This window comes from Chenopodium album, chromosome 9 (genome assembly GCF_948465745.1).
Source record: "Chenopodium album chromosome 9, dcCheAlbu1.1, whole genome shotgun sequence".
In the NCBI taxonomy this organism is placed as follows: Eukaryota; Viridiplantae; Streptophyta; class Magnoliopsida; order Caryophyllales; family Amaranthaceae; genus Chenopodium; species Chenopodium album.
This window is the reverse complement of record NC_137842.1, coordinates 56,638,139-56,688,930: the sequence shown is the minus strand read 5'-3', so window position 1 is coordinate 56,688,930 and position 50,792 is coordinate 56,638,139. Positions and strand designations below refer to the sequence as shown.

General features: G+C 36.6%; 1 protein-coding gene across 1 annotated transcript; it reads left to right on the top strand.

Moving 5' to 3' along the window:
* The first annotated feature begins 25,764 nt into the window (after positions 1–25,764).
* LOC145559926 (GABA transporter 1-like) lies at positions 25,765–30,466 on the top strand. Its single transcript, XM_081621203.1, has 7 exons — positions 25,765–25,906; positions 27,035–27,265; positions 27,867–27,964; positions 28,066–28,252; positions 29,199–29,329; positions 29,444–29,677; positions 29,920–30,466. Exons 1-7 carry the CDS (start codon positions 25,783–25,785, stop codon positions 30,298–30,300), a joined length of 1,386 nt encoding a protein of 461 aa, XP_081477329.1. The 5' UTR covers positions 25,765–25,782; the 3' UTR covers positions 30,301–30,466.
* The last annotated feature ends 20,326 nt before the right edge of the window (positions 30,467–50,792 follow it).

Sequence of the window (50,792 nt, the reverse complement as noted above, 5' to 3'; positions counted from 1 at the left end):
AAGTTTTCTACTCTGACTTATTTTTACAACGTTCCTTTCTTTCTTTTCATTTCCCTCTCTTCATTTTTGGATCTACAATAATTCACTATTTTCTTCCTTCTCTCTCTTTAATTTGGCATTTTTGGGGCTGAAATCGCAGGAAAAATTATGGATCGGGTCTTGTAGACACCTATTTGTGTCTCCCCAAAACCAAACCCGGTGATGCATGATTACCTTTCATGTCGAATCATAATCGAATGAAACGAAAATGTGGAATGTCTAGTGTTGCGGAAAGTTTTATTTTCTTTTCTCTTCTCCTTGTTTTTGAAAACTTATTTTTAAGAAAACAGCCAATCCAGTTTTGTTGGTCCATGATATGGGTCCAATAGTAGTGTAGTTGGATGGGGCTTGCAAAGACCTTTCCAACGATATATTATAAGCCCAATTCCGATGAATATTGAGGAAGTTATGGCCAATTTACCAAATTGGGCCCAGATTGAGCTTTATATGCGGCCCAATGATCTAGGGGAGGGCCTATTATGATTTATCAATCCTAATGCAATTAGGAATGGTTTTAGTCTTCTAGATTCTTCTAGAAGGTTCTTTACATTCCTAATTCAATTAGCATTGATAAATTGACTTTGTTGACTTTTCAGAGTTTTAATTAAAATCAAATAGCATTTTCGAAGAAATTATATTATTTTATCCTCCAGTACGGTAAACTTATCGGATTTTCAAAAACGTGTTAAATTTAAGCTTGGCGTCTGACCCCAGGCCTTGGCGCCTGGAACCAGGCCTGGCGCCTGGCGCTAGCCATTGGCGCCTGGCGCTAGTGCTGGTGCCTGGCGCCAGCTAGCCAAGGTTGGCGCCAGCCCTGTTTTCTGAGCGTCAGACTCTGTTTTGTTAATTTATCTTTTTTGGTTGATTTTCTCTATAAATATCGTATTAAAAACTCCGTTTTCATTCACGAATTCTCTCCATTCATTCACCAATTCTCACCATTCATCAACAATCAGTTTTCATTCACAAGTTTTTCTTTGGCATTCTTTAATTCATTCATCTCTCTCATTCATCTCTTTCTTTCATTCTTTCTAACTTTGCTTTTTATACAAAATTCCGCATTCGCAAGATTTAGAAACACCTAGCCATATTCGAAGTTGCCTTCGCCCTAGACGTGAAAGGTTTAATTTATGAGGGTTTGGTCCCAAATCTCTCTTTCAATTATTTAATTTAATTGTTGGTTTATTATTTTTCTTGAAGTTACTAACGTGCGTATTTTGTTATTAGAAAGAGGTATGAGGCATCAAAGTAAGTGCTTTAATTGATTTATTGATTTATGATGTAGAAATCATGTTTATATTGTTGTTATGATATTCCTAGTATCATGTCTAGGGTAAACTTAATATTAAATATGATTGCTATGATGCCTTTTATTCTCTTTAATTTCTAATATTTATGATTGTTAGTATCATGTTAGGGCTAAAGGTTTGATTTTTATTGCTTAGTGACATGCTAGGGTTTGTTATTAATCTTGTTAGTATCATGCCTAGGATCTTGCTATGTCTATTATGCTTTAATATTAACATGAATATGATTATTATTATAACTGTTATAATTTATGATTATATTATTATTATTATTATTATTGAGATTATTATTATTATCATTGTTATTATTATTGTTGCTTGATATTTATTGTTATTGCTTGATCACCTTTTATGCATGTTTAAAGGGAATTGGTAATTGTAATCACGCTTAATAAGATAATTAATAATCTTTTTAGGGTTAATATGATTATAATTCAAGTGATCATCAATAATAGTTTATTTGTGCATTAATATTCAACCAACATAGATTAAACAGGTTTAGGGTTAATCCTATTGATTGTATGTTAATTAAAAAGCGCACATGAATACGAGCAGAATAAAGTAGAGGCCTATTATTAGGGAAGGTTCAATCTTTTTTAGGTTGGATTTGTACCATCATCCCCGAACCCTTATTTGGTTCATGACCTTATGGAGTTGACGATCTCTTGGATCGTTAAGGGGTGTAACCTTCATCCTATGAACGGTTTACAAGTTCCTAAAAAACTTGTTGGCGACTCTTTTGCTCTATCTTCTTCCCTTTTGGACGCCACCGTACTTTAGTGTATGATCACAGTGGGGTTCAAGCTAGTGGGATTAAGGCTTGAATTATTCCCTACAGGTCTCTACTGGTTTAAACGGATCAAAGCCCTCAACTAATTTTACGAATCCTTGGATTTTAAAGGTGCTAGGTATCGTTTTTGTTCTTCTCTTTCGTGCATGTGTGTTTTTACAATTACTTTTTGAAAAAAATTCATTTTTTAGGTGAATATTATGGTTAAACACTTGTTTGGCATGTAAATTGAATTTGTGATAGTGATTTTGGTTTGTCAATATTGTGTTGACCGATTACTTGGGCTTGTTGATAAATGATTATGAATTTGTGAGTTTTGTTTTCATAAATAATTACCTGAATCATGAATTGCTATGATATTATTGTAGGGTTTGACCTAGTTAATTTGATTCAGAGTTTCAGTGTTCATTTAATTCATTAGCCATTTGATTTAGGGTGTTAATGTTCATTTGATTTAGGGTTCACTGTTTATTTGATTTAGGGTGTTACTATTCACTTGATTTAAGGTTCACTATTCATTTGATTTAGGGTGTTAATGTTCACTTGATTTAGGGTTCACTGTTCATTTGATTTCATGTTCACTGTTCATTTGATTTGGGGTTTCAGTTATGATATGACCTAGGGGTTCGATATATTTATTGACAGGCTTATAACATGCTTTTTCTTATTTGAATGTTTCGATGATACAGAAATAAAGGATCCATGTATTTACTTGTCAAAAGTGATTGTTTGTCATTGTGAACGGTCATGTGAATGTGAATGGCTACTTGGTTTTTTATCTCTTCCTATCAAGTGTTCCAATGTAAGTTAGGATTTTCAGTGTTTAAATGTTTTTTTTTTCTGGCTGTCTGTGATAATGAGTGAGTCCCTTGGTTTAGATGAATCACACTCCCATTACAGCCACAACTATGAAATTTATAAAAAGCAGAAGGCTGGTAGGGATGAGGTTGATAAACCATCCAAATATCCAGCCAAACTTCCCGTGACGGATCATATTTATTTAAGGTTCTTAGGCACGTTTATGTTAGTTTTTATACCTTTTTCTTAGTCTTTTTGGTCGATTTTAGGGTAGTAATAGCATAAGTCATCATATATCGCTCTATTACACTCCGTTTATGTTTTTCTTAATGTTTCAGGTTATTTCATAGTTATTTGGACACTTTTGAAGGATATTAGAGTTGATTCGGATGATAGTTGGACGCAAGTTGACAGATTAAGTTGTTGATTGAAGATTCTATGCTCGTAGACGTCGATCTTTATTGGTGTGTACATGGACAATGGACATAGAATCCTCAAGAGGTCACTATGTGCCAATCTAGATTGAATTTAAGTAAAAACAAAACAAAACACTAATGAACGATGAGGCGAAAAAGGACCCTTGTGCACTGTTTCAGCCATAACTTGAGTTCTACATATTGGATTGAGGTGATTCAAGTTGGGATGGAAACTAGACTAATGCCCTGTTCTTTAGAGCTGTTCTGTTGTGCTCTTTCCTGCTCTGCACTGCTCTACTAAAATCTGCTCTGCTTTGCTCTGCTCTGCTCCGCAGTGTATGGAAGCCTAACCCTGCTCTGCTGAAATCTGCTTTGTCCTACTCTGCTCTACCTAGAAGCTCAAAAGAATAGGGCCTTAAAGATCTTTCCAATGATAGGTCGCACGTAGGGTTGGAAATCCATGACCCGACTCGAACCCTACCCGAAGTTACTAAGAGAAACCCACCCGGCCCAACCCGAACCCGAACAATTCGAATTCGACTCGATTTCACCCAAATTTCATATTTCATAACAATATTAAGTTTTACACTACTTTTGATAGTTTCTAAGCATAACCTGAAATCGACCAACAATCTGACTTGAACCTGACCCGCTGACCCGAATTGCCACCCCTAGTCGCACGCCTTCGTACAATTACTAGATCGTAAGTTACATCCACTCAAAGTCAGTCCTGCAAATTTGCCAATCAAGAGCCCACCCATCGGGCGATGAAACCGCCGTACACACAAGTCCATGAAGCTTCTTGGGCCGCTGGAAATCCATATGGTGATGGTAGATCATTGACTTCATCGCAACCCTTGATCACACGATCATCGGCTACCCATCGGGCGATGGGTTTGGCGTGCGGAACATCGTGGAAATTACCTCTATCGGTTTTGATTCTCCAAGCAACCAATCAAAGGACGACCTTTGTTATTGTTATTTCCTTATTTCTTTTATTTATTTTATTTTATGTAGGATTAGGCTTAATATAAATACTTGAGAGGATTTTTTTTTTCCTCTTATGCTTTATTTTCTAGGTTAAATGCTTCTTTAGTTTTACTCTCTCCATTGTTGAACCCTAGTTATTTATTCTCCATTAATTCAAGCATCGAGGTATTTCATTTATTCTTTCGCTCTTTATTTTAGAAATTATGAATTCAAGTTTATTTATCTCTTTTGTTTTGTTTATTCCAATTATGAGTGAGTAGTCGTTTTTTAAGGCTAAGTGAGGGAAGCCATGTTTATACCTTAATTATTTGTGATTAATTATTTATAATTTATGAATTAGGGTTTGAATAATTCCAATTGATTTGTGCTTTATTGTTTGATTCTTGTAATTGGCCAATATCATATTTGATTATTTATCTAATAAAAATTAGAATTGAAAGATCATATTTTTAGAGGCTTAATTACAATTGGCGAATTTGATATGATTATGTTAGCGACCGAACTACATATGTTAATTCGTAAGTGTTAATTCTTAACTGTAGGATTAACAAGTGCTTTAATTTTTCTACCTAGTTTGTTTATTAATGGATTATTTAAATTTCTTGGATTGGTATAAGCATGGTGGATTGAACGTATGCCCTAGAATAACCTTATTTTAATTATTGTCATACTTTAGTTTACTGATCATCAAACCACTCTTCGTTTATTAAAATAGTTTATATAATTGGGGAAAAACTAATAGAAACTGTATCCCCCTGGTTTTCGACCCGTATTTATTTGCTAAGTCACCGCTAACAACGGACACTGTGCACTTGTGTTATAACTTTTTATTCATCATCCAGCCAAATTTCTAGCCAAAACTCCTTCCTAGTCTCCTGTTAGAATTCCCTTGGAGCAACAAACTAGTTCATTGTATGCCAGGCTGTTTGCTTCTGATTCCAGATCAAACTATACAGCTGAGACATACCAATGCATTGATCGTGATGGTGAATTAGGCAGTGGTTGTAATGGGGAGAACAGTTATAACAATGAAACTAAGAGGATCAGGTTTGAAATTGTCCTTGAAGGCATGCCATCTGCAAACTCTGACTATTGGCCTCATAATAGGTACAGAAGGCAAGCTAGAAAGAAGGGTTTGCCAAGATTCTATGACAATTTTGATTCTTATTTTTCATACTCCAATGATGATGATGATGATGGTGGTTTCTCTTCTTCTAAGATGCATTTGCCCTTAAAAAAGATTCTGATGCTGAATCACACAGCTAAGTTTTAGTATGCCTTGTTTTTTTTTGGTTTGGACAGATTTGAACATGGTGAATAGTTGTACTTTGAACATGATAACCTGTTTTGCATTTGGGTTTAAGTTTTGATGTTGATTTATGTTTCCTTTGGTTGCCTATTCTTTTTCTTGTTGATGATGATGAGCAGTTGGGTTGTTGTTGCCTATGATTCATGACTGGTTGGATTTTGTTTCCTATTCTTTTTCTTGTTGTTGATGATGAGCAGTTGCCTTGTTGTTGCCTATGATTCATGACTGGTTGGTTTCCATTGCCTGTTCTTTTCCTTGTTGTTGATGATGAGCATTTGCCTTGTTGTTGCCTATGATTCATGACTAGTTGGTTTTTGTTGCCTATTCTTTTTCTTGTTCTTGATAATGAGCAGTTGCCTTGTTGTTGCCTATAATTCATGACTAGTTGGTTTCTGTTGCCTATTATTTTTCTTGTTCTTGATAATGAGTAGTTGCCTTGTTGTTGCCTATGATTATGTTGAACATTTGGAAGGATGCCTATTGTAGGCGTCGTTTGAAGTGCGCCTACGTTAAAGCATGTTGTGAATATGCTTGGCACTCATAGGAAGTGGGAATTGACATCACGATTAGGGACAAATAAAGTAGGGAGCCGCCAACAAGTTTTTAAGGAACTTGTAAATCGTTCACGGATCATAAAAAAAGGCAACCACGATAAGGGACAACGATAGGCAACAACGATTGACCCGTGAAGGTTACACCCCATTCATAATCCATGAGATTACTAACTCCATATGGTTCGGAACCACGAAAGGAGGATCGGGGATGATGGTACGAAGTGAGTCATGGAGTCACATTCGCCCGTATTGGCCTCTACTCGATTCTTATATTGAAAAGTGATTCCTGCGATCTCAAAGGCATACAAACAATAATTCAATTCGCTCCAAACTATTATTTAACTAAATTGGTTTAAGATTAATGCTCACATAATTCTAAAATATTGGTGATCACTTCAATTAATAATAAGATTAAAAGGATCCTAAACCGGTTGTCCAAATTATCTTATTAGGCGTGATTTTCAATTACATATTCCCTTTAAACATGCAATATGGTGATCAATAGAATAACATTAATAGAATAACATTAATATTAAAACCAATTTAATCACAATTCCAACAACATAAAATCGTTAGAAAAATAATAATAATAAAAGGAACATGATCCTTACTTTGAATCTGTTTGTTTGCAACTACAAAATAATAAACGAGTTAGTAACTTCAAGGAAATAAATAAAACAATAATGAAATTAAATTAAATAAAGTATAGTTGATTTTGGGGCCAAACCCTCAAACAATTCTACCTTTCACGCCTTGGCTTAAGGATAGAACCACGAGTAAAGTATGGACTCCTTTGAGTACTTGAAGAAGAAATTTTGAAGTAGAAAAGGGTAGGCTAGTGTTTAGGCTAAAGCATAGAAGAGAGAAAATAAAATTAGAGAATTACTCGGTGCCCCGTTCATCGGAAATGAGGGGGTATTTATAGGAAAAATGTGCTAAGGGAGCACACGGAACCCTAAAATGATAAAAACCCTAAAAAAGTATCCCGTGACACGGTCAAACTGTACCGTGACACGGGAAGCTCCACCGTCAGACGGTACACTTTCCCGTGACACGGTACACTTTTGGCGTGACGCGGGAAATTTTCAGAAAACGGGATAGAAAACGCGTCAAGGGTTTACGCGGAAAAGACACGGAATGTCCCGTGTCACGGCAGACCTCCCGTGTCACGGGAAATCCCACCGTCAGACGGGAAGGATTCCCTTGACACGGTGGCAGTCTGCCGTGGCGCGGGAATTTCCAGTCCATTTTCCGTCTAAATTCATTTTTAACCCTAATTTCTTTCGGCTTTTTAAGTGCCGATTGATAATTTCGGGCCTTTTCTGGCTTTTATTATTCGGGCTAAAATAAGAAAACAATTAAATAAAAATAAATAAAAGGTTTGGGCCAAAAATAAATAGTAAAACAATAAAACAAAAAAGGTTTGGGCTTAAAATTAATTAATAAGTTTGGGCTAAAATTAAAACTATGCTTTTACCAAACAACAAGACTAATCCATGGACTGTTCAAAAATATGAATTTAATAAAATACGATTTTTTAAGCACTCTCGTGATTAAATACTAAACCCGACCAATAGTGGCGGTGAAATGTTGTTCATCATCGGGTTTGGTTTTGGGGAGACATTTTTAGGTGTCTACAAAAGCCCCCACTTTGACTGAGTTTGTAGAAACGTCAGTTTCGAAAACGATAGTCAAAGTAGCCGATAGGGACGGAGAATGATTTAAGACGTTCTGCGATCCTAAATCACTCTGTATACGCCGATACTTGCAGAAAAATGTTAATTCCACAGATAAAAGAGTAAAGGGATAGAATACGTATCTGCCACCAGTGTATCGGTGACAAATGAGTTTGGTATTTTCCTATGCTTGAAGGAATCCACCGGATGACGTTTGTTGAAATGCTTTCCATGCTTGAGGAAAGCCGACTGAAGAGTTTGGTAGCTTTCTAAGCCTGAAGAAAGCTACCGGATAATACTTTCCATGCCTGAGGAAAGTCGATGAACGAATTTGGTGTCATTCTATGCTTGAAGAATTTCACCAATAATGCCTTCCATGCTTGAGGAAAGCCGACAAAGGAATTTGGTGGTTTTCTATACTTGAAGAAAAATCCACCGATAACGCTTTCCAAGCCTGAGGAAAGCCGACTTGGCGGTTTTCTATACTTGAAGAAAAATCCACCGATAACGCTTTCCAAGCCTGAGGAAAGCCGACTTGGCGGTTTTCTATACTTGAAGAAAAATCCACCGATAACGCTTTCCAAGCCTGAGGAAAGCCGACTGATGAATATGGTGTCATTTTATGCTTGAAGAATTCCACCGATAATGCCTTCCATGCTTGAGGAAAGCCGATTTGGCAGTTTTCTATACTTGAAGAAAAATCCACCGGATAATACTTTCCATGCTTGAGGAAAGTCGAAAGATGATGATATTGCAAGTCTCTGTGTATCGAGAACCTTGCGTCATGAAATGATGGTGGTCCGCTTGTCCCCGGACGTGGGCTGTAGATGGTCCGCTTGTCCCCGGACGTGGGCTGTAGATGGACCTGCAAAAATAAATTTGCCAATGGACTCGTATATACTGTGATTGACTTGACCACTAACTTGACCAAGTTTGACTTGATGTGACATGACATGTGTATGACTTGTGAGTGTGTGTGTGTGTGTATATGTGTGTGTGCAGACACAAGCAAACGAAGATGCAAAAGCAAAAATTTTCCGTCAATTTTTGTCATGAGTGGAGGGTACCGACTTTCTCCCGAAAAAGAAAGATGTGAAAACTGAACTTTTATTTTCGAACTTCCCTCGTTGAGAAAATTTTGAAAAAGTTTTTTTTTTTTTTTAAAACTTCCCCAAAAGAAAAGACGCGAAAAAAGGAAAGAAGTTTTGAACTTCCTCGTTGAGCAAGACAAAATGAATCGCATGGATTGAATTGCTTTTCTTGAAAGTAATGTATGCATGATGCATGTTCTTAGGCCAGGAGGCTAAGGACAATTACATCATGTGACACGATAGATGAATGAACTTAGGTCATGGAGCTAAGCATCATTTATGGTGTAAAGAAACGATCTTGAATGTCACTTAGGTTTGGAAGCTAAGCACGTATACATATGAAGTGATTATTGCATAATGAACGTTGCTTAGGTCAAGGAGCTAAGCACGATATGCTTTGTATGATTAAAAGTCATTGATATATAGATGTTTCTTAGCACATTATGCGAAACAATGAACATTGCTCAGGTCAGGAAGCTAAGCAAGTATGCAATGTTTCTTCTACTGAATGTTGTCTTTAAATATGATGAAGCATGCACAGTGTTGAAACAAGATTTCATGATAAAGGGCTCTTAAAGGGAAGGATGATTGATATGGATGTGTGAGTGAAGTGTGTGAATGTGATACTAAGGCTGGCTGCAAGGGTTATAGCGATGGAAAGAGATGTGAGAAGAGTTAAAGATGATGACTCTTCAGGCTGGGTAAGCTAATGTGATTTGGGTTCAAGCCCCCAAGTCTAGCTCTAAATGGGTAGGGATAAGCATTAGATATTCTTTGACTCAATCATGCATGGATATGAATATGAATGTGGCCGCACCTCGATGTGAGGTTGCCTACGTATCCGTTAGGAATCAGGTCGAACGTAGCTCTAACCGAACTTTGCACAAGTGTATGTACACCTCAAAGAGGTCTTTCAAGGGTTGTAATGTGGTTAAGTTGATGGTTTAAGGAAGAAAGAGGTAAAAGGCTCAAGACCCGAGAGAAGCCCCCAAGATGTGTAATTGTGAATTTGAAAATTTTGAATTTTGCAAGTTTATTTTCAACACATTTTTTTTTTTGCTTTGAACTTCTTTTTTTTCATTCTTTTGAATCAATGTAGGCAATCTCAGATCATGCGGTCCATCACTCACTTAGCATTCATGTTTCTCAGGCACGGTACCGAGCACTCGATGAGAGACGCAATTTGAGACGTGTTCATATCAAAGACATTGGAACACTTGCCTTTAGACATTGTTTTATTTTTGCTTTGCTACTTTTTTTTTTTTTTTTTTACTTGCTTTTTGAATGTTATACAATTACACATCTTCAAAACCCAGGGTTGAGTGAATATGGGTTGAAGAAATGAAGGCCAAACGTTAGACGAGGCTCAAAGTGGTTGATGAAGAACTGGATATGTGATTGAGTGGTTAATGGGGAATGACAGGGTTGCAAAGGTGCCTCAAATCATTGGTGTACCTTGTGTTTAGTTCGGCAATTTTTTTTTTTTTTTTTTTTTTTTTGCTAATCACATGATCGAATGTAAGAAAGAGATGCTCATTTATGAAGAAGGTAAGAAATGTGACACATAGACACATGGATAACGGGAACCTATGCTAGACTTATTGGGGGAGAGGGTTGAAACAAAAGAATAAAAAAAAGCATGAAATCTTGCACGAAGGATCTGTGTGCCTTGTATTCATTACTTCTTGCCGCCTGGAGGGACAGGAAGTTTATTTGCATCCATCAAGTCTTGAATGACGTCCTTCAAATTCCAACATTGCTCCGTAGTGTGGCCCCTTCCTTGATGGTACTTGCAATGGGCATTGGGATTGCATTTGGCGCTCCTTTCTTCAGGTTTTGGCTCTGGAAATGGCCCAATAGGTGTGATCAGGCCTTAACTGTAAAGGCGATCAAAGGCCGCATCATAAGTCATTCCTAAAGGAGTGTAAGTTCTTTTCTTCTTGGGCAATGGAGTATCAAGAGCTAACACTTCATTGAGATCAACTTGGCTTATATTGTTGGTAGTATTTTCGTGCTTAGAAGACGAAGAAGAAGGATGGTCGTTCTTCTTGTTTTTCCAAGTGTTATTATTGTTACTACCAGCAGTCTTTATTAGCTCATCCTAGATATTGATGCCGATGTTGTATACAGCTTCGAAAGTGTTCAGTGGAAGAAATTTGAGATGTTCCCTATATTTATGAGTCAGATTTTGAATAAAGAGGCGAACCATCTCTCTTTCTTTGGGGGGATCTACCAAGAGTGAAGCTGTTTCCCTCCACCTGTTCAGGTAAGCGGTGAAGCCTTCATTCTCTTTCTGTTTGAGAATGGAGAGTTCACGTGCAGAAGTTTTAGTTTGAATGTTACACTTGTAACGATTCATGAAACTTTCGGTGACATCTTGCCAAGTCGCAGTACGCTTGGCATCTAGGGAATAAAACCATTGTTGGCAAGCATGTTCTAAGGAGAGAGGGAACACCGTAGGGAAGAGTGTTACGTCCAATCCCTTAAGAGCCATGGTTGCAGAGAACGCCTTCAAATGGAATATTGGATTGTCAGTAGGCTTAAACTTTGGAATATCAGCAGTGGAGAACTTCTCAGGGAGTCTGTCCTTCACATTCAAAGGAGTGGGAGGCCGTTCCACATAAGTGAAATCCTCAGAAATCTTACTCATTTGTTCCTTCAGTTTGTCAAGGGTGGAAACAGTGACCTTGTTTTGTTCCATGGTAGTGACCCTAGTGGTAAGGGTTTGCATCATGGAAGACAGTGCCTCAATGGATTTGTTGATGTTCTCAATGTCTTCTTTAGTGGCCATTGAAAGGTGATGAGTAACAGAGATGACAAAGTTCTCTTTGAACGCCTATTAGATCTGAGAGGTTGTTGCGGTAATGGCTCGAACCGTATTGATCTATCTCTGTTCCTTGAACAAGTACTGTGAAATAAAATAATTCACTTAATTGTTTGACTCATTGCTCAAGATAGGAAAGGAAGGAAAAAAAATAGACATTTGAAAACAGGTGAGAAAACTCCACTCATTTTTTATTATGACGAAAAAAGGGTGCATGAACCTAATATACGATCATAAACGACCTGGTGCACGACTCGAGTCGGAACATAAAGAAAGTGTGTGGACTATACTTGACTCGTGAGTGACTAAGTGATGTTATAAGACTCGTGGTATGATCGTATGGCTAGACATGTGAACAATAACCAAAATGACTGACGCGAGGACCAAATTAACACGGAAGACTTGACTGACGCTTTTTTTTTTTTTTTGTTGCCGTGTCACGGGATCTTCTCCCGTCAGACGGGAAAAAATCCCATGTCACGGGAATATTTCACATGTTTTTTTTTTGTTGCCGTGACACGGGAACTTCTCCCGTCCACGGGAATATTTGACATTTTTTTTTTTTGCCGTGACACGGGAACTTCTCCCGTCAGACGGGATAACATCCCGTGTCACGGGAATATTTGACATGTTTTTTTTTTTGACAGGGGGTGACGTGGCACGGGACATTTCTCCCGTCAGACGGGATAACATCCCGTGTCACGGGAATATTTGACATGTTTTTTTTTTGACAGGGGGTGACGTGGCACGGGAATATTTGACATTTTTTTTTTTTTTGCCGTGACACGGGAACTTCTCCCGTCAGACGGGATAACATCCCGTGTCACGGGATTTTTTTTTTTTTTTTTTTTTTTGACAGGGGGTAACGTGGCACGGGACATTTCTCCCGTCAGACGGGATAACATCCCGTGTCACGGGAATATTTGACATATTTTTTTTTGACAGGGGGTAACGTGGCACGGGACATTTCTCCCGTCAGACGGGATAACATCTCGTGTCACGGGAATATTTGACATGTTTTTTTTTTTTTTTTTTTTTTTTTTTTTTTTTTGACAGGGGGTGACGTGGCACGGGACATTTCTCCCGTCAGACGGGATAAATTCCGGTGTCACGGGAGTCTCTCTTTCCTTTTTTCTTCGTTCAGGCCCACCGTGTCACGGTGAACAGTACCGTGACACGGTAGGGTATCCCGTGTCGCGGCAATTCCTTTTTTTTTTTTTTTTAAAAAAAAAAAAAAAAAAAAAAACTATAATTTTGAAATTCTAATTGTTTATTTTTAAAGGGAGGATACCATCCGACTTACTCCGAAAAAAAAAAAGACACAAAAACAAGACTTCCCTAAAATACGGTCAAAAAAGTGGTGCACGACTTAAAGCAAAAAAGTGTGTGAACACGACATGTGAGTGATTAAGTGAGGTTATGGACGCGTGTTTTGACCGTATAGCTAGACACGACTCAAAACTAGACACAACATTCGCACAAAAATCGAGAAAAAGACTGACAGGACACTTTCCTGGGCACCGTGTCACGGTGCAGACTGTCGTGACACGGTGCAGTCTACCATCAAACGGTAGACTTTCCCGTGTCACGGCACTGTTCACCGTGACACGGCAGAACATGCCGTGACACGGTGCGCAGTTCCAGGTCAATTTTGTGATTTTTTCAGATTTTAATCGATTTTAAGTTCGTACTAATTACTATGTGAAAATAAAAACCCTCGGTCATGGGTTAAACAAAAAGAGCAAACACATGAGGGTTAGCACCAAACAACCACATATCATTTAGGCACGATGATGTAAAAAAGTTCGCAACCTAGGGTCGAGATCTATGTTTAACTATTGGTCAAGCTTTGGGTGTCAAAGGGGTACCATGGTTAAGAGTTTGGACGCGTTAGCAAGGCAGACTCCCTTGAGGCTGTATGCCAACGGGCGGCTCCGCGAGTTCGTGATGAAATCGAACTCGACTCCATGGTTTGGGTGGATTTAATAACTCGGATGAACCCTTATTGCCATGAGCGTTTTTGGGTCGATAGAGCTTAAATCCCCCGGGGCTAAGACGCATGTAGAACACATACGTTTTTTCAGAAAAATTGAAGGAAGTCGACTGTGAGAAAAGAAAATAGGCCACCGGTGCCGTGACACGGCAGTCAGAAAATCTGACTGGTACCCTGTTTGCTTTTGCGCGCAACCAAGTTATCCAATTTTTCCTACGGGACAGACCTGAATGCGACGTTAAAACGTCTATGCAGATGCAAAAATGCCAAATTAATCACAGGAATATTTTTTCAAGAATCTTTCAAGTCTCATCCACTCATCTTAATTAAATACCGATCACCCAAATCGATAAATAATTAAGAATCCTCCCCAGTGGAGTCTCCAAATTGTAGGCGTCGTTTAAAGTGCGCCTACGTTAAAGCATGTTGTGAATATGCTTGTCACTCATAGGAAGCGGGAATTGACATCACGATTAGGGACAAATAAAGTAGGGAGCCGCCAACAAGTTTTTAAGGAACTTGTAAACCGTTCACGGATCATAAAAAAAGGCAACCACGATAAGGGACAACGATAGGCAACAACGATTGACCCGTGAAGGTTACACCCCATTCATAATCCATGAGATTACTAACTCCATATGGTTCGGAACCATGAAAGGAGGATCGGGGATGATGGTACGAAGTGAGTCATGGAGTCACATTCGCCCGTATTGGCCTCTACTCGATTCTTATATTGAAAAGTGATTCGTGCGATCTCAAAGGCATACAAACAATAATTCAATTCGCTCCAAACTATTATTTAACTAAATTGGTTTAAGATTAATGCTCACATAATTCTAAAATATTGGTGATCACTTCAATTAATAATAAGATTAAAAGGATCCTAAACCGGTTGTCCAAATTATCTTATTAGGCGTGATTTTCAATTACATATTCCCTTTAAACATGCAATATGGTGATTAATAGAATAACATTAATATTAAAACCAATTTAATCACAATTCCAACAACATAAAATCGTTAGAAAAATAATAATAATAAAAGGAACATGATCCTTACTTTGAATCTGTTTGTTTGCAACTACAAAATAATAAACGAGTTAGTAACTTCAAGGAAATAAATAAAACAATAATGAAATTAAATTAAATAAAGTATAGTTGATTTTGGGGCCAAACCCTCAAACAATTCTACCTTTCACGCCTTGGCTTAAGGATAGAACCACGAGTAAAGTATGGACTCCTTTGAGTACTTGAAGAAGAAATTTTGAAGTAGAAAAGGGTAGGCTAGTGTTTAGGCTAAAGCATAGAAGAGAGAAAATAAAATTAGAGAATTACTCGGTGCCCCGTTCATCGGAAATGAGGGGGTATTTATAGGAAAAATGTGCTAAGGGAGCACACGGAACCCTAAAATGATAAAAACCCTAAAAAAGTATCCCGTGACACGGAAAGCTCCACCGTCAGACGGTACACTTTCCCGTGACACGGTACACTTTTGGCGTGACGCGGGAAATTTTCAGAAAACGGGATAGAAAACGCGTCAAGGGTTTACGCGGAAAAGACACGGAATGTCCCGTGTCACGGAAGACCTCCCGTGTCACGGGAAATCCCACCGTCAGACGGGAAGGATTCCCGTGACACGGTGGCAGTCTGCCGTGGCGCGGGAATTTCCAGTCCATTTTCCGTCTAAATTCATTTTTAACCCTAATTTCTTTCGGCTTTTTAAGTGCCGATTGATGATTTCGGGCCTTTTCTGGCTTTTATTATTCGGGCTAAAATAAGAAAACAATTAAATAAAAATAAATAAAAGGTTTGGGCCAAAAATAAATAATAAAACAATAAAATAAAAAAGGTTTGGGCTTAAAATTAATTAATAAGTTTGGGCTGAAATTAAAACTATGCTTTTACCAAACAACAAGACTAATCCATGGACTGTTCAAAAATATGAATTTAATAAAATACGATTTTTTAAGCACTCTCGGGATTAAATACTAAACCCGACCAATAGTGGCGGTGAAAGGTTGTTCATCATCGGGTTTGGTTTTGGGGAGACATTTTTAGGTGTCTACACCTATATTCATGCTTATGATGATGCCTTTGCTGCCTATACTTATGCTTATGCTAAAAATTGGTCTATAATGCTAGCTTGTTTGTATTGAGAAGGCATTAGGAATCTTATTCATTTAATTTTGACCATAAGGTACCATTTTCCATAAGGAATTACAATGCATGATTCTAGTTATATTTGGCTGCTCATTTTGCCTTCTATGATAAAAATTTAAGACTTTGAGACCTCTGTCAATAACATGTCCTAAAATTGACTTTATGTACTATTGCTAATGGGATTCTTGTTTAGCTGTTCAAAGTAAAATACAGTTTACAAATATCACATTAGGCAATAGTACATTATGTTGAATGGATGTGACTTGTTGAGGTCAATGATGAACAATGGGAGTATGATGTAATCAGGCTTTATGTTTTTGCCATATAACTTAATGTGGTGTTCTATTTTTCTATTTGGTTAGATGTGATTGCTAATGAATTGAGATTAGACCTTGTCTTTCCCTTCATATGCCTTTAATGATATGCACATTGTTACCCGAGACCATATGTATGTTGCAATCATACTTATGTTGTGCAACAGAAGGGGTGAATGAATAGTCTAAACAATGATGTTTACCTATTTATACACCCCATTTGTTGAAACAACGTAAGGTGTTGATGTTTTTGAACAATGATGAGTCTTTTTGCTTTTTGTTGAGATAGCCAACTTGATATATCCGACCCTTTCATTATGTTGTCCTTAGTGAATAACTCAGAGTGTTCTTGATTTATTTCCTTTGCTTACTCTGCAATGTTAGTTGATGTTTGGTTTGAGTGTCAATGATGCTTGGAAACAATCTGAGTTAACTAAAAAAATAGTGCAATGACATATTATAAGCATTATGTTTTGCAAAATAAAATGCATGTTTCATTTCATAACATAGAATATGATTACAATTTTTAAGTGACCTAATGCCAAGGCAAAACATAAGCATAAGTACATGTCAAAAGATTAAACCTTTAACCCCTGCACTAGTGTGTATTGGCATTTGAAGTAGATGCCTCATGATCATTGGCTAACAGGCCTATAAAACTCTGTTGTTGTATACTGACTTTCATTGCTTTGATGTTGCACACCTCCTGTGTTTGCATTGTTGTGTTCTTCATTTGCTTGTGTGTTATCATTGTGGTGCTCTTTAGTGTCTTCTTCATCATCTGAATCTGGCTTGTCCATATATACTCTCTCCCATGCATCAATCAAAACCCACATAGAAGCTTATATGTCATCTTGTAGTTTGCCCTATCTTTCCAGTTTTTCCTTATTCACATGTGGAGGTTCAAACCTGTCTAACCCTTTACTTTTTAGTATTTGGTTCATGGTGTGGCACAAAGTTACCCACAACTTGAACAGTCTTGTTGGACTTAGCTCATAAAAAGCATCTTCCACAACTTTAATCAACTGATGTGGTACTTTTAATATTCATGTCTGGACTGTTTGGAGGCTATTCGGTTAAGATAAAGGTGAATCCTGGCTAATCACAATGGTCTTGCCAAACAAAATCATCTCGACTTATATGAGCCTTTGCATTATCTGATCTTGTTGAATGTAGATTGTGTTGTGATGACCTATTTGAGGTCATTTTTCCATAATTGCTGGAATGACATTTTCCACTAACATCCATCTTGACGCATCCCTGTTGATTGGGTCAATGATCTTTGTTACTAATTCCCCTTTTTCCTGTTCTTTGAGTTCCTATGTGCTGACTCTCTCTCTCTCTCTTTTTTTTTTTTTTTTTTTTTTTTTTTTTTTTTTTTTTTGCAAAGGGGAAAATGCCTATTTTTCCATCAAAATGACTTCCTTTTGTGCATTATACCAAGGTTTAGCAACTGCTCCTTGGAACATTAACTTGGGAATGAACTTAGATGATTGCATAACTACTCTATGTGGTCCTCTTTCCCCCTTTTGTTAAGTATGATCTATGTGTTTTCTTTGTCAAAGTAAACCATTTTTTATCAGTGTGGACTCTATGTTGTACATTGATTGGTACACTCTCTTTGTACCTGGTGAATCACCTATAGTGCTGTTGAGAATAAATCTGAGCCTCTTTATTTCGTTTGTTGGTGTAACCTTTGGCTTTAATGCATTTGTGTGAGGTCTAATATCCCGTCTCCTCACCATTCTTTGGATTGTGATTTTCCTTATAACATTAAGCATTGAAGCTAAGTTTCATTGGCAATATGTTTCCTATTGCCACTGTCCTGATGTCCTCATTAGAATAGACACTCTTTTTCTACCAAGCCTGTTGACATATTGTATTGTTGCTCTGCTTGCCTTTGTTGCTTCTCCTTTTTCTAGATTACGAGTATAGTTCTTGTTGACAGATTAAAATGAATGGCACCTTGTTGAATGGATCCACGTTTAAGCTTTCCATATGTTGATCTGGCCAGCAACCATAACAATATGTTGAACTGTCCCCACTACTAAGCCTCCTCCCATGTAATACCCCGTATTTTTTAAAGGTATTTTCTAATTAATTAATTATTATTTTCTAAAAGGGTATTTTAGTAATTTATTTTCCTATTTGAATTTTGGCGCCAAAAGTATTTAAAACTTAATTATTATTTTTGGATTTTGGATAAGATTTATTATCCATTTATTCTATTTTAAAAGCCGAATATATATATATATATATATATATATATATATATATATATATATATATATATATATATATATATATATATATATATATATATATATATATATATATATATATATATATATGTATGTATTTCAAATATTTTAATTAAAAAAAATTATATTTTATTATTTATTTAAAAGGGCCGAATATATTGACTAAATAAAATATTTGAAATACATACATATATATATATATATATATATATATATATATAAATATATATATATATATATATATATATATATATATATATATATATATATATATATTCACTAAATAAAATAGCTAAGAAAATCAGTTATTTTATTTAGTGAATAATTGGTTTTTGTGTAGAAAAACTGATTTTCTTTCCAACGAAAAACCAATTATCTTTAATCATATTTCTATATTTTCTTCATGGTTAGTTTTCTAAAATACAGATACTTATTTCAAAGCTATAATTTTATATAAAAGTATTATTTTAAAAGAGTGTTATAATTCATGCACATTAGATTTAAGTTTATGTTGTGATAACTTATGGTTATTTTAATTGCAAGATGTATTCATGATTGAAATTTGCAAGTGCGAAGTGTTGATTGAGATTCGGAATCAAAGTACGTTTAGGTGGCTATATACTTTTGAAAGTGATTGTTTGAATAACATATTTTATATGATTTATTGGTGATTGAATTAAATTGATTTGAATTATGATTTATGAAATAAAGTTTGTGTGGAGGTATTATTTTATTATTTGTTTTAATAAATGTACTTTTGAAGGATTGATTTTCATATCATGTTTTGAATGGTATGAACTAACTACTTATTATATTTAAATAAAGAAATTGATTTGAAAATTTTGATGAATGAAATAAAAGGATTTTCAAAGGACGAGTTATTGTTTTTGAAAAATTATTTATATGAGATTTAATTCTCAATTATCTATTAAAAGGTTGATTTTTGAAAGCATGTTGAATTAAATAAAAATTATTCTTAGTTAACTTATTATAAAGGTTGATTTTATTCAAAGAGGAATATTATGAGGATTTATTGATTTATTTATTTAAAAAAGCTTTACAAGCATGTTTATTATATTAATCCCCCATGCGGATTCATTGAAGACTAGCTATGGACTTTGTATGACCTATTCTTTCTCCAAGAATATCCTTGAAATAGTAGGAGACTAGCTTTGGGGGTGTGCACACTTAGAGATGAGATTGAGTTTTTGAAAAATAATTGATTTTATTAATCATTATAATTGAGTTATTGGAATCTTTGTGAGAATATTCGTGAATTAGTTTTGAATCATGAGTTATTATTGAAATTGGTTTTAAAAGCATGTTTGCAAATAAATTGAGTTTACACTACAAAAATTTGGCCTTTTAGCAACAGGTGAAATCCGTTGCTAATTGCTAAAAATCCGTCGCTGGACATAGCTAGCTACGGATTTATCAACGGAATCACTCCGTTGGTAAAAACCTTGTCGCTAAATGAATTTAGAGACGGAAAAAAAAATCCGTCGCTGGATTTAGCAACGGAAAAAATAAATCCGTCGCTGGATTTAGCAACGGAAAAAATAAATCCGTTGCTAGATTCAGCAACGGAAAAAAAAATCCGTTGCTAGATTCAGCAATGGAAAAAATGTTTTGAATCGAAAAAAAAACTGCTATTTGGGTCGACCTCACTCGGGTCAACCCGACTCGGCTTTCCATGTAACGCTCCTTGAATCTCCAATCGCAATATTACTGTTAGTAGGAGTCAAACCCGTGACCTCAATGTCAAATATTAATACTCTTACCAACTATACCAAATATTATTTGTTTACTTTTACGCACATAATTGATAATAAATGAAAGAAATATTAGAGACGGAATTTAAAATCCATCTCTAGTTTAGAAACGGAATTAGAAAATCCGTTTCTAAATTAGAGACGGATTTGAAAATCCGTTTCTAGTTTAGAGATGAATTTAACTTACATAATTCGTCTCTAATGTAATATTTTAAATAATTAGTTTAAAAAATTATCTAGAGACGGAATAAAAAATCCGTTGCTCATATTAGCAACGGAAAAAAAAATTCCGTCTCTAACTTAGCAACGGAAAAAAAAATCCGTCTCTAAATTTAGCAACAGAAAAAAATCCGTTGCTAGATTCATCAACGGAAAAAAAATCCGTTGCTAATTTAGCAACGGAAAAAAAAATCCGTTTCTAATTTAGAGACGGATTTTCAATTCCGTTGCTAATTTAGCGACGGAATTTTTAATTCCGTTTCTAAATTAGAAACGGATTTTAAAATTCCGTCACTAAATTAATTTAGAGACGGATTTTTTGATTCCGTCTCTAATTTAGAAACGGATAAAATTCCGTCGCTAGAATTCCGTTTCTATATGGACATTTTTTTGTAGTGTTACTTATCTTGCACTTCTCGTACTTAGCATATTTTGCTAATTCGTATTTCTTTTTTGTTTTGTTTCGCCCTGTTTATCGTACTGGCCGATAAGAAGTATTGACTATTTTCAGGTGGGGTCATGAATGAGCATATGGGAGTCCAGGGATTTACTTCACCTAGTTTAGTAATGTTTGTTTTGTCTTTATTTTGAGTACTCATAACAATGTTACTATTTTTATAAGCATTAATAAAAGAAATTTGAGTTTTCCGCTGCAAGTTTTGTTATTGAGTTGAGTATTTTGAGTAGCCTTGTGTAATTACGCGGCGGTAACACTCCTAAGTCTATCTTTACGGTATAATTATAAATATTGTACTAGTATTTTCGTAGAGGGAGATTTGGGGGTGTTACATCCTATGCTGATGATGACTTCAGAATGTTGTTGGTTGAATGTTGCCTGCTCATTATTGTTGTTGTGCTGACCTTGTTGTTGATCCGCTGTTGCTTGCTGATTGTTGTTGATATCTTTTGTCTCATGTTGGTTGCCTATTAGTTGAGCTTCCTCTGTTGCACTAGGGGAAGGATTTCAGTTTAGGTCAAACCTAAGGTTGTTTTGGATATTTTCTGATTCATATCCATCTTCATATGGATTATTGTAAGCAGAGTTTAGAACATACTAAAAAATATTATGTGTTTCAGTATCATAAGCAGCAACATCTTCATCCATTTCTTGATTCAAATCAAATACTACCTCCGCTTCACATTACTCGCAACAATTTCTTTTTTTAGCCGCTTCACATTACTCGCAACAACTCACTTTCTTTCCTTTTTTTAGTAACTTTTTACCTACAAAATGACACTTTTACCCTTAATTTTTTTTTAAAACATCCTAATTAATTTATAAATCTATTCTTATTACAATAATCCCTAAGGTTAATTAATTATAACTTAACACCACATTCATCCTATTTCATTTCCCTCCTCCATTACATTCAACATCTTCCTTCATAAATTTTCTCTCTCTTCCTTCATAGTCCACCACCTTCAATGGCAACCACCACCATCACCACCGATACAACCACCGACCACCACAACCATCATATTCAATGGCAACCACCACCTACATCGCCGCCTCAGTTTTCTCTCTCTTCTTTTGCTTTTTGTTTCCTCTTTAATTTGGTGATGAAACCCAAATTCGAATATTATATTGTCAAATTTAACCATCAAAACTAGCTCTAGATCTAGAGATTTGAAGAGTTTTGATGGATAAATTTGCATAATTAAAGCATTAGTTGATGATAGAGAATGGTTTGTGGGTTTGTCGAAGGTTTGTTCGTGGTTGCTAGGTTCATGGGTGCGGTGGTTTCGTGGGTTTGATTGAGAATAAGGTTTTGGTTCCGATTTCGTTGGCGGGTTTGGTTTTGGTTTCGGTGGTGGGTTTGATTGGGGTTCTAGGTTCGATTGAAGGTTTTGAGTTTTGATTGGTGGCGGTGGTGGGTTCAAGGGTTTTTGGGGTTTTGTGGGTTCAAGGGTTTTTGGGGTTTTGTGGGTTCAAGGGTTGGTGGTGGTGCTCAGTTCGTAGATGGTGATGGTTGTGTTGGTGGGTCGGTGGTGATGGTGTTGTTGGTGCATCGGTGGTGATGGGGGTGTTGGTGCGTCGGTAATGATGGGTGATGGTAGGTGGTTCCGCTGATGCTGAGTGATGGTGGTGGGTGATTCTGGTGATGCTGGGTGGTGGTGGTGGGTGGTTCCGGTGATAATGGGTGGTGGTGGCTGGTTTCGGTGATGCATGGTGGTGTCGTGGTGGTCCTGGTGGGTCATTTAATTAAATTAAGGTTGAATTTGTTTTTTCTTATTTTTTTTGGGTAGGATTAATAGTTAAGCATATACCCTTAATTTTCAATTATAATCACCCTTTCAATCTTTTGCCATGGCCTCCGCAAACATGTACTTTGTTGCGAGTAATGTGAGGCGGAGGTAGTATGAAGCTTGAAGCCATTTGTGTTTGGAGGCAATGACATTTTTAGGGGGTGATATATTTATTTTTTTTAATTTTTTTTAATTGCATCTAATAGTTTTTGTCTGTAATTCCCTCTCAAATAATTTTAAATTTTGAAAATGAATGGATTTTATAACTCTAGTACATGAAAATGTTGGAGTTATTTAGATTTGCTTATTCATCAATCTATGTAATTTAATTCTATTGGATGTCATAATTATTTCTGCCAATGATTGGTTTAAAACAAATCACTTGGATTAGTAATGCACGCCTTTATTTTAATTGGTTTTGTAATAAATAAAGCCAAAAGAACTAGGTTTTCTTCTTGTAACCCGCCTATTATTAATGTTCTTTCTTTTTTTTTTTTGTTTTTTTTGTTTTTTTTGTTTTTTTTTTTTTTTTTTTTGTGCGCGCGCGCGCAAATGATTGGGTTTTAGTTTTCAAGTACTTTCTTTAATTCTCCTTCATTCTCGTGATTTTCTACCAAAGTGACAATCAAATAGGGATGGAGGGAGTATATTTTTATAGGATCAAGTTTTTATATTTCTTAGGGTCTGTTCTCATTGACTGAAATGAGTTGAACTGAACTCAACTTATTAGAGCTGAACTGAGTTTAACTAAACTTAACTTAACTTATTAGAGCTGTACTGAACTGAACTAAACTGAATATTTTATGAGAGAAAGAAATTAGGAGCTAAGCTGAACTGAACTGAACTTATTAGAGCTGAACTAACCTAAACTGAACTAAAAAAGAACTGATGAGAACAAGACCTTAATAATATATAATTACAAATATTTATGATCAAAGTTGTGCATCAGTATATATAGGTCAAACTTTATAACTTTGACCATGAATTCTCATTAATTTACAAGTGATAATATATTTATGTAAGTTCTTGTTAGAATTGTGTCACAATATATTTTATTAATATCAAGTTTCTATAATTTTTATGTGTATAGAAATGGATATATATTTGTTTGAAGACCTGTCTTGAAGACCATAAAAAGTCAAATGGGACAAAAAAAAAGGGAAGTAGTTATTAAGAAAGAATAATACATATTTTGACAGAGAGGAAGTATAATTTAAAACATATATCTTGAGCAACCGAGGAGTGCGTTTAATTTGCGGCTAAGGCCAATGGACCAGATAGGTAAATAAAAAGACCCCTAGTGATATTTCAATAAAAAAAAAAAACTATGGCAATAATTTGGTAAAAAAAATTAATCACATGTGACATTTAGACCAAAATATCTATTTTTTCCCACAAAGTCTTCAAATTTCCTAATTCAATTCATTATTGTATTTTTTAAAAATTATTTTCCCAATTTAAAATTTAAATTAATATGTCATCTCCTTTTATTTTGCAAAATCCTGATATCAAATTAATTTCCAACCCCTTTCTAAAAAATCGATAATAAGGGGTAGGAAAAATACGTTAAAAATAATATTTAATCAATAATTTTTATTCAAATTGTTAATTCCGAAAAAGGGGTTGGAAAATTAGGTAAGAAAATCATGAAAAACGAACTAAATTAAGCATTTGCGAGTAGTTTGTCGGAAATTTTTATATATTAAAGGTTAATTGTCGCCTGAGATGATTTTTTTTCACCAAATTGTTGCTTAGGGTTAGGGTTGTTTTTTTTTTTTTTTTTTTTTTTTTTTTTTTTTTCACTAAAGTGTTGCCGGAGCTATTTTATTTACCAAATTTTCACTAGGCGTCTTTTTTATTTACTAATTTGGTTAATTGACCATGTGGCTAACGACACTATATAACCACTAGTAAAAGAATAAAGTAACCCCTATAATATTAACCGAGTAACCCTATAATATTGACGAAATAACCCTATAATATTGAACAAGTAACCCTCACTGAGTCACTGACAAAGAAACCAGGATAGATAACCAGCCAAATATAAAAGTAGGTAAGCTTGAGTGACCATATTCTCGGTTCAATTGGCTCTATTCATGGTAGATTATCAGTCGATTTCTCACCTTTGATTTCTAACAACTCCATCCAATACCAAAGTACCCTCAACAAGTCAAAAGTCATGATAATATCAGTGCCAATTGCAATCGAGAGTGCGTGTGGTTAACATTAAAAAACAACTTGATTGCGATTCTTTATGGAAAAGAAAAAAAAAAATAAAGGAGTGTGAAAAAAAGGAAATATTGTAACAAATTCATACCATCGATCGCCTTGGAAAGTGGGTAGATGGTAGGCGAGGTGCTCGTGTCTTATTCATAGAAAATAGAATTGTATAATAGAAACACACAAATATCTATGAAAGGAAAATCAAATGAAACCTATTACTCTGTCCGTCCCTTAATTAGATTCTTACTTCTAGTATTTATTTCTTATATAATAGAAAAAATTATAAATTTAATTAAGGGATAGAAGGAGTATATCATTTTAAACAAAAAAAATTCAAATTTATCATCTCAATAAATTTAAAATGCAAACTTAATGCAAACTTCAAATTAAATTACTCAACGTACTGCTATTTACATTTAAAATCACTTTTAAGTTATCGATTATACCCAAGAAATACTCTAAAATAATCTATTCCGTATTATGTACGGAGTACTTAACATGTTTTGTTATCAAGGAGTTAAATTGGATCTTATTCGAGATCATTACCTTATGTCAACTGCTGACTATCATTTTAAAGTTATTTTTTGGTAATGTTTCTCATACAGACAATTATACTAAGCATATGTTTTGTTTTATTACGTCAATAGTCCAAATTTGTAGGCTGAACTACAATTTAATTTATTCATATAAAAGAATGGTATATATACTATATACAAGTCTACCTAGCTTGGCCTATCTTATACTTGTATTATTTGATCAAAAAGAAAAAGTAGAGAGAAAAAAGAAGAGAGAGAGAGAGAAATGGGAACATATATTGTTGAAGCACAAGTAGTTCCAGAAGAGAACACAATTGTTAACCAAGAATCTAATCATGACAGAAAGGAGGAGCTTGATGCTGGTGCACTTTTTGTTCTCCAATCTAAAGGTATGTAAATTTTCGGTCTTCTTTATCGATCAACTCTATCCAGTGGCGGATCTTGATTTTTTATTTATTTATTTATTTTTCATAGGAACGATTGTTATTGCAACAGCCATTTCCAAGGTTGCACCTATTTAAGACAATACAAACTAATAATGTAGTTTTGAGTATCAAAATCGTCGTAAAACACCAATTTATATATCATATGTATATGTAGTGCATTCTTGCAAAACATATTGTCTATCTTGGGAAAATTTTGTTGTTTGAGTAAGGTTTGTAAATACTAATCGTAAGTATATATAATAACTATAATAATGTATGTGATTATTATCACGTAGCTAGCTAGGATGATGATATTATGTGGCAGTAGTTTGAAGGTGCTACCAAATTCATTATATTTGGTACATAATTTTGTTTTCTTATAGTAATTTTTGTTTTTTTTTTTTGAAAAGTTTTTCCTAAAGTGATTTTGGTTGGAAGGAAAAGGAGGAACAAACTACCACTGTTATATTCTTTTTAGTTTTGGTAAACTACAATTTGCAATAGCATACCTCTAATTATAGTGAAATTTACATAATACACTAGCATGGTACACCCTGCTCTAAACGCTTGATTTTACATCAAATGAATATTTAATCTGTCAGCTTTATACATTATAAAAAAAATAATAAAAATAAATTAATAAAAAAATTATCAACTCCACAATTAATGGGATCATGCATGATCATCTCCTTTTTGCTGAACTTCCATATTAATTATTACTTCTTGTTATTTTTTTTTATTTTTTTTTAACAATATATGAATGTGGGCGGAAGATCCATAATATTAATATTATACAAGAATATAGGCGGTAAGTTAATAGAACCTATTTATTGAACACATTGAATTGAAAGTAGCAAGTAAACCATTTAAAAGACAAGGTAGCAAAACTACACAAGGAATTTCAAAAACTTACTAAATTTATATACCAGTATAAAAAAAAATTAATTAAAGAAAGACGATTATTGGATCTATTACTATATTATACGAAGTATTCTGTATTATATAGAATACACTCGTATATATATTATATATTATATAAAATACAGTTGTTGTATATGTAATGACTAATGAGTGATTAAATTGTGACGACAGGGTCATGGGTGCACTGTGGGTACCATCTAACAACATCGATTGTAGCACCGGCACTACTGAGTTTACCGTATGCTTTTAAATTTCTTGGATGGGCTGGAGGAATTATATGCCTCATTTTAGGAGCAATGGTCACATTTTACTCCTATAATTTGCTATCTTTGGTACTTGAACACCATGCTCAATTAGGTCGCCGCCATCTTCGGTTCCGAGACATGGCACATGATATATTAGGTATGTTTTTATTTATCGTATACAAGTCCTCAATATTTAATACATAGTATTAGACAAAGAACACATTAGTTTATTAATTAGAGTTATAGAATTAGTTATATAGATTAATGTTTGTGTAAATATAATAGTCAAAGTAATGATCAAGTATATCATCATGTTGACTTATTGCTGGAGCAAGTTTTTTTTTTTTTGAAATGTTAATCATAATTAAGGAAAACAACTAATGGCGTGAATGACTTGACCACGTTGAATCTCTTGTTACTTCAATAATATCTTGTCAAATTTGAAAGACGAAAAACACTTAAACTAATCATTTTCTTAACTTCAAAAGATTAAATGATGTTATAATTATTTGCTTTCATGTATGGTGGTAAAAACACATTGACCATGTACACCAATTATTGCCTTTTTATCATAGAAAACACATACTACACTATGTAAGTAAGTATTATTATATTTTAGTACTTTATTGTTAGCCTATGATAGAGACATTATTGGATTTTATCATGACTTACAAAATATTCAATTCAACTTATTTAGGTATGATAAATTTGGCATGAAGGGATTAATAACTAAATAAATTTTTTAACATTATTGGCAGGTCCAAGATGGGGGCGATATGTTGTGGGTCCAGTTCAATTTGCAGTGTGTTACGGTGCAGTTGTTGGCGCTTGTCTTATAGGTGGTCAGTGTATAAAGGTCATTTTTTCTTATTTCACACAAAATATATTCAAATTATATTACACAATGATTTAGTCATGTATACTAATAACTTAGTGATGATGCAACTTATTTCTCAGGCTATCTACTTGTTGTTCAATCCGAATGGTACAATGAAGCTCTATGAATTCATAATAATATTCGGAGGACTAATGCTAATCCTAGCTCAGATGCCCTCATTTCACTCTCTACGCCATATTAACTTGATTTCTTTACTCCTATGCCTTGGCTATAGTGCCGCTGCTACTGTTGGCTCCGTCTATATTGGTAATCCAAGCCTTTTCTTCTTGATGAAAATTATAAGTAAACTCATGATTGATTTTTGCACTTCCCCACTTCATATAAACCTTGCTTGTTTTAACATTTTGTTTTATTTATATCGCATATTTTCACTGATATGTATTTCGTACTTGTATTATCATCAATGTAAATCCGGATTGTTCTTAATGTATATTTTTAAAATGTCGAATTTTTGTGATAAATAATTAAAGAGATTAATGACCAAATATATATTTTAGCAAACTTGTCCTATTAAAACTTTATGTAAGGTATTATAGTGGCAATGAGCTAGAGTGTGTATGTCTTTCATTATTCAATTATATATATATATATATATATATATATATATATATATATATATATATATATATATATATATATATATATATATATATATGCGCGCGCGCAATTTTTGATAATATATGATGACATTTTTGTAAATATATTGAAAAAACGTGGTCATTTATTCATTACTTTTGGTGAGTTGTCCAATTATTATTTGGAATTTGCTTTTATTGTTTGGTGAGGAAATTACACATGTACCCCTCAACTAGTACATAAAAAGACACATGTACCCTTCCATTGGTACTTGAAAAGACGATTATACCCCCAAATAAACAAATTTATGTAGATTGATGTCAATGACCAATCTACATAAATGCCCAAATTTATCATATACCTAGATGTATTAAAAAAAAGTTACACGGCAATGCATCATAGTTGTAAAAGTAACATGATCCTGCCTTACACACCAGGCCACAACCTATCATACAGTACACATTCTAGGTAGAAAATTTAGCATGCATGTGATCAACCATGATATTACTCTAGAAACAATTGAATCATTTACTACCTTTAAATCATATTGCTTTTGAAAAGTATCCTAAAGTTGTCAATGGAAAAGAATAATGTAGTGTTGCATTGTGTCATGCAGGACATAAATCAAAAGGACCAGAGAAAGACTACTCACTAGTTGGCAACTCTGAGGATCGGTTATTTGGTGTTTTTAATGCAATTGCGATTATTGCAACAACTTTTGGGAATGGAATTATTCCTGAAATTCAGGTTATTTAGATGCCATATCTTGTTAATATCTTAAATTTTTGGATAGTAGTCCTTAATTCAATTATATAATTATGTTGCTAATTGCTTATGAAATTTATGACACAATATTGTTAGGCAACACTAGCACCACCAGTAAAAGGGAAGATGTTCAAGGGACTATCCGTGTGTTACAGTGTAGTTTCAATGACATTCTTTAGTGTCGCGGTGTCAGGTTACTGGGCATTTGGGAACCAAGCTGAAGGCCAGATATTAAGCAACTTTGTTGTGAATGGAAATCCTTTGCTACCTAAATGGTTCATTTTTATGACCAATGCCTTTGTCATCCTTCAAATTTCCGCTGTTGGTGTGGTACGTAACAACTTTACTCTTTCTCGCCTCGCACATTGTCACACTGAAAGTTATGCCCTTAAGAAACCACTTTATAACAAGTTAAAAACACACTAATTAAAATGCTTTTATCTCTGGTCTCGTGATATAGAGTTTATAACTTATTAATTGTGAGATCAGTGGTCGTTTGAAATGTGACTATCATAATAGTTTAATGATAATGTAGCTCATAATATGTAACGCAATTCAATTTTTTGGCGCAGATATACCTGCAACCTACAAATGAAGTATTAGAGGGAGTATTGGCAGATCCGAAAAGTGGTCAATTCTCTCTAAGAAATGTAATCCCAAGGGTGATATCGCGGTCTCTCTCAGTCGCCATAGCAACAATAATATCAGCAATGCTCCCATTTTTCGGAGACATAAATGCAGTTATTGGAGCATTTGGCTTCCTTCCTCTAGACTTTGTTCTACCTGTCATTTTATTCAACCTTACATTCAAGCCTTCCAAACGTACTTTCATATTTTGGTTGAATCTAAGCATTGCTGTTGTTTTCTCCATATTAGGGGTTATTGGATCAGTGGCCGCCGTAAGGCAAATCATTCTTGATGCCAAATCTTTTAAATTGTTTGCCAATGTATGAAATTTTCACTGAATTGGTGAAGCTTGACTTGAGTTCATATTTTGGGCTTGTTGTTTGGATTTGAAAGAGGATGTCGTTGTTCTTTAGATGTAGAATATGTAAAATGTAAGTTGTTTACATAATTATTTTTTGGGGGAGTTTTTTTAATTATTAAGGTTTAGCTGACAAAAAGTGTAAATACATTGCATCATTGTAACAGTCAAGAAGCAAACCAAAAATACAAAACTCATTTCTTGAGAACATTGCGCTTCTGTCATATCACGTTTTGGGTTTCATTTTTAATTATTAGTATAATGTTAAAGTATTATAGTAATCATGTTATTATCACGCTTAATGTCGTATTAATAATTACTAGAGTGTATCATGGGGATAAATGTAGTATGTATGTTTTAAAAAAGGATTTTTTGTAAAAAAATACCTTTTATAATCCATTTTTTGCGAGAAACTACCACGAAAACGAAATGTTGTAATTAACTACCTTATAAAACACAAATTGTTGTAATTGACTACCACCCATCGGAAAGTCAAGTTTGACTTTATTTTCCCGGCGTTGACCTAGTCACGTGCGGCTCACGTGACCCTTAATGACAAACTTTTCCCCTTTTTTCCCCAAATTCTCCCTCCTGTTCCTTCGAAAACACCTCATTTCATCCCCAAATCCCTAATTTCAATTTGAAGCTCCATTGTTCTTCATAATTTCCTCTTCAAATTGGGTAATTAAACCAGAAATCATTGCGAGGGTGATATCGTGAACGCGTGTGTAGACACCCATTTGTGTCTCCCCAAAACCAAACCCAGTGATGAGTACCTTTAATTTCGCGTCGAATCATAATCGAATGAAACGAAAGTGTGGAAAGTCTAGTGTTGCGGAAAATTTTTATTTCTTTTCTCTTCTCTCTGTTTTTGAAAACTTATTTTAAGAAAACAACCAATCCAGTTTGGTTGGTCCATGATATGGGTCCAATAGTAGTATAGTTGGATGGGGCTTGCAAAGACCTTTCGAATGACATATTATAAGCCCAATTCCGATAAATATTGAGGAAGTTATGGCCAATTTACTAAACTGGGCCCAGTTTGAGCTTTATATACGGCCCAATGATCTAGGGGAGGGCCTAATATGATTTATCATTCCTAATGCAATTAGGAATGGTTTTAGTCTTCTAGATTTTTCTAGAAGGTTCTTTTCATTCCTAATTCAATTAGCATTGATAAATTGACTTTTGTTGACTTTTCAGAGTTTTAATCAAAATCAAATAGCATTTTCGAGGAAATTATATTATTTTATCCTCCAGTACAGTAAACTTATCGGATTTTCGAAAACGCGTTGGAATCAGGCTTGGCACCTAACCCCAGGCCTTGGCACCTGGAACCAGGCCTGGCGCCTGGCGCTAGCCACTGGCGCCTGGCGCTAGTGCTGGTGCCTGGCGCTAGGGTTGGCGCCAGCCCTGTTTTCTGAGCGTCAGACTCTATTTTGTTAATTTATCTTTTTTGGCTGATTTTCTCTATAAATATCGTATTAAAAACTCCGTTTTTATTCATCACCAATTCTCACGAATATTCAGTTACAATCAATAATCATCAACAATCATTAATTCAAAAAAACTACAACAAATAGTTTCTCTCTCTACAAAGGGAGCTTCCCTCTCTAGAAATCTAGAGCCTTCCTAGCTTTCTTCTTCCTTTTCCATCGTCTTCCAGTAACAATCACCTTTTTCTTTTCCTTTTATTAAAGAAAACAAAAGGTATGTATTATTAAGTTCAATTACTTGCTCCTTTATTGGTTCATCCGTCTTCCTGCTCATGTTTCGATACGACCTAGGTTAATTCCAAAACCCCTGTTCCGATCAACAACCCCCAATTTTCGAGTTTTTTTTTCACCGATTAAATCCCAAACCCAATTATGACCCCAATCCGTAATCACCGACCAGCAGCTTCTCCGCCTGTATCCCACCCATATTTAGTCTTTGGGAAATTTTTGGATAATAGACACTTTTCAGAGACTCGTATTCAGCTCTGGGTAACAAACCATTGGATCACGTTTGGGGAAATTGTAGTCCAGAAATTTGAAGGAGTCTTCCTGTTCCTTTGTGTTGATGTCCGTGACAGAGATGCTCTGCTTCAGCTGGGGTCAGCGGCTTACCAAGCTGCCCTCCTAATTTTCAAGCCTTGGATTAAGGGAGATTCAATAAAGGATGTCAATTTTAACGATGCTGCTATTTGGGTTCACCTTGATGAGGTACCTTTGGATTGTTGTGAAATACATGTCATTAAACCAATGCTTAATCTTGTTGGAAAATTACTTTGTACTGATGTTTCCCCTCCTGGATCACTAAGGTGTTCAATTAGAGTAAAACTATTAATTTCTGTCCTTAAGCCATTGTTGCCGGGCTTTTATCTAGACCGTGGAAACTCAGAGCCTAAATGGATTAACATTCGCTACGAGAATTTGTTTATTTTCTGTTATGGGTGCAATAAGGTTGGACATAAGAAAGCTGCTTGTAGATTAAATTCCAGTGTCACTGGTCCTTGTATGAATGGTGGTGATGAGCCATGTGTATCACCTATGCCTCTTGGACATTGCCTCTCAAATAAGAACATAGGACTGAAGAGAGTTGAAAGATTTAGAACCAGTAGATTGAATCTCCATTCTGTTTTTAACGGATTGGCCTTAACTCTACATCCTTTTCATTGTCAACTGTCAACTGAGAGTATCCCTTCAAAAAAACGAATCTTTGAGACTGAATCTCTTCCCTTCACATCCTATAAAAAGAGGAGAACAACCTCGGAATTAATATCACCTTCCAATTACCTCAAACCAAACCAATTTCCAGTTCCACACCACAAAAAAAAACCAGCAACCATTAAAACCAGGCATCATGGTCGCCATCACTCACGTATGCTGTGGAAAAAAGGCAAAAGGCTTGTTGATAGACCACTATACTCATACTACCGAGATCACTTACCTTCCCCAAATATATTTCCAACAAATAACCCGAGCTGCTCACCGATTAAGAAGACCAGAGGCAAGGTCAAAGTCTGTTCTGGTCTTAAGTTACGTAAAAGTGGTGAAAAAGTGTGGGAGTGGGTCAAGCAGCATGGTCCTCGGAAGCGAGCTGGAAGTCCGACCGAGCCTTTGGTTACACTTCTTACTGCTGAGCAGCAGCAACAACAACAGTGTGAGGATTATATTTGTCTTTCATATTTCTTACCATATAAGAAGCGTAAGAGGAATTCAGACTCCCCTTCTACGGTTTCTTCTGAGGGATTGGTGACCTCCCGGACAGGGTCACCAAAATCTAGATGAAAATAGCAGTTTGGAATTGTAGGGGCTTGGGACAAGCGGACTCCCCTAAAATTCCGTATGTTTCTTCTCTAGTCCGCTCTCATAGTATAGATTTAATGTGTCTTATGGAAACTATGCTTCCTGTTGATATAGTTGAGCAAAAGTTAGCACCTTTGTCTTACTTGGGTTGTAATGGCATAGATGTCGTTGGTCTTAGTGGGGGTATGTTCATATGTTGGTTTGCCCCATTAGGCTTAGTTCCTGTTTATAGTTCTCAAAACGTTTTCCTCTCTAAATTGGTGTAAGGAGATGAGGTAAAACATGTACTGTTTGTGTACGGCTCGCCTCATATTACTAATCGTTTGGAGATTTGGCATTTGATTAGTAGTATTCTGGACACTCTTCCAAAAGTAGTCATTATTGGAGACTTTAATCAAGTGGAATACCTTTCGGATAAATTAGGAGGCAATTCCTTTATTCCAGGACGGGCAGATTTTATTGATTGGCGTATGGGTTTGGATTTGATAGATGTCCCATTCTCAGGTCCTCGTTATACCTGGACTAATAACAGAACTGATTCTGACCCCATTTTTGAGCGCCTAGATAGAGCCTATGGTACTTCTTGGTTTATAGACTACCCGGACACCAAAGTTATTAATCAACCCATTTTATTCTCAGATCATGCTGCTATTATCTTATCAGATTCTGCTGATATAGATTATGTTAAGCGTCCCTACAGGGTTGAAAATTGGTGTTTATCTGCCTCGGCGATCAGAGATATTGTTGCTTCTATTTTCTCCTTGTTTTTTCCAGGGTCCCCTACGTTCGTCTTGAGTCGTAAGCTTTCTATTACTCGGGAGCGTTTGCTTGCATGGTGTATTTCTCACAAAAAAGCCTGGGGTATTAATTGGAAACAACTTGTTTTGGAGGTCCAACAAGCTTCGCAGTCTCTTTCTTCCTCAGTGGACCGGTGTCTTTTTGTTTCTACTAAGAATGAAAAGGTAGCGGAAGCTCAAGCTGCTTTCTTATTTTGGCAACAAAGAGCCAAGGTAAAGTGGGATGCTCTAGGAGATTCACACTCTCGCCTTTTGTTTTCCTCCGTACAATCTAGAAAGAGGAAGAATAAAATTTACGGGCTAAGGGATTCTTCTGGAATTTGGCATCGAGATTATGATCATATTGCTTCTATGTCTCTGGACTTCTATAAGGATCTCTATTCTGTCAAAGTTGATGCCATTTCAAAGGACTCAGATTGGTGGGATAATTTACAGTTGCCTTCCCTCTCTCCGGACCAACAGGCTTCTCTTATGATTCCTTTTTCAGTTGATGAGATTCGGGATGCAATTTTCAGTATTGATGATAACAAATCCCCTGGTCCGGACGGTTTCCCTTCGGCCTTCTTTAAGTCACACTGGGATTTTGTTGGTTCTTCGGTGGTTTCAGCGGTTCAACACTTTTTTGCTCATGGTTATATGCTGAAGGATTGGAATCGCACTTTCCTAGCCTTGTTACCGAAGGTAGATGACCCCGAGTTCATCTCCTAGTTTCGTCCGATAGGCCTCTGCAATGTGGTTTACAAGTGTGTTGCAAAGTGTCTTACAGGGCGCCTTCGCTTGGTTCTTCCTAGTTTGGTGGCTGATTTTCAGAATGCTTTTGTCCCTGGTCGCCTTCTTTCGGATAATGCTTTAATCGCTCATGAAGTCCTCTCCTACATGAACAGGTCAAAAGCTAAAAAAAGATTTTTTGCGGCCATCAAGTTAGATATGAACAAAGCATATGATAGGGTGAGTTGGGATTTCCTTTTCAGGCTACTTCGAGCCTACGGGTTTCCTCCATATTGGATTCATATCATCCGCCAGTGTGTTTCTACGGTTTCTTATCAGATTTTGGTGAATGGGAATCCGTCGTCGGCCTTCCAGCCTTCTTGTGGTCTTCGTCAGGGTGACCCGCTTTCTTCCTATCTTTTCGTCCTTTGTATGGAGATTCTTTCTGCGATGCTTCGGAGAGCTGAAAGAGAATCTCTTATTACAGGAATCTGCATTTCCCGGGGTGCTCCAGCGATTTCTCACTTATTTTTTGCTGATGACTCCTTATTGTTTTTGCAAGTTTCGCCCGAGGTTTGTGACAACCTTACTGCTCTTCTTTCAGAATTTTGTAGCTTGTCGGGTCAGGTTATTAATCTTCAGAAATCCTTTGTAAAGTTTAGCCCGAATACCCCGACAGATTATCGAAATTATCTTTCTCGAAGTTTGAGGCTTCAGTGTAAATCTTCTCTTGGTACATACTTGGGTTTACCGGTTGAATTAAGTCGTAGCAAAGTCTCTGATTTTGGTTTTTTAGTTGACAAGGTGGTTCAGCGTCTTTCTTCCTTTGCCTCGGTAGGTCTTTCCTCGGCGGCAAAACTGGTTATTATAAACTCTGTTTTGGTTGCATCTTTCAATCATATTCTCTCTGTGTTTAAGATCCCTTCTTCAGTTTGTTCAACGATAGACAGTCTTTTAGCCCAGTTTTGGTGGAAATCAGACTCTCAATCTCGGGGTTTAGCTTTGCGCTCGAAGACCCTTCTGCATATGCCTAAGGGTATGGGGGGTCTAGGCATTCGTAAGCTCAGTAGCTTCAATTCGGTCCTTTTAGCTCGTCAGTGTTGGCGTATCCATCATCACCCTCAGCTTTTGGTTTCCAGATTACTTACAGCCAAATACCCTTCCCTTCGGCTTTTTCAGACGACGAGTATTCCACGCTCGTCGTGGTTTACTGTCAGGCTTGGCAGTTTTATCTGGTGGTATTGCTTGGAAGGTGGTATCTGGAACTCAAGTTCGAATTCTCGAGGACACTTGGGTTCCTGGAGAACCTCTGACTATTCGTCCGGGTTCGGGTGAGACGGACTTTCCGTCTCATGTTTCTTCTATCATTAATCCGCGTTCTTACGCGTGGGATTCGACTTCTATTCATAGGCTATTCGAGTCTTCTTCGGCTCTTCGCATCCTTGCTCAGGAGCGCCCTAGCAAGCTGATGGATGACTTCGTATATTGGAAATTCTCAAGAGATGGAAACTTTAATACGAAGTCCGCATATGCTATGTTGCTTCATCAGTCTATTGGTTCAGCTATAACAACTACTTTCCCAGCCTCTTGGTGGAAGATTTTTTGGGGTTTACCCCTTCTCCCGAAGTTGCAGTGTTTTATTTGGAAGGTTCTCAATAATGCCCTGCCTCTTTTTGACGTTTTACAGACCAGAGGAATCTTGGTGAATTCGACATGTGTTTTTTGTCATGGGGCTTCAGAGACGTCGGCTCATTTGTTTCGTGACTGTCCGGTTATTACTAATATTTGGGCTTCTACATCTCATGGATCCATTTTTTCAGTTCAACATAACAAGCCTTTTCTAGAAGCCTTTGTTGACTTAATTTTGGACTTACGTCGGGCTCGAAACTGGGACGGCTTGGTTTCTCTAGTGTCTTTCTTGTGGGCTGTTTGGCTGGCTCGTAACCATAAAGTCTTTCGGCAGGCTGTTTTATCTCCGGCTCTAGTCATACATCTAATGCACGAGTGGATTTCGAGAAGTTCTTCAGCTCAAGAGTTTCGAACTCTTATTCGCTCTTCTATTAGGCACCCCTTCTCTAGTACGAGAGAGAGACCGGTTATTTGTTATCTTCGTGGTTCCCTTCCTTCTCTTTATGATGCCTGCCTTGTGTTTGATGGTGCGTGTAAGGTTCAAGACTGTACGGCTGGCGCGGGTTGGATTTTTCGACGACCAGATTCAGAGCAGGTTATGGGCGGGGGGTCTAGAGCCTTCCTTTCTAGTTCAGCTCTCCATTCTGAGTTACAAGCATGCCTCTGGGCTCTTCGGGCAGCGAATCGACGTGGTTTTCGTCGTCTATTGATTTACACTGATTGTTCGTCCTTATTTTCTTTCCTTCGAGAGGGAACGGATCGAGACATTTCTAGCTTATGGCTGCTCCAAGATATTCGGACTGTTATTCGGGAATTTTCTGCATGCGAACTTCGAAAGGTTCCGCGACAGTGGGTTGCTCCGGCTCACTGGTTAGCGATGAAAGCTCGTCGTCGTGATTTCCTTTTTTGGTCCTTTTAGTTTGTTGTTTGTTTTGTTTTTCTGTCTTTTCGTTGTTAGCTCTTCTTGTAAAAAAAAAAAAAAAACAATCATTAATTCTTTAGCATTCACTAATCATTCATCTCTCTTAGACATTCAATTCTTACTTTGCTTTTTTCATACAAAATTCCGCATTCGCAAGATCTAGAAACACCTAGCCATATTCGAAGTTGCCTTCGCCCTAGACGTGAAAGGTTTAATTTCTGAGGGTTTGGTCCCAAATCTCTCTTTCAATTATTTAATTTAATTGTTTGTTTATTATTTTCCTTGAAGTTACTAACGTGTGTATTTTGTTATTAGAAAGAGATACGAGGCATCAAAGTAAGTACTTTAATTGATTAATTGATATTATGATGTAGAAATCATGTTTAAATTGTTACTATGATATTCCTAGTATCATGTCTAGGGTAAATTTAATATTAAATATGATTGTTACGATGCTTCCTATGTTCTTCCTAATATTTGTTCATGTTAGTATCATGTTAGGGCTAAAGATTTGATTTTTATTGCTTAGTGACATGCTAGGGTTTGTTATTAATCTTGTTAGTATCATGCCTAGGATCTTGCTATGTCTATTATGCTTTAATATTAACATGAATATGATTATTATTATAACTGTTATAATTTATGATGATATTATTATTATTATTATTATTATTATTGTGATTATTATTATTATCATTGTTATTATTATTGTTGCTTGATATTTATTGTTATTGCTTGATCACCTTTTATGCATGTTTAAAGGGAATTGGTAATTGTAATCACGCTTAATAAGATAATTAATAATCTTTTTAGGGTTAATATGATTATAATTCAAGTGATCATCAATAATAGTTTATTTGTGCATTAATATTCAACCAACATAGATTAAACAGGTTTAGGGTTAATCCTATTGATTGTATGTTAATTAAAAAGCGCACATGAATACGAGCAGAATAAAGTAGAGGCCTATTATTAGGGCAGGTTCAATCTCTTTTAGGTTGGATTTGTACCTTCATCCCCGAACCCTTATTTGGTTCTAGACCTTATGGAGTTGACGATCTCTTGGATCGTTAAGGGGTGTAATCTTCATCCTATGAACGGTTTACAAGTTCCTTAAAAAACTTGTTGGCGACTCTTTTGCTCTATCTTCTTCCCTTTTGGACGCCACCGTACTTTAGTGTATGATCACAGTGGGGTTCAAGCTAGTGGGATTAAAGCTTGAAATTTATTCCCTACAGTTTTTGGCGACTCCACTAGGGAGGATTTCTATTTTAATTCCTGAATTTGTTTCGCCAATGATTTAGAATAAGTGGATGAGACTCGAAAAGTTCTAGTATTTCATGTGCGTAATTTTGATTAACATTATTATCAAATGCATAAAAAAGATCTCATTGGAAAGACCATCCGTAATGAGTTAAAAACATAGGATTTTACACGTAGGAAATTTGAGAAATATCTTTCACAACTAGGACTGAAATAACACCGCGCGAAACTGGATAATTTTATCGAGCACAGAAAGTTGCTGAGGCATGTGGGAAGTAGCGTCAGGGGCCAGAGCTTGGCGCCAGTATTTTAGTTGTAGCGCCAGACGCCAGTATTGGCGCCAGGCGCTACAGTTAAAAGCTGGCGCCAGTCTCTGTTTGCTGGCGCCAATTTCCCCCAATACCGAGCCAGAAATATGCGTTCTAATTTCGACCGGTTTTTTGTATTGTTTGCTCGATCCTACTTCCTGATTGAATTTTTTCTCACTTTTCTGAAACCCATATGTGTTCTACATATGGACATAACCCTCTGGGAATTCATGCTCCATCTACCCGATTGAACGCTCCGTGCAACAAAGGGTACATCCGAGATGTTGAATTCACCAAACCATGGAAGCGAGTTTTTTCTAAAGCTCGCGGTGTCCCATTCACTCGCGCCAACCCTTCACGGTTAGGCTTCCGCGCGGTACATCCGGACAATTAACCATGGACCCTCTATTGACTAAACCATATCCCGAACTTTAGAGAACTAGAGCCATGGTTAGGTTGCAAACTCATTGCATCATATTGTGCCTACTTGACTAATTGTGCATTATTTGTTGTGTATACTCTATGTGATTTTTCCTAACCGTTTGTTTGACTTGTGTTAAGACTAAATAAAATGATTAATGAATAAAGGACTTTGTCTAATTAATTAATTAATTAATTTGAGCTAATAAATAAACATAAAATCGAGTCATAGTTCCTTTAAGTCAACCCGGATTTTTATTCCCGTATACTGCACAGGCGTCAACTTGTTTTGGTCATAGCCGGAGTTATAGGAAGAACTACGAGTCTTACAACCTATGGATCTGTAGCCCCGAGTTTTATCTATAATTTGGCGTTGGTTTCATCTAAATCAGAGTCACAGATCAAAAGTTATGACTAAAATACCACAGTCTGTCTAGTTTAATGCATATACGTGAAGTCTTAACGTAGTCTTTGCTTGAGTCTTAGTCACATAGTCTAGCCACATGGTCATGACACGAGTCTTAACATGTCACATACACTCACTAGTCTTATCACACACTTTGAGTACACATCACCATGACCATGTCTTAGGTTCATGCATGAGTCGGTTTTTTTTCCGTCATTTGAGTTGGGGGGGTACATTATATTCCTAATTCTTCATATCCCTCCAGCTATATCATTTTCCTTCACAGTCTATTCCAATCTTTCTTTACTTCTTCCATCCATGCATGTTGAATCGATTTTGAGTCATGTGATTGACAAACAAAAAAAATGAGGGTAATGATGAAATAAATGCACAAGGCAAGTTTCTCACCAAGATTTCATGCCTTCTTCTTCTATTTTTTATTCACCTTTTCCCCAATAAGTCTAGCATAGGCACCTTTCTATTCTCTTTAGATTTATTTTGTAGGATCATTATTTCTTTTCCTTAAATAAAACAAGCATTTTATTCTCTTACATATGATCATCACATTGCATTGCAAAAAAAAAAAAAAAAAACAAATAATAAAAAAAAATGTCGTATTAAGCACAAAGTATACCAATGATTTGAGGCACCCCTTGTAGCCACATCATATCTCCTTTCACACTTCAATTATACATCCTTTCTTCATAAACCACTTTGAGCCTCGTCTAACAATAGACCTTTCTTTTTTCAACCTACATCTATCTAACCTTGGGATGAGACAGTGTGCAACTTATGCAATTTTAAAGAAAGCTTGAGCAAATTCAAAAGAAAGTAATAGCAAAAAATAAACAATAATAAAAAAACGAAAACAAGTGTACAAAAGGGTAAGTGTTCCAATGTCTTTGATATGAAAGTATCTTCGATAAGAACACGTCTCAGATTGCGTCTCTTGTCGAGTGCTCGGTATCGTGCCTGAGAAACATGAATGCCCAGTGAGTGATAGACCGCATGATCGAGATTGCCCACACTTATAAAGATAAAATAGATACTAAAGAAAAAGAGAAAAGAGAGCTAAAAAGGAGCTAAAACTCAAGCATGAAAATACAAAGATTCAAAAGCAAAGTTGCACACCTTGGGGGCTTATCTAGGGTCTTGAGCCTCTTATCCCCTTCTTCTTCAGCCTTTAGCCTAACCACGTTACAACCCTTAAAAGACCTTTTTGAGGTATACACACTTGTGCGAGGTTCGGCTATAGCTACGTTCGGCCTGATTCCTAACGGATACGTAGGCAACCTCACATCGAGGTGCGGCCGTAATAAACATGCATTCACATTCACATTCACACATTTACACCATGATCATATCAAGGGATCTCCAATGCTCATCCCTATTCACTTAGATCTAGACTTGGGGGCTTGATCCCTACATCATTAGCTTACCTAGCCTAAGAGTCACCACCATTTGACTCTTTTTAATAATATCTTTTCACACACTTAGCCCGTGCGGCCTAACTTTAGTGTCACTATCACACACTGCACATATACATGACCAAATATACCTTCCCTTAGGAACCCTTTGTCATGGAATCTTAACACAACGTTGAAGCATGCCTTGTCATATCAACATCACTCATCAATCATAATTGTCATTCCATCACGAAGTATGAAGTGCTTAGCCTCCGTGCCTAAGTTACCCTAATACTTTCATTGAGTCAACAGTTGAGATAGCCTAGGATGGATTAATCCTTGCACCTTGAGAGATAGTATCAAACAACATTTGACTAAGCTCATTCAACATGCATCTTCAAACTTTGATTCTTTTTCACGTCTTTCTTTTTCGGGAGAAAGTCGGTACCCTCCACAAAAATGACGGAAAATTTTTGCTTTTTGCATTTTCGAGTCGCATAATCAACACTATGCACACACGGGTCACGAGTCACACGTGTCATTTCACTTTGAGTCGAGTCAACCTCGAGTCAGTCAATCATATCGAGTCAAGTTTATACCTTGAGTCGTGTCAAGTCGATGAGTCAAGCAATGATAAACCTTAGGTCAACCCTAAGATGATTAAAGAGATTGGCAAAGTTCTATAGTAAAAAATAAATACAAGTGCAGCAGAATAGGGAAGACCCTATCACAGTGTTCGGCGACAGAGTCAATTCTTGGCGCCAGAGATATTTCAGCAGTGACAGAGCTCGAAGCCTCTCCAGAAAGGTGATTTCGACCTCATACAGCAATTTCGGGTTCCTTGGTACCCCAGTTAGCCCCTATAAGCAATTTGACATGATTGAGTAGTCGATTTGATTACAGTCTAAGTGATCGACCTGACGAAAGATCGTCTCACTTAGCTTAAGCGCCTAAGTATTGGCTCATTACAAGCACCAAAGCATCAGTTCAAAAGCAATCACTTAAAAGACAATATTTCCAAATATGGATTGTCGCGCATTCTTATTTAACGACAATTTTTCCAAGATTGGATTGTCATCTCTGGCAAAGTTTCCAAGCGTAGATTGTCGTGCTCCTTCTTTGTTTGGCAAGTTTTTCCAAGTTCGGATTGTCATACATTCACAGATCGTTGGCAAGTTTTCTGGGATTGGATTGTCATACATCTAGTTCCCTATGGCAAAATTTCCCAAAGGATTGTCGTAGGTCTCTACTCATCATAAATTTCGGCAAAAGTTCCTCAACGTGGATTGTCATTCATTTCAGCAAGTGGCAAATTTTCCCGAAGTGGATTGTCGGTCGACTCTTTTTTGCAAATGTTCCAAGACGCGGATTGTCAATAGTGGCAATATTTTCCTAAAAGGATTGTCACATAGCGTTGGCAAATTTCCAAGGTGGATTGCTTTCAAGAGTTATATTCCAAGATGTGGATTGTCGATCGTAGCAAAGTTCTTATGAAAGATTGTTACGAAGCATTGGCAACTTTTTCCCAAAATTGGATTTTGGCAAATTTTCCGAGATACGGATTGTCGCTTCATCGTGGCAACATTTCCAAGGATGGATTGTTAAGAAGCATTGACAACTTTCCCTAAATCGGATTGTCATACATCATACAGGAGTTGTGTTGGCAACTATTCCCAAAGAAAAGAGGATTGTCATCACAGCAAAAGCACCGACATACTGGTTCACAAGCAGCAAAGCGCCGACGTACTGGCATAGCAAATATTAAAAAGCAGTGATCTTTTCTAAGACTATCACAGCGGAAAAAAGAAGCTCTTTGAAGCAGCAAGGTGGCATTCCCTAGATTGTGGAAAGTTGTCACGAACAACTGGAGGTAATTTCGGGCGAAGTTATCTTCGATGGTATTCCCTAGGATGTGGAATATTATCAATGCGGATGGAGATTGTTTCAAGAGAAATAATCTTCGATGGTATTCCCTTGGATGTGGAATATTATCAATGCGGATGAGGATTATTTCAAGAGAAATAATCTTCGATGGTGTTCCCTAAGATGTGGAATATTATCAATGCGGAGGAGGATCGTTTCAGGCGAAGCAATCTTCCAAATTGGAAACTGTAGGGAATAATTTCAAGCCTTTAAAATCCCACTAGCTTGAACCCCACTGTGATCATACACTAAAGTACGGTGGCGTCCAAAAGGGAAGAAGATAGAGCAAAAGAGTCGCCAACAAGTTTTTAAGGAACTTGTAAACCATCACGAGGTGAAGGTTACACCCCTTAACGATCCAAGAGATCGTCAACTCCATAAGGTCATGAATTAAATAAGGGTTCGGGGATGATGGTACAAATCCAACCTAAAAGAGATTGAACCTGCCCTAATAATAGGCCTCTACTTTATTCTGCTCGTATTCATGTGCGCTTTCTGACTAACATGCAATCAATAGGATTAACCCGAAACCTGTTTAATCTATGTTGGTTGAATATTAATGCACAAACAAATCTATTATTGGCGATCACTTGAATTATAATCACAATTAACCCTAAACAAGATTATTAATATCTTATTAAGCGCGATTGCAAATACCAATTCCCTTTAACATGCAATAAAGGTGATCAAGCAATAACAATATAAAATATGATACATATCAAGCAATATAATAAATAATCAACATCATTAACAATAATAATATCAATCATAATCATAATCATAAATATTAGAGAGAATATAGGAAGCATCATACTTTTAATCATACTTAATATTAAAGATACCCTAGACATGATACTAGGAATCATAAATAACAATCTAAGCATGATATCTACATCATGAAATCAATTAAACCATTAAAGTACTTACTTGGATGCCTCGTACCTCTTTCTAATTACAAAATACACGCGTTAGTAACTTCAAGGAAAATAATAATCAAAACAATTAAATTAAATAATTGAAATAGAGATTTGGGACCAAACCCTCAGAAATTAAAACCTTTCACGTCTAGGGCGAAGGAAACTTCGAATATGGCTAGGTGTTTCTAGATCTTGTGAATGCGGAATTTTGTATGTTGAAAACAAAGTTTAGAAAAGAATACTAAAGAATTAATGTTATTGAAAATTGATGAATAATGTAGATGATGAATGAAGAGAATTAATGAATGGTAATTGATGATTGTTGATGAATGAAAACGGAGTTTTTGATACGATATTTATAAAGAAAATCATCCAAAAAAGATAATTTATCAAAACAGAGTCTGAAGACCACAAAAACACATTGGCGCCAGCCCTGGCTCATTGGCGCCAGGACCAGTGGCTAGCGCCAAGCGCCAATGCTGGCGTCTGGCGCCAATCCTGGTTCCAGGCGCCAAGGCTTGGGGTTGGACGCCAATTCGGAATTCAACGCGTTTTCGAAAATCTGATAAATTTCCCATACTGGAAGATAAAATAATATAATCTCAGTCGAAAATGTTATTTGATCTAATTAAAACTCTGAAGAATCCTAATTGAATTAAGAATGATTAGAACCTTTTAGAATGTTCTAGAAGACCAAAACCATTCCTAATTACATTAGGAATGATAAATCATATTAGGCCCTCCCCTAGATCATTGGGTCGTACATAAAGCTCAAACAAGGCCCAGTTTAGTAAATTGGCCATAATTTCCTCAATATTTATCGGAATTGGGCTTATAATATATCGTTGGAAAGGTCTTTGCAAACCCCATCCAACTACACCACTATTGGACCCATATCATGGACCAACCAAACTAGATTGGCTGTTTTCTTAAAATAAAGTTTTCAAAAACAGAGAGAAGAGAAAAGAAAAGAAATAAAACTTTCCGCAACACCAGACCTTTCCACACTTTCGTTTCATTCGATTATGATTCGATGTGAAAGGTACTCATCACTGGGTTTGGTTTTGGGGAGACACAAATGGGTGTCTACAGAAGCCCCCACTTTGACTGAGTTTGGAGAAACGCAAGTTTCGAAAACGAAAGTCAAAGTATCGATAGGGACGGAGAATGATTCAGAACGTTCTGCGATCCTAAATCATTCTTATAACGCCGATACCTGCAAAACTAGCATTAGTTAAACAGATAAAAGAGTTAAGAAACGCGTATCTTGCACCGTCGAGCACACGTCTCTGAAAGTAACCGATTGTTGTTGCTGCTGTTGTTTTGACGACCTCCTGCAAGCTAGAGAATGCCATGCCGCTTGAAAACCGCTACGCCTTGTAACTGCTTCCAAATTAGAAGATTGCTTCGCCTGAAACTACCTTCTCCGCTGTGATAATATTCCACGTCCAAGGGAATATCATCGAAAATTATTTCTCTTGAAATAATTCTCATCCGCATTACGATCATCTTCCATGCCTCAGGAATTATGATCGAAGACAATTTCGCCCTGAAATTACCTTCAGTTGTTTGTGACAACTTTCCACAATCTATGGAACGCCATCTTGCTGTTTGTTTTGACGATCTTCCGCAATCTAGAGAACGCCGTCGATCAATGTTGCTACATCTTGAGCCTTTTCTTAAATCATAGTGACAACCTTTCCAATCATAGCAAAAGTCGTCGAAGACTGCCCATCTCGTGCTATCTTCTCAAATCTTGGGTGACAACCTCCACAATCCTAGCGAATGTCGTCGAAGACCGCCCATCTCGTGCTATCTTCTCAAATCTTGGGTGACAACCTCCACAATCTTAGCGAATGCCGTCGAAGACCGCCCATCTCGTGCTATCTTCTCAAATCTTTGGTGACAACCTCCACAATCTTAGCGAATGCCGTCGAAGACCGCCCATCTCGTGCTATCTTCTCAAATCTTTGGTGACAACCTCCACAATCTTAGCGAATGCCGTCGAAGACCGCCCATCTCGTGTTATCTTCTCAAATCTTTGGTGACAACCTCCACAATTTTAGCGTACGCTGTCGAAAATAACTTTACTTGAGGTCATCCTCATTTGATGCGATAATTTTCCCAAAGGAAAATACCGAAGATCCACGCCTGTCGATCTTTAAAAGTTCGCCTGAACTTTGCTTTTGCTATGCCTGTACGTCGGCGCTCTTTTGCTTTGAACCTATATGTCGGTGCCTTTTCTGCTTTTGAGCCAATGCCTAGGCGCTTTAAGCTAAGTGAGACGATCTTTCATCAGGTCGATCACTTATTGCAATTGTAATCCAACTGACTACTTAATCATGTCAAATTGCTTATAGGGGCTAATTGGCGTACCAAGGAACCCGAAATTGCTGTATGAGGTCGAAATCACCTTTCTGGGAGGCTTCGAGCTCTGTCGTTGCTGAAATATTTCTGGAGCCAAGAATTGACTCTGTCGCCGAATGCTGTGATAGGGTCTTCCCTGTTCTGCTGCACATGTGTTTATTTTTTACTAAAGAACTTTGCCAATCTTTTTAATCATCTTAGGGTTGACCTAAGGTTTAGCATTGCTTGACTCATCGACTTGACACGACTCAAGGCATAAACTTGACTCGATATGTTGACTGACTCGAGGTTGACTCGACTCGAAGTGAAATGACATGTGTTAGACTCAAATCAAAGTTATATGACACGACATGACTCAATGTGTACATGACTCGTGTGTGCATTGTAATGTGATCGTGCGACTCGAAAATGCAAAAAAGCAAAAAATTTCCGTCAATTTTGTGGAGGGTACTGACTTTCTCCCGAAAAAGAAAGACGTGAAAAAGAAAATCAAAAGTTTGAAGATGCATGTTGAATGAGCTTAGTCAAATGTTGTTTGATACTATCTCTCAAGGTTCAAGGATTAATCCATCCTAGGCTATCTCAACTGTTGACTCCATGATGAAAGTATTTGGGTAACTTAGGCACGGAGGCTAAGCACTTCATACTTCGTGATGCAATGACAATTATGAGTGATGAGTGATTTTGATATGATAAGGCATGCTTCAATGTTAAGATTTCATGACAAAGGGTTCCTAAGGGAAATATATTTGGTCATGTATATGTGCAGTGTGTGATAGTGACACTAAAGTTAGGCCGCAAGAGCTAAGTGTGTGGAAAAATATATTATTGAAAAGAGTCAAATGGTGGTGACTCTTAGGCTAGGTAAGATAATGATGTAGGGATCAAGCCCCCAAGTCTAGCTCTAAGTGAATAGGGATGAGCATTGGAGATTCCTTGATATGATCATGGTGCAAGTGTGTGAATGTGAATATGAATGCATTTTTATTATGGCCGCACCTCAATGGGAGGTTGCCTACGTATCCGTTAGGAATCAGGCCGAACGTAGCTCTAGCCGAACCTCCCACAAGTGTGTATACCTCAAAAAGGTCTTTTTAAGGGTTGTAACGTGGTTAGGCTAAAGGTTATAGAAGAAGAAGGGGATAAAGGCTCAAGACCCTAGATAAGCCCCCAAGGTGTGCAACCTTGCTTTTGAATATTTGTATTTTTATGCTTGAGGTTTTCTACTCTTTTTTTTTAGCTCTTTTGTTTTAGCATTTATTTTATTTTAATAAGTGTGAGCAATCCCGATCATGCGGTCTATCACTCACTTGGCATTCATGTTTCTCAGGCACGGTACCGAGCACTCGATAAGAGACGCAATCTGAGACGTGTTCTTATCGAAGATATTTTCACATCAAAGACATTGGAACACTTGCCCTTTTGTACACTTTTATTTATTATTTATTATTTTTTTTTTTGCTTATTTTTGCTATTTTGATTTTCTGAAATCACTCAAGCTTTGTTCTTTGAAAATTGCATAAGTTTCACACCATCCCATCCCAAGGTTAGATAGATGTAGGTTGAAAAAAGAAAGGTCTATCATTAGACAAGGCTCAAAGTGGTTTATGAAGAAAGGATTGTGAATTTGAAAGGTGAAAGGAGATATGATGTGGCTACAAGGGGTGCCTCAAATCATTGGTATACCTTGTGCTTAATTAGACATGGATTTTTTTTTTTTTTTTTTTTTTTTTTTTTTTTTTTTTTTTTTTTTTTTTGCAATGCAATGTGATGATCATGTGCAAGGAAATAGATGTTCATTTTATTAGAGGAAAATAAAGAATCTACAAAGTTAATCTAAGGGAAAAGAAAAGATGCCTATGCTAGACTTATTAGGGAAAGAGTAAAAATGAAAAAGAAATAGAAAAAGAGGTCATGAAATCTTTTCGTTGGAGCTCGCCTCTTGTCTTGTGTTGTTTCCTTTATCATCACTCGCTCTTCTTGTTAACTGGAGGCATGGGAAGCTTGTTATTATCAATCAAATGTTGGATAGCCTCCTTTAGCTTCCAACAGCTCTCAGTAGTATGACCCCTACCTTGATGATACTTGCAGTGTTCGTCTGGATTCCAACTAGGCAATCTCTTTTCAGGTGCGGGATCTTGAATAGGTCCAATGGGAGTAATGAGTCCTTTGGCATGGAGTCGATCGAAGGCAGTATCGTAGCTCATCCCAATGGGGGTGAAGTCTTTCCTTAGTTGCTTCTTAGATCGTTGGTTATCCATGGCTAAAACTTCACTGAGATCAAAGGTACTAACATTGTTACTAGAGTGGGCGTTTTCGGAAGAAGAAGGATTTTCGTTCTTCTTTCCTTTCCAGCCACCGTGGTTACTATTTTTAGTAGCTTTTTGCTTTGCAAGGTCATCTTCGATTTCAATTCCGATGTCATAAACGGCCTTGAAAGTATTCAAATTGTGTTGATATTTTAGGTGCTTCGAATACTTTTCTTGGAGATTCTTGATAAACATCCTCACAGACTCCTTTTCGGTGGGGACCTCAATCATCTTAGAGGAAGTTTCCCTCCATTTATTAAAGAAAGAAGTAAAGCCTTCATTTTCTTTTTGTCTTAGCATCTCAAGTTGTCTATGATCGGTTTCAACTTGGATATTGCACTTGTACCTATCAACGAAAGTGTTTGCTATCGATTCCCAGGTAGAGATTTTCTCCTTGTCAAGGGAGAAGAACCATTGTTGGCAAACGGTTTCAAGAGATAGTGGGAACAGAGAGGGGAACACCTTCTTATCGATACCCTTAATGGTCATTATAGTTTCAAAATCTCTTAGATGGAAGTAAGGATTATCTATTGCCTTGAATTTTGGGATGTCGTTGGCATTGAACTTCTGCGGAAGAAGATCTTTGTCCACCGAGACCCCTTGTGATGTAAGCTCTTGAAACTTGTAATCTCTAGACAACTTGCGTAGGCTCTCTTGCATGAGGTCTATCTGTTGTTGCTTCACGGGATCATCAACCTTGAGGGTGAGTAGCTTCAGTGTTTCAGTCATGGTATCCAATTGATTCCTAAGCTCATTGACTTCTTCTTGAGTTGCCATTATCTTCTTAGCCTTCCTCTTTTGACGAATCGGTTTATCAAAAAGCGAGACTTGAATAAAGAGGTTGTCCTTGATTAATCGCCCTTCTCTACTCGACCAAGTACTGTGGGAAAGGAATTTGGGGATACTTATTGTTAATTATTTGACTCAAACTTTATTCAACATGCCATGGATGGAGGAGGTGAAGAAAGATGGAAGAATGTGAAGAAGATTTAGACGGAGGGATATGAAGAATTAGGAGTAGAATGCACCCCCTCAACTCAAATGACGGAAGAGACAGACTCATGCATGAACCTAAGACATGCCCATGGTGATGTATACTCAAAGTGTGTGCTAAGACTAGTGAGTGTAGATGGTGCGTTAAGACTCGTGTCATGAGCATGTGGCTAGACTATGTGACCAAGACTCGATTAATGACTTGACAAGGTGTTATTGACAGCGAAAATTAACCGAATTAATTAGTAAACTCGTTAATTAGACATTAGGTGATGACTCGACAAATAATCTGAACTGTCGGCCAAGCGACAGAACTGGCGTCACAGTACGGTGGTTGGCGCCAGGCTTTTTAGTAAATGTCTGGCGCTACACACCATACAGTGGCGCTACAGCTCAGATTTTGGCACCAATTTTGGAGCCTCGGTCTGGGACTGTTTTCGATATTATTAGTCAACTGGGGTGTGCCTAAAGTCGTACTAGGTCAATTCCGATTAAAAGAAGAAAAAAAAAACTTTATTGACTCGAATTAATTAATTAATTAATTAATTAGGCAAAGTTCTTTAAGTCATTAATTATAATCTCAACACAAATCAACAAACAGTTAAGAGAAACATGGAATATATATGCACAAAAAATAATGCACAATTAGTCAAGTAGGCACAATATGATGCAATGAGTTCGCAACCTAACCATGGCTCTAGTTCTCTAAAGTTCGGGATATGGTTTAGTCGAATAGGGTCCATGGTTAATTGTCCAGATGCACCGCGTAGAAGCCTAACCGTGAAGGGTTAACGCGTGTGGA

Excerpts from the sequence above, each read along its gene's own strand:
- LOC145559926 (XM_081621203.1), top strand. The coding sequence starts at position 25,783 with ATGGGAACATATATTGTTGAAGCACAAGTAGTTCCAGAAGAGAACACA. Across the intron at positions 29,330-29,443 it reads GAATTATTCCTGAAATTCAG|GCAACACTAGCACCACCAGT; the intron begins GTTATTTAGATG and ends CAATATTGTTAG. Across the intron at positions 29,678-29,919 it reads AAATTTCCGCTGTTGGTGTG|ATATACCTGCAACCTACAAA; the intron begins GTACGTAACAAC and ends TTTTTGGCGCAG.